Source organism: Telmatherina bonti, assembly GCF_933228915.1.
Source record: "Telmatherina bonti genome assembly, chromosome: 1".
NCBI classification, from domain to species: Eukaryota; Metazoa; Chordata; class Actinopteri; order Atheriniformes; family Telmatherinidae; genus Telmatherina; species Telmatherina bonti.
Window position 1 is genome coordinate 41055259 of NC_136619.1, and position 72089 is coordinate 41127347.

The window sequence follows — 72089 nt, forward strand, 5'->3', positions numbered from 1 at the left end:
TACAAACATATGAGCATGCAGAATCTGCAGACAGTGGAGACCCAAATATTTGGTTTGCAGTAAAGCTGTTGCTGCTGGTATTAGACTGAAGATGAATCTACCCGAGCTGGCTGCAGATGGCTGTCACAGCTGTTTCCTGACTGTTTCTGGAGCTTCAGCTCATTGTGAGCAAATGTTTCTCTGCTCCATCCATCAGAGCCCTCAGGGATCCGCTCACTCTGTCGCCAGCTTCTCCTCTTAAAGCCTCCTCTCTCTCCGCCGGGGTTTCCAGCTGGAAGCAGCCTCCATGTCCCTCATGTCTTTTCTTATGCTGGCGCTTTCAGCTCGGCTCATAGATGAATTATGGAGGAGAGCAGAACAACAGAAACATCCCAGCACTGAGTGCTTCCTCAGTCAGTCATTTTATTTATTCAGGTGCTTTAATTTAGATTATAAAGCCCACATCATGTACTGTCTTTCCCCAGCTTCTGCAGGACCAGACATAAAAACACACAGCCAAAACGACAGAAGTCGAACACTTAAAAGAAGTTTTATTCAACTTTTTATAGGAATTTCTGTATGTTGAAAAACTCTCAAAACCCTAATTGAATTGAATTGAATTGAATTGAGTTGAATTGAATTTAATTGAATTTAATTTAATTACATCCACAGGGGAGAACTGGCCCTTTGGGAATATAATAATTAATGTAATAATTTAAAATCAGACAGTGGAAGTTGATTGGGCCTGACTAGTCCCAGGTCTTCTCCACATGTAGAATGCATCTCACAAAGCGAAGATATTTTTATCTGATTTAGCCTGTCGTCCAAACAAAAACGCAGATTTATACAATCAAAAAACCTCCAACCAAAGTGGTGTGAATACTTCATTTGCACGTCTGCATGTGGAAATATATATACAAGGTTTCAGGTGTTGAAACGTCACCGTCTGCAGCAGGAAGTACTGTGACGTCACATGTGTGACCTTTGTTTCCAACAGCGTGGACGTCCTGAGAACTGTGTTGGCATTATCCGTTGCTCAGACGCTTTGTGTGTGTGTTTACACTCCGCCAGTACCGCTCCACGTAGACGACCGAAGGACGAGATGAAGGACAGTTTTCCCCCTAACCATCACGTTAGAGGTATGTTTTTTGGAAGTGACGTGGTGAGACAGAAGGTTGTTCTGACTGGACAGGATTAGAGGCTCTAGCGCCACCTATAGGGTTGATATGGATGTGCTTAACAACACGGTTTTGAGGATGTGTGTGGATGGATATGTTTTTTAAAACTGAGGTCATGTGGACTCATTTACTGGCCGGAGGGGGGGAAGATATTCTGTTTTAGAAACTCAGAGTTAACTGAAACTGGTTTCTGTGCTCGGCAGCAATGCCATGACAGAAATCTCTAACGTTTGGTTTTATTTAAAGCTGAAAGGATGAACAGAATCTTTAAACCTGCAGCAGTTTTTAACATCAACTTGATCAATTAATTAGTTTTCTGGGAGGTTCTGTTCTTGGTTTGTGATGGAATCATAGTTTAGAAGATCAGCAGCAGCTCCTACAGAAAGAACCCCCCCCCCCCCCCCTGCAGACAGTCCGAGACGCGTCTCTTCTGAATATTTCAGCAGCGAGCTGCAGGTTTTGGGTCAGTGTGTCAGTGTGTGATCTGCTGTGACAGACTGAGAGAAGCTGGAGGAGACAGTGTGAGGAGGCTGGAGGGAAGCAGCAGACACGCCATAGAAGAACCTTCTAACCTGATGCTGTTTATCATCAAGCTCCAGTTTTATCCAGAAAGTCATTTTAGTTGTGATCTGTTAGAAAATCTGTTTTTCCTCCAAAACTGTGATGGAAAACATCTTTCTGGTTCTTCTCAGCAAACATAAATATGTTCATTCGTTTTAAATGTGGTCAAATGTCGCCGCCATGGTTGTTAAATCAATAAATGAGCCTTTAGACAAGCTTTCTCTTTTTTCTTTATCTAGTCTTCAGGATTAGTTCTTGAGGGACTTTCCAAACTCTTCTTCAGGTGTTTCTGTCAGAAGACCCCAGACTGCCTCAGCAATGTTGAGGTCCGACTTCTGGAAAAGACCCGTCCCATCAGACTTTTTGCCACTGGTTTCCAGTAAAGTTCCTGTATCATGTGACCTTTTCTCTCTGCTTCCCTTCCTTAAGAGGTGCTTCTTGACAGCCATGTTGCCATGGAGATCGTTTTGATTCGCTTCAGGCATCTCAGGTCTGGTTGGATTTGTTCATGTTTCCTAAAGATACACTTGGAAACTGGCAGAATTTCCGAGTTTGGTAGCTCTAATACTGGTTATTTCATCATCTGTTTATCCTGTCTCTTCTCTGAGTTCTCTCAGGCCAGAAAAAGTCAGCCTGATGTTGCCTCTTTTCTTCTTGTTTTTCCTAATTTTTCAAGCTTCATCCAATAATGTCCTCTTGTATTTCTTGCTTTGTTGCAGCAAAATTCCTATTTTCTACGTTAACAAACGAAGCATGCGTCTTTGTGACTGGCTTAGCAAAGAGCCTGACGGTGTGTTCAGACCAACGCTCAACGCTGGTCACTAAACTGCCACTTTTGTGTTCGACGCTCAAAACGCTCCCAACGCTCCCAACGTTCCCAACGTTCCCAACGCTCCCAACGCTCCCAACATTCCTGACCCTCTTGCCACGTCTGCCGCTTGTCTGGAGCGAGCGGCAAACGCGGCGGAAAAGAGAGGAGTTTTCTTCCGGTCAGTCTGAAGTATAGAGAAGGCATGGTATTATTTAATAAACAAAGCTAGAGAATGTTGTTGTAGGGCAGTGATTGTCACTGTTAATGCAACAAGAGCCACACACAGCAGAGAGCCGCCACCCACCCACAAACAGTGCGTTGCTAGGCAACGTATCCTGCTATGGTGCCAAATCAGCAAACTGCAGCGTTGAGAATCATTATGACTTGTTTAGATAGTATTTTCAGAAAACCAGCGGCTGCTTCACGAGCCGCAAGTCGAGAGTCAGTGAGCCGCGTGGGATGAGGAACACTGTCGTAGGGCATCTGGGTTCACCACAGAAATCCTCCAGGAGCTGCGAGCTGATAGCTCAGATTGGTTGATGTCCCGTGTCAAGCGGCCATAGTTCAGATTTTCCATCTCTGGCTTTTGACGCGCGTTCCACGCGGAATGCACGTCGAGCTTAAAAAGCCTCTTAAATTTTCGCCGTGGAACGCTGACGCTCAAAATGCTCAAAATGCTCAAAACGCAACGCGAGAAAGCTCGCCGCCCGCTTGCCGCCTGCTTGCCGTCCGCTTGCCGCCCGCTTGCCGCCCGCTTGCCGCCCGCTTGCCGCCCGCTTTCCGCCCGCTTGCCGCCCGCTTGCCGCGCCCCAACGTAGACCCTACATGGAAACCTGCCGCTCTTGACGCTCAAAACGCGTTTGGTCTGAACACACCGTTATGATTCTTGGCCCTTTTTATGTGTCAGTGAAATATATATATATATATGTGTATATATATATTTATATATATATATATATATATATATATATATATATATATATATATATATATATATATATATATATATATATTTATATAAGTCATATCTCTGAGTTCAGGAAGCTTGAGAAGTTTAGATCCAGACTACACACAGATGAAGTGTGATGACATGGTAACCTGTCCAGGGAGCAGCTGCGATAGACCCTGTCTAGAAAATATAGAAACTTTATGTGAACTTTGGACAGTTTGCAGAGGCATTCATTTTGTGTTGTTTTCCATGATTTCCTCCTTCCTGGTTTATGTTCCTTGTAGCCGAAGCATCGTTTTCTTCTTCTCCTGCAACACTCAGCTGAAAAGAGCACACCTAATGAATATTCTAATTTGGCCTAGATACCATGATAAAGCAGTATGGATGCTGCAGGACAACACCCGATATCACGTCTTTGAAACGTGAAGCTTGTGGAAGGGAAGTGTGTGTTAGCGTGCAGGAGGATTCATCTTTAAGGGCAGTCAAAGGTCGCTGCAGACGAACCACGGCGCTCGTCGCTCAGTGCGTTTCTGCTGATGAGGGTTTCTGCAGCCATGTTAGATCAAGTTGTTTTCCAGGTCAGGCTTTGATGATCAATGAAATTTATTTTCACCTTTTCTCCCTCTGCTGTGTGCACGTAGTTCAAGCTTCCTGTAAGACCACAGCTCTGTGACAAACACGGCAGGAAGCAGATCAGATCAGACACGGAGGATGGAAACTTCATGTATGAGAGTTATCAGGCACCATCAGGAGCAAAGTGAAGCCTGACGGTTGAGGATCCAACACCACATTTTGAGAAACAAACACAGACTTAACCACCTGAAAGAAAAAGTGCTGAAAAACTTCAAAGATGAAAAACACAGTTCACAAATGGGATTTTTATGTGTACTTTAACACCAAAAGACTTCCATCAAACACCAGAGTTTTACTGAGAAACATCAAACATGAAACGATTTATAGATGCTCCAAAGGAAGAATTACAAGAAGAAAAGGCAACAAAAAATAGAAAAATAACAATAAAGTTATACATTAAAATGGTTAAAAGCAAGTTTAACGTTATCCTGCAGATTTCATGCATGTGAAGAGAGAAATGGTTTTAACCTGGATGGAACAGGATAGACGTCGAGTCTCCACTGGAAATTTGTTCCTGTGTTTAGTCTTGACCCTGGTCTGGAACCTGGTCTGGTCTCTGGTCTGATCTCTGGTGTTGTCTCTGGTCTGGTCTCTGGTCTGGTCTCTGGTCTGGACTCTGGTTTGGACTCTTGTCTGGACTCTGGTCTGGTCTCTGGTCTGGACTCTGGTCTGGACTCTGGTCTGTTCTCTGGTCTTGTCTGTGGTCTGGATTCTAGTCTCTGGTCTGGACTCTGGTCTGGACTGTGGTCTGGACTCTGGTCTGGTCTCTGGTCTGGACTCTGGTCTGGTCTCTGGTTTGGATTCTAGTCTCTGGTCTGGACTCTGGTCTGGTTTCTGATCTGGACTGTGGTCTGGACTATGGTCTGGTCTCTGGTCTGATCTCTGGTCTGGTCTCTGGTCTGGATTCTAGTCTCTGGTCTGGACTCTGGTTTGGACTCTGGTCTGGTCTCTGGTCTGGACTCTGGTCTGGTCTCTGGTCTGGACTCTGATCTGGACTGTGGTCTGGTCTCTGGTCTGGTCTGTGGTCTGGATTCTAGTCTCTGGTCTGGACTCTGGTCTGGTTTCTGATCTGGGCTGTGGTCTGGACTATGGTCTGGTCTCTGGTCTGATCTCTGGTCTGGTCTCTGGTCTGGATTCTAGTCTCTGGTCTGGACTCTGGTTTGGACTCTGGTCTGGTCTCTGGTCTGGACTCTGATCTGGACTCTGGTCTGGACTCTGGTCTGGTCTCTGGTCTGGACTCTGATCTGGACTCTGGTCTGGACTCTGGTCTGGTCTCTGATCTGGACTCTGGTCTGGTCTCTGGTCTGGATTCTAGTCTCTGGTCTGGTCTCTGGTCTGGACTGTGGTCTGGACAATGGTCTGGTCTCTGGTCTGGATTCTAGTCTCTGGTCTGGTCTCTGGTCTGGACTGTGGTCTGGACAATGGTCTGGACTCTGGTCTGGTCTCTGGTCTGGTCTCTGGTCTTGACTGTGGTCTGGTCTCTGGTCTGGGTGTGGTCTGGATTCTAGTCTCTGGTCTGGACTCTGGTTTGGACTCTGGCCTAGTCTCTGGTCTGGTCTGTTGTCTGGATCCTAGTCTCTGGTCTGGACTATGGTCTGGACTCTGGTCTGGTCTGCTCTGGTTTTTAGTCCAGACTATAATCTGGTCTCTGGTCTGGACTCTGGCCTGGTCTCTTTCCTGGACTTTTGTCTGGACTCTGGTCTGGTTTCTAGTCCAGACTATGGTCTGGTTTCTGGTCTGGTCTCATTCTTGGACTCTTATCTGGTCTTTAGTCTGGTCTGGACTCTAGTCTGGTCTCTTTCCTGGACTTTTGTCTGGTCTCTTGTCTGGTTTCTGGTCTGGTTTCTACTCTGGAGTATGGTCTGGACTCTGGTCTAGTCTATTTCCTGGACTTTAGTGTAGACTCTGATCTGGTCTCTTGTCTGGATTTTGGTCTGGACTCTGGTCTGCTCTCTGGTCTGGTTTCTAGTCTGGACTATGGTCTGGTCTCTGGTCTGGTTTCTAGTCCGGACTATGATCTGGACTATGGTCTGGTCTGGACTCTATTCTGGACTATGGTCTGGTCTATTTCTTGGACTTTAGTGTGGGCACTGATCTGGTCTCTGGTCTGGTTTTTGGTCTGGATTCTAGTCTGGATTCTAGTCTCTGGTCTGGACTCTGGTTTCGATTCTGGTCTCTGGTCTGGATTCTAGTCTGGATTCTAGTCTCTGGTCTGGACTCTGGCCTAGTCTCTGGTCTGGACTCTGGTCTGGTCTGTGGTCTGGTCTCTGGACTCTGGTCTCTGGTCTGGACTCTGGTCTCTGGTCTGGACTCTGGTCTGCTCTCTGGACTGGATTCTAGTCTGGATTCTAGTCTCTGGTCTGGACTCTGGTTTGGACTCTGGCCTAGTCTCTGGTCTGGACTCTGGTTTGGACTCTGGTCTCTGGTCTGGACTCTGGTTTGGACTCTGGTCTCTGGTCTGGACTCTGGTCTGCTCTCTGGACTGGATTCTAGTCTCCTCTCTAGACTCTGATCTGGACTTTGATCTGGTTTTTGGTCTGGACTAGTTGACCCGAGTCTTTGGATCTAAGAGCTCTGCTTGCTTTATGTTCTCTGGACGTATCTCAGATGTGTTCTGGTCCAGAACCATTCTGGGATTCTGTAAACCACCAGCAGGGTTTAAAATCTGTCTCTGACTGGAAACCAGTATGAAGAAGTTAAAACTGGTGTGATGTGTTCAGATTTCCCAGTCCAGGTTAAAGTTCCAGCAGCAGCATCTGGACGAGCTGCAGATGTTTAATCCAGACCATTCCAGTAATCCTGGAGATGACGACGTTCTCCTGGTCTTTCTGGGAGACGAAACTTTTTATTCTCCTGAGGTTTTTGGTCGGTAAAAACCTTCTTAGTGAAGCTTTGATGTTGCTGCTGGAAGTCAAATCTGAGTCCAGCAACGCTCTGAGGTTCCAGACCTGGTTGGCTGTTAGGAGAGTCCGAGTCTCCAGGTGTTTACCAACGCTGACCCTCTTCTCTTCGCTGCCAAACAGAATAATCTCAGTTTTGTTTTCATATAATTGTGGAAAATTGTTTATTTAATTCAAACTCTGGCAAAATTAGTCTTTTGGTCCGAAGTCATTTGGTGACAAAGACACGTAAAGTTGTGTATCGTCTGCATAACTGGAATAATTCATGTTAATGTTCTTTAATATTTGACTTAAACAGTTGTGCTGTTTTTAAGCAGTGATATTGTCCCTCTTATTGGAACCTTTTCTTCAGTCCTTAGTAAAATATCTGTGACAGCTTTGAACCAAAAAGTACAGCCGGACCCCTGTGATCTGACTTTTATTCCACTTTCAAAGTCATTCTATGTTTCTGAACTTTGTGGAAATGGCAGCATGCAACAACCCGGCGGTCTGGGGGTTTTGTTGGGAGTGTTAGCCCATTTTCCACTGCAGGACATTTTTCATTAACCAAGGATTTTTCTCTTAAAACTTGACTCCATGTTTTGATCATTTAAAAATGATGCAGTGAGATGATTAAATCAAGGCTCTTTTCAGCATATATGACAGTCGGTAGATTTTCAAACTGGAAACTATGTCGGATGCATACAGGGACACATTCAGGAGTTTAACAAACTGAAACAGGATTATAAGAAGCTGAAGGAGAGCAACTAACAAAGTGGGTCTGATCACTGTGGTATCAACCACATTGGAATACATTTTCTGCGATGTGGTGGAAAAGCAATTTATTCAGATTACTAAGAGTTGTTTTTACCTTGGTAAATAAATACCAGGTAGTAAAAATTCCTGGAAATGTTGGTGAAAAGGAGCCTCGCTGCAGAGTGGTGGGAAGCTCTGTGGCCTCACAGCAAGACGGTTCAAGCGTTGGTTGGGGGGAGGTTGGAACGGCGGCCTTTCTGTGTGGTATGCATGTTCTCCCTGCGTATGTGTGGGCTCTCTCTGGATACTCTGGCTTCTTCTGTGTGTCTAAACAAGCATGTTAAATCAATTACTCTAAAGTCTCCCTAGGAGTGAGTGTGAAAGTCTCTCTGTGATGGACTGGACACCTGTCCAGGGTCTCTCACCTGCTAATTGCAGGGGTTATTCTCCAGCTTCTCCACAGCTCTGAATAGAAAAATAATGTTGGTGAAAACCTCCTGCAGTCATGTCAAGCAAGCTGCACTAAAAAGCTTGTAGAAAACTGTAAATGCTGCAGGGCAGAGTGCATGTGCAGGCCAGTTTATGTATGGCTACTCTCTGGCTACCGGTCCAACTTAACAGTACCAGGTTGGAGCCCCTTCTGACACAAGAAACTGTTTAAATCAGGTGTTCTGCAGCAGAGAAACATCTAAAGGCACATTCACATCAGCCTTTTTGATTCAAATCTGAGTCCGTTTGCTTGAAAGTCTGCTTCATTTGGGGAAATGTAAATGCTCCAAACAAATCCTGATTCAGAATGAAGAAGTAGATTCGGTCCACCTACAAATGCAGGCCTCGGTCCGCTTTAAGCAGACCAAATACAGGAAGTGGCCTACATAAATTAACTTCCTGCATGTGTTGTCGCATTGCATTGTGGGTAAATCCATAGCGATGGCGTTAAGGGTCCTCTGCCTCGTCTGGTGTTCATACTGCGTCCATTGTTGCAGTGGATTTCTGCAGTATACTTGCATAAGACACAATAAAAACCCAAAACAGCCATAGTTTGGTCTCCATGTTTAACTGGCAGGTGGAGGAAACAGAGTTTTCTTCTTCACGCCGGTCTGGTCCTCTCTTCTGCTAAATACTAGTGCAGCGCCACCTCTGGTAGGAATGGGGATACATACTGTATATAGGTCCAGAGTTGGTGATCTCTGGCATGGTGTTGAGTAGGACGTAGGCTCTTCACATTAAATTGCAAGTACAAAGAAGTAAATATAAAACAAACGGGAAATGGAAAAAAACATGAAACATGAAATGAAATGATCACAGTAAAGCAAGTTGTATGTCAAATCTAACTTCTCTCTCCTCTGTTCTGCCTTCCAGGTTTGTCAGCGGCTGTGAAGAAGACACACTCATGTAAGTTTCAGATTAATTCAGCTTTATTTGTATATTTCCAATTCAATTCCAAGGCATTTTACAGACATAATCGTTTTAAGCCAAATCGTTGTGATGCAGTAAAAACTAATACTCTGGGAAAAAGGAAGAAGAAAAACCTCTAGCAGAACCAGAACCGGGGGGGGCATCTGCCTCCACCAGTTAGAGTTGGAGAGGACAGAAAGGAGGGATAAATGAGCTCCGTAACTTTTAGACCTGCTGAGAGAGACGATGATGTCAGATAATGTCAGATATTTATATGTGGAAAATAAAGAGCAGGAAGATGAAAATGGAAGGAAGTACTCAGTGCATCTTGGGACATCCCTCTGCACTGGAGAGGCCCATCTACGCTCCCTTACATACACAAATACACAACCAGTAAAAAAAATGGACACATTTTCTCATCACATTCAATGAGAAAGTGTGTCCAAACTTTTGCCTGGCACTGTAGTTACGTCCATTTCAAGAGTTTTCCTGCGTCGCCGTCCTCATACCTCCATGCAACTTTTACACTGTTAGGTTCCTCCACTAGGAGGCAGTGCTGAGTTCAGAGTTCACGTCATCATCCTGACGCCGGGTTCAGCCATCGGTTGGTGGCCGTAATGCACCGCGACACACTCACACACCCTGTCTTCAAAAGCTCCTCCCATCTTTTGCTCCTATTTCATCTTCTTCTTCTCTGGTCTGTTCCTTTCACTGGTTGTATATCAGCCATACTGCTAAACACTGCCCCCTGTGGTTTTTGAGTGGTATTGTTCCATTTGTTGTGTTGGATTCGCAAGATCCCCGAAAACACTCCGAAATTAGGAGACGAATGAAAGTTTTCATCCGTCTGATCTAAACCTGATCTAAGTGTCTGGCTTCCAAACCCAAACCATGAGCTGGTTCCATAAGAGAGGGTTCTGATAACCGAAGGTTCTGTCCCCATTCTGCTTTTAGAACCTCTTAGAACCACAAGTAAACCTGCAGCCTGAGAACGATGTGCTCTGTTGGGAAAATCTGGAAGTGTGAGATCTTCGATAAGCCACAGAGTTTAATCACAATGTGAGGAGAAGATTTTATCTGAGATGTTTCCTCTTCCTCATGGAGATCCTCCGTGTTGGGGGTGTAACAGAATAAATAGTGTATTCCACTTGTCACGGTATTGGGCTGCATAATGCACTATGTGTGTGGTGACTTGTGGGCGTTCCTCCTGAATACTGGCGTACTTGCGTCATCAACTACGCTTGATTGTTGCCAGTATTGGGACGGATGCGTCCGAGGTAAGTCGGTTCGAGTTAGCACTCTATGCACAGGAATATTTTTCCATGGTCTAAGTCTTTTCATTTCCTTACAGTGTCATGTAAACCAACTGCATGTTAACTGTGCCTGACCAGCACTCTGTATCCTATGCAGGTAATTGTGTATTTTGTTCATTTTGATTGTTGCCAGTATTGGGACGGATGCGTCCGAGTGTCATGTAAACCAACTGCATGTTAACTGTGCCTGACCAGCACTCTGTATCCTATGCAGGTAATTGTGTATTTTGTTCATTTTGATTGTTGCCAGTATTGTGACGGAGGCGTCCGAGAATAAATGGCCGGTGCAGACGAGACCAGACCACTGTTTCAGCGCCTTTATTAAACACAACGCAGAGTACTTTCACCAAGAGAGAGCTGAACCAGTCAGTACCAGGACTGGCTTGGTTACAGGGGCAGCACCTGTTTGACCAATGGGGCCATTATGGTGGGGGTCATCCCACCAGGGGTGTTGGTAGGGGTTCTACACTGCAGCCATATGGCTGCGGTGTGGACCCCGGACTACCCTGGCCTGGGCGTTCCCTGGAGCTGCGTCTCTGTTGGTCATTCTTGGGGCGGCTCCTGACATGAACGGATTCCCCAGATGTTATTTCCTGGCAGCAGCGTCAAGCCAGATATAGAGACAGAATCCTGAAGTTATTAGTTTTCAGTTTGGTTCTAATGATCAGGGGAAGGGTTGGGTTGTGTGCGTGTGTGTTTGTAAGTGTAAAACTGTTTTTATTTTTATGTTGTTAAGCACTTTGATATGCTTTTGTATGAAAAGTGCTGTACGAATAAAGTTTGATTGTATTTAACCGGGAGCCGATGAAGCGATACGATCTCCACTGCTTGTTACGGCATTCTGATCAGCCAAAACTTTTCAGGGCGAAATTTGGGGCCAGACAATAATAAGGAACCGCTGTAGTGATGGAACAGAAGCACAGAAAGGATTTTCTGCATGCTGAATGCTTTTTCATGTTCTGGGAAGTCTGTTTAAACTGGTCTGGCTTGAACCTGGACCATCATCACCAGTATTTCCGATTCCAAGAGGTGAACTCACTTCCTGTAGACCACTGACAAACGCTTCACTTTCTCATCATGTCAGTATGAAATGCATCAGATGGGACACATGGCTGGTAAAATTAGCAAATATAGAAATGATAATTTTGTTCCATTGTTGCATGAAAGCTTCCGACAGTGTTCCAGTTTCCACTCCTACCAGTTTTACTGGAGTTTAGGAGAAATCAAACAATCTGCTCGTCGTCTGTTGGATTTTCAGTCTAAATGATAAACATGGAGAATCTTTTTCTCATCCCTGTGGCATTCTGAAAGTTCATTTTTCCACTTTATAACCAGTTTTTTCTGTAAAACAGACAGTTGGAGAGGGAGGAGCTGATGAGGCTCGATGTTAAATATGAACCCCCCCCCAGCTGTCATCAGTGGGTGGGATCGGAGCGTTCCAATAAGCAGGCATAGATAAATCCTTCATCATTTCCGTTATTCGTCTCCCAGAGGCCTCGACTATGAGGTCAAACCATGGCGAGGAGAGTTTCTGCTATAAAGGGAAACTTTTCGCAGGTTGAGATCGAAACCCTCGCGAGGTGGAACAGAGTGAAGAGGTGCTGCTCAGCAGCTGAAATACCAGAGTAAAAACCAGGATCAGGGAGGCAGGGGACAGCGGACTCCGGCTGAGGTGAACAAGTAGCCTGAACAGCTCGCCTCTAATGCTTTACTCGTTTTTCATTTGGATTTCAGCTCATGTGTGCTAAATGAAAGTATGATTCTTTACTTTTACCAACAAAAAGTTGCAAGGTGATGAAACTACAGGAAATATAAAGTTTTAATAAATGACAAAACTCCAAAGCTCAAAGATGGTGACAGATTACTGTGTCTGTTTCTCATTATTTCATATTTTCTTTTTTTATGGGCCTATTCCTTAAATTTGAACTGTCATGTGAGCTTTTTATCTTATTTGTCATTTTCCCAAATCATTTACTGAGTGCATCAATGTGCACTCCAAGTGCTATCAATAAAAATTTAATTTAATTTAATTTAATTTAATTTAATTTAATTTAATCTAAAATAATTTAATTTAATTCAATCTAAAATAATTTAATTTAATCTAAAATAATTTAATTTAATTTAATTCGTTTTGCAAAATGGATGCTTTCATGCACGTTGCTGCTTGTGCTTAGACGACACGTTGAGGCAAATCCACTTGAACTCAGACGCATCCAAACCCAAACCTGTCATGAGATTTGATCGTATCATACGTTCACGTCCAAATGAATAAATACCAAGCCCTCCATGGAAACAGTCGTGCACACAGATCTCCATCACACCATCATCCTCTGTACCAAATTTGAGCCAAAATGCAGAACGAGTGATCATCAATGTTCAGCAGAGCTCCTTTAACAGCAGTAAGGTGTAGTAAGTTATCTGGATGATGTTATCAGTCTCTTTTCGGACCAGAACAAATGTTTTTTAGTGAGTGCCTGAGATGTAAAAAAGAAGAAGCTAATTATAATGTAACTACAGTGAAACAGTAGGGTTACAACCAACACTTTGTTTGGGTTTTACATACCTAAACCAGGTGGTAGAGATCCTCAGGCAGGTTTATTTCCACAATGTTTTAGTCAGAGCAAGGTTACCTCTACCAGAAGGTAGAGCAGGACTTTAAAGGGTTAACAGTCAGAATGAGGCGGTGTGCTGATATGCTGCTTGTTTTATCATTGGTCTGCTCCGCCTAAAAGACATTGTTTTAGAAGTCTTCTGGTTTGCAAACCTAAGTTGTGCAGCCAGAAGAAGCTTTCTCCTGCAACCTCCCAAACTAGCTGAACTTGTTCTAACTGGACGTTCATGAAGTTCAACGTTCACCTGGAGAGTCAGACATAGTTTTGATTTTTTTTTTTTGCAGTTTCTCTGAGTATTTCATGGTGTGACTTTGGGTGAGACGTCCACTCCTGGACTCCTGAATAATCTTCTTCTCTGTAGGACACTTTGCCAGATGGATGACAGGCATCAGTTGCTTCTCTACGATCATTGTTGATGTCTTTCCTCCTTGGCATCGTGTCAACACACCTGAATGTTGCATAGCAACCGAAGTGCCTCCGGTCAGCAGCACCTGCCTGCTACTTATCCTACAGATTTGTCGTTGCGTTTCAGCCTCTTGTTTAACAGATAGAGACACGATCAGATCGATTAGACAACGTCCACTCTTATCGATTGTTGGTGGGATCCTTCCAAACAACACCACATCAGTCACCAACTCCCGCAGAGACAAAGCTTTACGTGAAGGTTTGACGGAGGATGTGGATATCTTTAGATTTGTGCTGCTGGATTTCTGCTGAAGCCACATCTGTGTGTGGTTTCTCGCTCTGCCGCCCTCGCTTATCTTCCTCTTTGTTCTTTATTTTCTCTCGACCTTCTGTTTTCTGTCATCCTGTTCAGTCTGAACTGTTTGTTTTGTGAATCACGGTGAAACAGGAAAGCAGAAGAAGCCCATCAAGACAAAACCTGAACTCCCGTCTTTTCTTTTCATTTACCACTCTTTCTGTAGTGTGATAAATGTTGTGTGTGTGTGTGTGTGTGTTTTTCTCTCGTCAGCAGAGGTGGGCGTAGTTTGTATCTTTTGTATTATTTCTTAAAATCTATCTTCTTAATATTTTTATGACTGGTCTTTTTTTCCCCTTTGTGGCATTTTGTGTCTCTCATATTTTGTGTTAATTTTTACAAATGATTATTATGCGTAGTAGTAAAAAAAAAAAATCAAATAAAAAAATTCTAATAATTGGAATTCTACCAGTTTCATCACTTCTCTTTTCTGTTTGTTTTCAATGCTTTTATTGTCATTTTGTTGTTTCATTTTGGACATATGTAACAAAAATGTATATGAAGGAAAGAAAGAGGCAGTACCTGCAAGACGTTCTCATTGGCTCCCAGGGGTGTCAGTCAGGAGGGCAGGGCTAATTAGGGGCGGGGCCAGAGTGATGATGTCACTGTCACATGGAAGCTCATGTGGCTCAGAGCAGCCAGAGGATGACAGACTGGGTGAGCTGCTGCTGATCACACACACACAGCTCAGCGCTGCTCCTCCATCAGCTGGATTCTAAATATGTATTTAGTCATTTCTGCAATGAAAGGTGAGTTAAAACCTGTGTGTGTGTGTGTGTGTGGGTGTGTGTCAGTTTCTCTCTGTGCTGCACATGTAAAAGATTTTGTGTTGTTTTTGGAGATGCTCCACTCTGCTTTCTGCAGACCTGCTTTCAGTCGGACTGTTTACACAGAAGCAGAAACCCAACACGCTGCTATTCTGGGATTGGGATTAATGTGAGAGGAGTGTGTGTGTGTGTGTGTGTGTGTGTGTGTGTTGGATGGGGAGATGAGGGACGTGAATGTTCTGGATGTGGACGTGATGAAAGTCTCACACACACATGGATGCATGAAGAATGTATGATGTTTCACATCTGGAGGTAAATGATCCACTTTCCTTCCAACTCGTCGCTGTGTGCAGATTTCCCGAGATTTCCCAGCATCCTCTCGGCTGAATTGTCACTTTTGTCCATCCGTGAGCGCAGAATGTGAGACATGTCTGAGAGGCTGGCTGGTTCTTTGCTTGTTTTCACAGGTTTTTGATGCCATTTTGCATCTTCTGGTCTGTTTTTCTGTCTGCTTCTCCTGCAAGTTGCTTCACTTCTGATTTTCTGTCTTGAGATGCAACTTTGAGCCACTTTGTATTCTGTCTCTTCATCTTTTGCTGCCTTTGTGATCATTTTATTCCTTTTGGCTTTTATTTTGTGTCCCTGGTGGAATTTTCTGTCTTTTTTTAAAAACCAGTTTTTGCATCAGTTTGGATTTATTTGAGACTGTGAGCTTTTCTTCTTAGCTGGTCTTGTTTAGATGGACTCTGGTCTTTCTGTATGTTTTATTGACATTCAATGATAATTTTGGTTTTCTTGTTGTCATTTTCTATCCCTTTCATTCATTTAGTCTGTTTTGTGGTCATTTATGTCATTTTTAGGTCTTTTTTTTTGTCAGTTTTGCATCATTATGAACATTTTAAGACTCTTTCTGGAGCTCCAGGTTATTTTCTGTTGTTTCTTCTTCTTCATCTGTCTCGGCAGAGTTCCCTCCACCTCCTCAGACACTCTTCACCTTCCTGTATGGATGATGTCTGTTTGCTGTGGTGTAACTTTCCAACTTTTTTAACGGGAACTTGAACTAATCTCCACTTAAATGTTTTTCATCTCAAGTCTGAGTGTTTCTTCTTCACGTAAAAACTTTGGATTCATTCAGTCTTATCGGTATTTTACAGATGATACTTGCAGTGCATGAGTGTGAGTATGACTCTGTGTGTGTGTGTGTGTGTGTGTGTGTGTGTGTTCAAGCTTTCTGGTCCAGATTCTCCGTCTGTGAGAAAAAGCTGCAGGAGGCATTTAGCCAGCCTGTTATGTCAGAGGATTACAACAGCCAGGAGATTATTTAACTGATGCTCAGACGGGGGAGGGAACGGGTGATGGTGGAGGTGACATCACCGGTGACATCATGTCAGTTTCCAGCTCTGAAACATACAAAGAAATCTCAATTACAAACACATGTCCGGACTGTAACTCCTGTGTTTTTATTCTGTCTTTAATTTCAGTTATGTTTCCACAAAACAAACTGGGAAGTTGTCTGGAAGGTTTCTGATCTCCAGAGAAGCTCGGTGACCGGAGCGAACAGAGTTATTAACGTCTAACAAAATGAGTGAATAATTTTCCCACAACTACGAGGCCTGTGTGTAAGACGTGTTACTGCGTCATTGTAAATTCACCCGGAGCATTAAAAAGATTACCGATATAGTTTTTTAGCTGCTTTATATAAAAATAACCTTTGAATCCTAACAACACATTTTATGTAGGATTTAGTATTAATGTAATAAATGATGAATAACTGCAAATGTAGAAGCTAAAGAAGTGAACCTGATCAGTTTCAGACCTAAATGGGACTTTTCTCAGGTACCAGACTGGAAACCAGTTTTAGTTTCACAGATAAATGAGATCACCAGTAACGAATGCTACTTTAGCTTAGCTGCCTTTCGCTAACCAGTGCTAACTTCATTAGCCTACGTCCACGTTAGGAACATTTTTACTTAATGCTGTTAATGCTATACAATGTCGTGTTTTCTGTTTATCATCAATATCTTTATTGGGATGTCTGTTCAGCTGGTAAAATAGCAGCTCCATGTTTAATAAGCTGGTCAACTCAGGTTTACCTTGCTGCTGGCTTAGCTAAGAAAGTTTAAGTAGGCCCTGCCCCTCACCTCGTCACCGCTCTCTGTATGCTGCATTAATGTGCAGAGCAGATGTTGGACAGTAGAGTATCCTCCAGCGACGCAAGTTTAATTAAGACACTTCCATGTGCACGTGGAAGGTGCAAAGACAAATACTGCACCTCTATCAGCCAATCACAGTCCAGAGAATGAAGGGATAACTCCATAGACTGTATATAAAAAGATGGGCGGAGCCTCCGTGACGTCACCCGTAGGTTTCTAAAGAGCTGAATTGAAGCTCGGTGGGCGGTTCCTACCATCACCATCTTGGCAGGGGCATGTGTGTCGTCTCACCCTGATAATACAAATATGGGCAAAAAGGTGGGCTGTGGGGGGGTCATGATGGATGATTGACATCGAGCAAACTCCGAGCTGCCTGTAGCTAAGAGCTAACCGAGCTAACCCAGAGATAACAGGAGCTAACCAGCTAACGGAGGTAAGCGGGCTAAAGCTAAGTCACGTTGCTAACCGGCTAAAAACCGCGGTTGTTCTATGTTCTTCGGACTTGAAGCAGGAGATTGGGTACCTGTCAGTCAAAAGGACACGCCCCTTAATATGCCCAATTTTGAGATTAAATAAATTTTAAACAGACGAGTTAGAAAAAAATCCACTCCCCCCACAGTTGTCATGACGGTAAACCTGACCTATTAAACCTAAAATGGATTTTTGTACCAGGCTGTAAACATGTTTATTTCTGCTGTAAACATGTTTATTTCTGCTGTGAACATGTTTATTCCTGCTGTAAACATGTTTATTCCTGCTGTGAACATGTTTATTCCTGCTGTAAACATGTTTATTCCTGCTGTAAACATGTTTATTTCTGCTGTGAACATGTTTATTTCTGCTGTAAACATGTTTATTCCTGCTGTAAACATGTTTATTCCTGCTGTAAACATGTTTATTTCTGCTGTAAACATGTTTATTCCTGCTGTAAACATGTTTATTCTTGCTGTAAACATGTTTATTCCTGCTGTAAACATATTTATTTCTGCTGTAAACATGTTTATTCCTGCTGTAAACATGTTTATTTCTGCTGTAAACATGTTTATTCCTGCTGTAAACATGTTTATTTCTGCTGTAAACATGTTTATTTCTGTTGTGAAGTTGGTCTTTTTAACATGGGAGTCTATGGGGATTTGCTCTGTTTTGCAGCCCCTAGTGGATGAAGGGGGAACTGCAGTTTTAGCATTTCTGCACAGGCTTGACTTTTAACCGCCGAAGGCTCCGTCCATCTTTCATATAAGGTCTATAGATAACTCCTATTTCACCAGTGAAATAGAGTAGAAAAACACAAAGCTTGTATATTGCATGAAGAGTACTCACTTTCATTCATTCATTCATTGTCTGAACCGCTTAATCCAGTTCCGGGTTGCGGGGAAGCTGGAGCCTATTCCAGCTGGCTTTGGGCGACAGGCAGGGTACACCCTGGACAGCTCGCCAGTCCATCGCAGGGCGAGTACTCACTTCACTGTTTAAAAAAAACCAAGCAAACAAACAAAACAAAAAAAAACAACAGAAAAACATACATCGTTTCATCAAGGTCAAAAAGTTTTCCACTTACACACAGCAACAGTAAGACATGATGTGTGATTGTGGCTGCTGACTCCCAGAGTTTCTGTCCCGCAGTGGCGAGACAGACGTCTTTCAGCAGCGTCTCTGCGTTCATATGACACCTCGTCTGTGTGGAGAAACGATCAGAGGCTCTGAAGTCAACGTGGGCTGTTTTTGTTGTTCTGACATCAGTGCTTGGGGCTTGAACTTTGGTTTGGATGCTGATGCTGCATGCTAGCATTGCTGCTTCCTAGCATGTGTAAAACTTGTTTGTGCTGCATGGGTCTCAGTCAGATCTCTGAAGCGGAGGTTCTCATGAGGAGGAGGTAAAGCTGCAACAGGAGAGGAAGCAGGAGGTGGTTTTGTTGTCCCCATTTTTTTTTTGTAAAGCATCATCTGCACGGCCTCCCTCTCTGATCTGGTCTCTCAGAACCTTGTAACTTCTCCACAGCTTGGTTTCAGATAATTTATCCACCAGGGATTTGTTTTTCCCGAGCTATAGCGTTTCTGGAGTAAACAGCGATGGCTGTCATGAAGCTCTTCCAGCTCATTAGCCTTCGCTTAGTGCCGCTACTCAGCCAATTACACGTTTTACTGTGAGATCCAGGGTGCAGCTTCCACAGGAAAAGTCTGGTTCATGTGCAGCTCATTGTCGCTGTGGATGAGGAGAAGATGCATCTGGTCACGACCTCCACCTGCCTCAGTGGCTCCTAAACCACACATCTGTGCTTGTTGCCATTAAAGTAGCCGAATTAGACCTTAGCTCCAGCATCTGGCTGTTTTCATGTTTAAGGTGCAACAAGTTTTTTTTTGGGCACAACTTAACCTGTTTCAATGGAGAAGGAAACTTCTGGAAGACTTTGCCTTGGGCTGTGGAGGAGTTCCTGTACGTCGGGGTCTTGTTCACGAGTGAGGGAAGGATGGAGCGTGAGATCGACAGACGGATCGGTGCGGCGTCTGCAGTAATGCGGACTCTGAGCCGGTCTGTCGTGGTGAAGAAGGAGCTGAGCCAGAAGGCGAAGCTCTTGATTTACCAGTCGATCTACGTTCCTACCCTCACCTATGGTCATGAGCTGTGGGTCTGACCGAAAGAACCAGATCTCGTATACAGGCGGCTGAAATGAGTTTCCTCCGCAGGGTGGCCGGGCTCTCCCTTAGAGATAGGGTGAGGAGCTCGGTCATCCGGGAGGAGATCAGAGTAGAGCCGCTGCTCCTCCGCATCGAGAGGAACCAGTTGAGGTGGCTCGGGCATCTGGTCAGGATGCCTCCTGGACCTCCCTGGTGAGGTGTTCCAGGCACGTCCCTCTGGGAGGAGACCTCGGGGAAGACCCAGGACACGCTGGAGGGATTATATCTCTCGGCTGGCCTGGGAACGCCTCGGGATCCCCCCCGCAGAGTTGGCAAATGTGGCTGGGGAGAGGGAAGTCTGGGCTTCCCTGCTTAGGCTGCTGCCCCTGCGACCCGACCCCGGATAAGCGGCAGAAGATGGATGGATGGATGGTTTTTCCAGTGATGATGATGATGATCATGATGATGAAGAAAGAAACTGAAGCACATTGTGTCTGAACAATTCCAAAAAGCTGAAAATGAGCAAACAGAGCGTCTTAAGTTACTTCTTACCGATTTGTTCATTTTCATCTGTTTTCTATTCCTCCTTATTCCAGTTCAGGGCCGCTGAGGAATAAAACTGTATCCATCAAATATGATACGTTTGGTTTCGAGTTAAAGATGTTTCGGATTCTTATTATCTTTCCAAGACGACATTTCTTTGCATATACATCAACATTTTCAGTGTTTCTCTTTCTTTAGCTTTTCCAAGCTGTTTGATTTAGGCTTAAAACAATGACTTGGTTTCAGTAAAGCAAACGTTGTGTTTTGCCTAAATGGAACCATGTGGTGTCGAGCAGTTTGCTTTTTCCTTTGACATTATAAACCAGATTTTTGTTGAGTACTGTGTACATCAAAATGGACTTGTAATCCTCTTTGAATTACCTCCTCAGACCCTTATGATTGATTGAACTTTATGTAAAAACTCCTAGATTTTCATGATGTGTTTCTGAGAACTGGTCTTGATCTAACTTAGACTCCATTAAATGTTGAGAGTAATCCGGTTCAACATCTGGATGCAGGAATGTTGTAAAGGATTCTTCCTCATTGTGGGATAGAGCCATTTTCAGTATATCTGCAAATAACTCCATCATAAATGGTGAGGAGATCCAGGAGAAGTTCTCAACAGGTTTCTTTTTTTCAAGAAATCAAAGATAGAGGTGGATCGAGCAACATTCAGGATACTACCATCCAGAACAGGAACGTTGACAGTGTGGATTCATTATCAATGGGTCTTCAATCTGATAGTGAATCCATGTGAAGAGAACAGAACCAAAACATCGACTGGAAATGACCTGCTGGCTGGAGATCTGACCTCTCAGGAGCAGGCGGAAGAAAAAGTAGTTCCATTCAATGGTATTCTTTTTGCAGTGCTGCTTTCCACCATCTTCCTGTTGATGGTAAACAACATATTTGCCCCAAATGACTGAAATGTTACAATTTTTAATGTGAGGATGGATTCTAGAAAGGCCATATCCAGTATTTCAGTATTGATCTACATACCTATAACACACACCAGTGGGCACATGAAGGGCAACATGGGATCAGTATCTTTCCAAAAAGCACTTCAATATGGAGTGTGACGAGGCTGGAATTGAAGGGCAGATGACCGCTTTTTCTACTCTTGTACAAATATTATGTTTTTTAATGCACATGTAAATAAAGAGGAATATTTTATTCAGTATTTACTGATTGTGATGGTTAGATGAGCTTTGGAGGTGTATTCCAACATGCAGTAAAACATAGACACATGTTTTTATCTGAGAGCAAATTCAGGATAACAACTCAACATTTTACCACCAAACAAGGCAGAATAAAACTAAATCCAAACGAGTCCAAATCAATTTAATACTGAAGTAAAGATGTGCGGAGCAGAAGCAGAGGCTCAGTTTGGAGATTAGCTGCAGAGGTGACTAATCAAATCACCAACTGTGGCTGATGAACAAGCTGCTGCTTCATCTGCTGAGCGGCCATGTTGGTGCTCAGTGTGTGCTGCCATATGTTTGCCATTATTACATCCACGCTGAGACTGTCTGGACGCTGCAAGAGGAGATTACAGGACAGAGCCTGCTAGATGTAGCACATTGGACCCCCTCCTAAAGCAAGGTGCCTTAGCTGAATCCCTCCAGGCACAGCCCTGGTCTACAGACTGATGTGTCACATGATGTGTCACGGATCTGCAGAACCACACTGCCGCAAAGACAAAGAGAAAAAGGGATTTAAAGGGACATTTTGTAAGAATGTCGTGTATTGCATGCAAACCAATGCTTTCTAGAACCACACCTTGACATAAACCTACTCCAACAACGGTAGCCGCCGTGTATCACAAAGCTTCTACAACACTTTACAGAGTTCACTCAACTGAAGAAGTAAATATGGCAAACAGCATCACATCATTAGTCTGTGTGTAAATATAAAAGAAAGAGTTCCTACAATGTATTAGCTACAGTGTATCTTATCAAAGTGTTACAACTCACTGCAATCAGAGTGACGTACTAATTCATCAGGTCATATGTACATTTTGACGTGCGTACATTATCAGAGATCAATGTCGTGTTTCGAGGCCTGCAGTGGTGTTGAGAGGAAGAGGGCTAGACTCTGGTAATGTTGCCGTTTTAAAAGAAAACAACTCCGTGTTTGTCAAGGTTAGTGGAGATGTAGGAGCCCAAATGCAGGAAAGGAGAATCAGGAAGCAGATTTACAGGAACAAGATTTAATCAAAATGATAAACTGAATGGAAGACAGACGGAAATGTCACAGGATGATCGGACAGTGGAAACTTCAAACAAAGGAGTATAAATACACTGAGGGACTGACGAGAAACTGGAGAAATGAACCAGAAAATCAAACCAGGTAAGCCAATGAACAGAAAGCTACAATACACAGCGGAGCAAAACAGGAAAAACGACAAAATAAAACAGGAAACAACCAGAAAAGACACACAAAGAGTCCAAACCATAAAAGCGTGAGTGCTCCTTCATTTCTGTAAATGACAAGTGAACAGATTTTCCAACTTGCAGAGATAATAAGCCTCTCTTGCTGGTCTTGTCCTCTGGTGTCTCCATCGCTGTTTGCTGCCTCGCAGGGAAACACTTTCATTTTCCACGTTGGTGCTGTTTGTCTCCTGCCAGCAGCTGTAGTTATAAGTAGGTCTGTCGCAATAAGTCAATTAATCGTACTATAAGAAAAAAATGCACGCAATGAGTTTGGCAAATGCAATAATTTTCAATTGTCTTTTTTTTTCTGCCGCATTTGTTTTCAGACAATATTGCAAACGGCATTTCCTCAACTTTACAATGACATGAAAAATGACGTATTTAAGATCAAAGACATTCAATTTTACCATTCCACCTTTGGTCAAGTCCAAACATGTTCCCTTATATGAGCTAGACTATTTTACTGCCTTACATAGTGTTTAGAGACCATTTGTCCAGATAACCACGTTGTCTAAACCCCGGGAGAAATCTTGATCTGTTTTAGCAGACTGGGGACTGGATGAGCATTAACAAATTGGCACATTGAGCTAAATGTTCTTTAGAAATTAAAGTATATTGATTTTTGAAAGACTGTACTTGCATTATTATGGCATTATTGTTATTTTAGTTGAAAATGGTCTCAAAATGACAACAATAATCGCTTGGCGCAATATTATCGTCTATTGCAATAATTTCTGAGACGATTAATCACATGGCAAAATTTGTTACAGTGACAGACCTAGTTATAGGCTGGCAGACTGCCATGGTACTTCCCTAACACTTCACCCGCTCAATGTATAAACAAATCTAAAATTCAGATTATTAGCCGAGGTCATGATACACCAATGATAACACACAGATGCAGACATCCTGGCCTGTAAACAACAGAAAATGTTTCATGACTTTGAACGTGGCATGGTTGTTGGTCTGATCATTTCAGAAACTTCTGATCTACTGGGATCGTCACACACAACCACCTCCAGATGTCAGAGGACAATGGACAGATTGGTTAGAGATGATAGAAAGTAGGACTGAGACAATATACTTTTCTCTCAGTTAGATTTTTAAAGATTTTTTGGGGCTGATTAGATTTAAATTGTGATTCCTCAGTATTGCAGCTTTTTACTTTTGCTTTTCAAACAGCAGACCATGTGAAAAAGTTGCATGATGACCATGTTTACAGACTATCACAAACCAAAAGTTTCTCAAATAAAAGAATCAACTGTGTGTCAGTTTTTAAGATTTATTAAGCAGCAAAATATCTGAAGCAACTGTTTGAACTTCTACTTTTGTTTAAAAAGCTTGAATTGTATATAGAAGTTCTGGTTTGAGTGTTTCTTGGCTTGCTGCTGCTCTACGTTTGGCTGTTAGCTCTTCATTTACCTCAGGATGGCGTCTTGTGAGGTGGGCAGTAACGTTAGTCGTGTTACTGCAGTATGTTTTACGTTCCCACCAGTAAGTTTTATCCTAAATGGATAAAACATCATGTTACTAGTCGGAGAGAAACATTTCGCCCCCTGCTGGAGAAAAGCAGTAACTTCTTCTCCATCTGGCATCAAAACATAGAAACATAGAAAGATAGAAAAAAAAAAAAATTTTTTTTTCAAAAAAATCAATTTAAAAATTGTAAGACGAAAAAAAAAAAAAAAAACAGATTTTTATGTGAAATGATTTTTTTCTTTCCCCTAATAGAAAGACAACAGGTTGGTTGGAATCAGTGCTGACTGGTTCTAACCAAGATCTGCAGAACATCATCTCTGAACCCGTCCAGCCTGGAAGCAGATGTTCTCCAGCAGCAGAAGACCACAGCGGGTTCCTCCTGTCAGTAAGAACAGGAAACTGAGGCTACAATTCACACAGACTCATTTCATGCTACAAGTGGAGACGAGTATGAGACGACTTCCTTTTCCACAAACCATGGAAACGAGTTGTGCCTCAGATCCCTCTCAGTCAGGAAGAAGGGATGATAAGAAGATGAAGACTGTTTTATCTGGGAGGAGGAAGAGGAGGAGGGAAGATGAAGAGCGTGCTCTCAGAGGGAGCCTCACTCCAGTTCCAACACCCCTGAGCTTAAAGGGATTCTCAAACACAGAAGCTCTGCTGTTTGACGAGTGTTTGCGCTGCAGAGTGACGAAGATGAAAGCTTCCTGCGTGTTTGATGGCTGCTGCTCTGACAGCTGATGAGTCATTAAAACAGTTTTCCCTTCAGATTCACTGACGTCAAGACTCGCAGAGGAGAGGAAGAGGAGGAGGAAGAGCATGGCATGTTGTCACGTCTGACTTATGAAGCTAAAGGTTCATTTGAGACACATCACATTGAAAATGATCAATCTATCGTCAGGATGTGTACAAAACAGTCTGCTTTTCAGATTATGCAAAAACTGCCAAGCGGTTTTGGAGAAAAACACTCTTAAGTTACAAAATCTTTCACTCTGGATGCCCGAGTTTGTCCCTTATCTGATCCCGTACTTTTTATACCTAATTTATAGTAAACTGTGCTGCTCACTTGCACTTAATTCAATTGAATTTCTGAACCAACTGGTTAGACTGGAACTCTAAAACCTCTGAACTAAATTGGAAAACGGCGATGGATGAGGAGCAAAATAAACCCGGTAAAAACATCTGTTATATGTTAGAAAGCTCCAACATGTCAGCTAGCTCAGCGGGCTGCAAAACACAGAACACAGAAAACTGGTACAGACACAAAAAAGAAAACAGGACAAACAACTTCTACATACAGACTACCAAAGGTAGAGGTAGAGGAATTTATTTAGTTGTCAAAACGTCGTTATGTACTCTCAAATCCCTCACAGATAAACCACATGTGACATATGGTGTTGGAAGGATTTCATGTGTTTGATGCATATGATTCAAATGACAACATTGTGTGATTTACATGCGGTTTCTACAGATACTCGCTTTTAAAGTTGTCAGCTAACGCTATGCTACGTTAGCATAATTACAGCTACATAAAATCACAGGGTTAGCAAGGTTACCACAACCTCAGCAATGTACGGTTAAATAAAAAGCATGGTTGATGCAACGATGCACACATCATGACGCATACTGAGTTACTGTTGATTTCACAGTCATTTTTTGCAACTATCCATGCACTGGTCAAGTAGTGCATGGATATCAACCTGATCAAGTCTGAACTAATTGGTTGCCAACCGCACCTTGACATCTTGCACTCTTACAACCAATTTGGCGGGGTGCGCAGATCAAAATGTCTCTGTGCACCCAGCATGCAACCAACTTGTTGAGAATGCGCTCTGAGTGTGCACACCGAAGATGCTTAAACCCGGACAAATTGGCCTTCCACATCTACCGTCCCAGAACTCAACATTATGGTCCTGAAAGATGAGCCAAAATGCTCCAACATGGAGCAAGATGGGGCTCTCTGTGTTGGAGAAAAATCTCCCAATGAATGACAAACACTCCAGTAAGAAGGTACAAAAGTTTCACTTGCTGCAAGGAGTTCACACAAGCCAGCAGACCGGTTGACCTCAGCCTGTGGACAAGGGGAGCCACCAACATTTAACTTAGAATTCCACCCTCATATACCCCTCCTTCCCCCAACCCCTTCTGGGAACGCCATCATTACATTTCTTGGTGCAGGACCCCCCAGAGTGAGGTGTACGACGCCAATCTCCTGCAGGGGTTAGAACGTCCCTTGCAGATGTTTACATTTCAGAGACACTTTGAAGCAGGAGATAAGAACTTCTCTACAAACATTATTCTAACCCTCTTTCCTCTACAGAGGCTCAAAATATCATAATTAAAAGATTTTTCCAGCACTGCTACAGCAGAATAAATCAGTGTTTAACTGGAAAATCATCGACCAATGGTGATTATTTCCACTGTCTGGATGCTGGAATAGAAGGAGGGCTATAATTGGCCAATTTAATCAGTTGGCTGATCAGCTGGTCTGGCCCCACCTCTAACAGCAGTACTACTGAACTTCGGTGGGTTTTCACACTGGCATCCCCTAAAAAAGGCAAATTCAGCATCCATCTCGCATCCTGTTTCCTCTCTGAGATCTCTCCAGGCAGTAAAGGTCAGCTTGATGTTGACTCGTGTCTTTTCTCTTGCTCCGCCCCTTTTTCTTTCTCCAGTTATGTCATTTTGTGTTTCATTGCTCAACCAGCCATGGTGTGCATTCTTGATATTGACCTCCAGTTGCTGTAAAGCAAAAAGGCCACCGTGTGATGCCCCAGGCATGAAAAAAAAGATTTATCAAGCGTGGTTGCTCAGCTTTGGGGCCCTGCGGCGCAACCGTAGCTCCAGGAATATCAATGTGCCATCAAAACATGTCAGAAGTAAAAAAGTTTTAAGTTTATAAACTTATGTAATTTTGCTTGAAGTACAAGTATTTAGAGATACTTTTAACTTTCAGGCAACAGATGACAGCTGGCTCATGCTTCAGTCTTCACAGGTCCATAATTCTTCAAGGAACCGGCTCTAATGATGAAAGTGCATTTTTTCCATCCTGCGTTTTTTTTTTTTCTGTTTATTCAAAACTGGAATCAGAAAATTAAACATATTTCTTCCAATTTGTGTCAAATTCACAGTTAGTGGAAGTCCTCTTTTTCTTTGCCTTTAATTTGTGGAGAAAGTTGCAAATGCAACTTTACACTAATTGAGAATTATACAAAAGAAAACAAACACAAGCATGACTTTATAGAGCAGGAACGCATACACACATCTGTGTATTTGTGCACACTTGCAGCTTCTCCAGAATTTTCTGCATTGTCAGCTTTAAACTTTAGACATGAATCCAAAGTCTGATTACACAAATGCTTTTTTCCAGTCTGTTCACATTCCTGAGCAAACATTTCAAAGTGAGATGAAAATAGTGAGAGCCTCTTATTTCTCTATTCCTCACATGAAACCCACCAAACACCGGGTTAACCTAAAACAGCCTCCTCTTATCATCAAGACTTGCTTTTTAATCATTTATTTTCTCATCTGCCAAGTAGAAGAAAAACACTGTGGCCTTCACAGCTCTGAGTCTGAAGGCGAGGCTGATCGGCGTTGAAAACAAAGCAGATGTTTGCAGCTGGAAGTATAAATATCTTCTTTCTTATCAGCTCTAATTTCGGGCGGAGGCTTTGTTCAACATCCTCTTTGATGTTGAAATGCAGAATTCAGTCGGGATTAACACTCAGAGAGCTAATTACTGCTGAGAGGAAGCTGCATGTGTGTGTGTTGTTGGTTTATTTATATGTTTGCATCATTAGATGTGTAAATTCAAGGCTTTTTTTTTCTTTTTTTTGTAATGTTTATCGCATTTGCGTAGCTGCAGTGATGTGCGCAAGACTACTGAACAAATGTAAAGATGCTTTAACATGCTGTAAGAATGACGGACATCTAGTGGTGGAGATGAGCATAGCAATGGAGCGGACGATGGCCGTCAGCGAGCAGAAATCTTCCAGAAATAAACATGTTGTCATGTGTGAGTGGTTCCAGTAGCCTCAGGTGCAGTGATGACTCCAGTGATGTCCATTCAGAGACACCGTAGTGAAAATGGAGACATAAACGTGGCAGCTGCCGTGCGTGTGGACCCACAGCGAGTGGATGTAAATGGTCCATTCTGGGAAAATAATTATATAGTTTTTAATGTTATATATTATTTTTATGCTGCACTTTTTAGTGATGAACAAAGCTAGATGAAATATTCGTTGAATATTAGTTTAATTTGAAAACAAAAGCAGCGCCTCAGAAAGCTCTGACTCAGTCTGTCTCATTGTTTCTTCCTGTAATCTGGGACTGACTCTCCAATCAATCAATCAATCAATCAAAACTTTATTTGTAAAGCACCTTCATGAACCACAAGGTATCCAAAGTCTACAGGTTAAAATAAATCAACATTAAAAGCTTGAATGAAAGCAGTTAAATAGACAAAATATGACAAAAAGAAAAAAAAGGGGGCCTTGCTCTCCGGAGTTAAAAGCCAATTTAAAGAGATGAATTTTTAAAAGAGACTTAAAACAGCTTCGAGTCGTAGCAGACTCGAAGCTGAAGATTATTATGAAGCAGACTGAAGATTATTCCATAATTTCTTTCCTGCTATAGAAAAGGCTCTGTCTCCATGAGTCACAGGGAATACATAGACAGGCTTGGTATCATCCACAGCAGACCTCTGAATCTCTGCAGACATCTGCAGACATCTGCAGCATGCTTCCCTCGTATCTGCAGACTTGCTTCAGTGTCCTACATATAAAACACCTGCCGTCTGAGCCATTAATCTGTTTTCAAATGGCCTTTTGCCTGCAAGTTCTCCTCCAACACAATCTCTGATCAGAATTGACGTGTCAACAGTTTCAAATGTCATAACAACTTGCACTGCTCTGTGGTCTCAGAATAACATCTTGTTCTTTCTAAGCTGGTGTCTGTTCTCCCGCTAACCAGCATGCCATGAGGCGGGGAGATTACCACAGGCAGCGCTGTGTGTTTGCTGCTGTGTGACAGGTGTTGTTGACACGCTGACAGAAACACTTGGGGAAATTTTCCCTCTTTTTAGGGGTTTTTAGGGCTTAGACAACGTGTGTCTGACATGCTGATAATATAATCTGAAGTCCTGAATGTCTCAGGTAGAGCTGGGTGGAACCACCTGCTCATGTTTTGCATTTTTTCTCCAAAATATTACCTGTTTCAGGTTATTTGACAAGAGTCTTATCTGATGATGTTCTGATCTTAGTTTCAAACATTCTTGGTACTCTAAAGCATGTTTACAGCTAATACAGGAATCAGCTTGTGTTGACTCTTTACCGCTTCAGGTGTTTCAGTAACGACTTGTTTGGACCGCGTTCGACCTTTTAAACTCAGACAACAAGGGCGCCTCCTTGTGTTCATCTTCAGTCTGCTACAGCTTCACTTTCGGACCTGTTTTCATTCATTTTCACTGCTAAACATCGCCAGTAGCACAGCTGCTCTGCTGCCTGTTTAGTGGTGCAGCAGCGAAAGTGTTCCCTGTAAAACAGTTCCCACACCACCATGTGCCAGTGTTGCTGAAGCCTGTTTCATCCTCAGCGAGATGCAAGAACTTTTGTCTTGTTCTTGAGGCCATGCAAATCAAATAATGCCATTTAGTTTGCACGGACGTGGGCTTGTTCTCGACACATCAGCCAACAAAACTTTCTTCTTGCTCCGGGGTCTCCGAGAAGCATTGTGTGATTGGTCTGACATTTGAGGTGGGCGTGGTTAACATGGAAAAGCAGGAAGTGAACAGTTTCTACTTCTACATTTTTGTTGGTGCAAACATGAATGTATGGTTTAAATAAAGGTGGAAAAGTGGTGAGAAAGTACAAAAATGTATTATTTATTGTGGCTTTTGAAGACAAGTACATTGTCACGTACACACGCCACCTTGTTGTTGCTAAATATGTGTCATGGTTTCAGTTTCTACAAGTTGCCTTATGTCTTGTTTCCTGATTGGCCTTGTTCTATGTCATTGGTTTCATCTGGGTTCAGTAAGTTCATCTGTGACTCAGTGTATTTATATCCCTCACTTGTTGTTTTACTTTGCTGGATCATTGTGTTTGCTTCCTGAGTTCCGTCTGATCGTCATTAAACAGTCTCGGTTCGGCATCCCCGCCTCTCGACTCTGCATTTGTGTCCTCACTCCAGCAACATCTTGACAATATGAATTAACTGAGTCAGTCATTGCACATAAAAACACAGACATCCCTCTGCGGCAATCCCCACCCCATCTCAAAATTTGACTCACCTTAGGCTGCAACGCTTTGTCGACGTGTTGCGTTATAAATGCCCGTAACCTTGCTAATAAAATGTTGCACCAGGCAACTTAACACCATTTACCAACCACAGGTTTTCAGACGGTATAAGAACTCTAAATACCAAGCACCACAGGAAGTGCTGGGGGCAGTATTGTCATTTTGTGCAGCATCTTGGTTTAAACAACGAAGAAGAAACTGACAGTGGCGCAACCTATTTCCAAAGTTTGGGGATATTTCACGCTAAACAAAGTGTCAGACAGGTGAAATGTGTCATCTGCCACGCAGAGTTGGTGTACCACGTGCATGGTACCACGGTGTCATGCATGTGCATCTGAAATGAAACTTTCCGGATGGGAAAGTTAGCATTAGCGAGTAGCGATGTGTTGCTACCTCTGCTGAAGAGCTTCTGTTTTTACTGCTGTTTATCTGTTTGTTTGTGTTCAAGATAACTCAGAAAGTTATGGATAGATTTTCATGAAATTTCCAGGAGTTGTTGGAAATGTGAAAAGGAAGAAGTGATTTCATTTTGGTGATGATTTGGATCAGTGATCCGGTGACTGAAGAACTAATTTACTTGTTTGATGTCTCAGACGGGCTGTGGACTGTTGCTGTTTGTGTACTCAGGAGCAGCTGTGATTGCTAATCTGATACCTGCTGTGGTTCAGTGTGTTAAACACCAGATCAGTCCGATCCTCATTCACCGGGTCACGTGGTCAGTCTGGCTACAGGGGAGGCATTCAGGGTCACAGAGGGGACACATATTTAGGTGTGTGGCTTTCAGAAAGAAAATTTAGCAACTTTCATGATGTCTGGTTAAATTAAAACTTTAATTCTGTCATACATTTTAATATGTACAATCACAAAATGCTTCACATGAATCAAATCAGAATCAAGACACAATCTCAGGTCCAAAGGAAGAGAGTTCCAGTTTGGGGGTGACAACAGTAAAGTTTTCGTGCCCCTCTTTGTCTCAGCCTGGACTTCAGGACAACAAGCAGTGACTGGTTCGCAGACCTTGGTGATCCAGAAGAACCATGACCTTCTAACCTGGTTAAAAGATCGGAGAGTCGGCCAGTTTAAAGGCTTAAATGCAGTAGTCGAGTGTGGACCAAACAAAGCATGAAGAACTTTTCTAGACAGGAATGAAAGAAAATGCTTGACTTCTGACAGAATCCTACATTGGTAGAACTGTTTGTCAAATAAAAGAATACTGTGAAAAAATACTTTTTTTTTTTTTTTACAAAGGTTCTATCCTGGTGCAATGCGCCAGTGCGACACCAGCGCGGCAGAATGGAGGCTTGGGCTGCAGAACTTCTGTATTTAGTCATTTAGAAGCAGAAGACGTTTTGCAGAAGTCTGGCTGTTTCGCTTCAGAGGGATGTGAGGGACTTACTGGAGTTGCATGGAGATTAAAGTCATTTAAGCAACCTGAAATTTGGGTGGATATTTACATGACGTCACCCTAGCATCTTTAAATTACTTATTTTCACAATTTTTTTCTTATTAGAGACATTAATGAGTCCATAGTATAACTGTATGTAAGTAAGTAATCTTTTTTGTATAGCGCTTTTCACAGTCACAAAGTCACAAAATGCTTCACAACAATAAAATGTACAACATTCAGAAAAACACAACAATATGAATAGAGAACAACAGCACCACGAGTCTACTGGGAATTGAAATGCTCGCCTAAACAAATATGTCTTTAAGAGCTTTAAGAACATCTACTGAATCCAGAGAACGCAGATCCTGGGGAAGGTCATTCCAAAAACGGGGAGTGACAGCTTTGAAAGACCGGTCTCCTTGAGTTTTAAAGCAGGTTCAATCAACAGGTCTTTCCCAGAAGACCTCAGGCTTCGAGGCGAACTGTAGGCCTTTATTAAGTCTGCGATGTAACCAGGGGCCTGTCCATGTAGGGCTCGGAAAGTTAGTTCCAAGATTTTAAATCAAATACGATACTCAACCTTAAGCATGTGAAGAGACTTCAACATGGGTGTGATATGTGGTTTCCTGCTGGTGCTGGTCCAAAGCCTCAAAGCTAAGTTTTGGACCAACAGAAGACGAGCCAAAGCTTTTTTTGTTAAGGCAGGTGAAAAGGTTGTTGCAGTAGTCTAACCCCGACGACACAAATACATAAATGATCATCTCAAGCTCCTGTTCAGACTCCATGAATCTGAGCTTAGTGACATTATGCAGATGAAAAAAGCCATTTTTATCATACTGCCTTGAATGATGCTTTAATGACATGGCCTCTTCAAATGTCACCCTTAAATTTCTCTGCTTGGTTTTGGCTGAGGAGCTCAGGTTGCCTATGCATTGTGTAATGTTGGGTATTGCACTGTCTAGAGCAATAATAAGTGTCTGATTCTTATCAGTGTTAAGTTGGAGACTGTTATCGCTTTACCACTGTTTTACTTTCAAAGATACAGTTGAGTAAGGAGCTGAATTTGTGATTTTAATGAACAGTTTAAATGCTTTAAATGAACAGTTCAACTGGAGATCATCAGCAAATAAGTGATAAGAAACATCCTTACACTGCTGGATAATCTGACCTAGAGAAAGAACATACAACAAGAACAGGAGCGGTCCCAAAACAGAGCCCTGGGGCACACCACACAAAAAGCTGCCAGCTTTAGACAGTGTGTGTTTGGTAGACACACCAAAACTTCTACCCACTAAGAATGAAATAAACCACTGCAACACTGGACCAGACATCCCAATCAGATCCTGCAGCCTTTTAATGAGGATCTGGTGGTTGATGGTGTCAAAGGCCAAAAGACAGATCCAGCAGGACCTCCCTGAATCAGCAGACATCATAATGTCACGAGACACTTTTAGTAATGCGGCTTCTGTAGAGTTAATTTGTTAATTTAGTAACGCAAATCACTGTCAGTTTACGATGTGTCTTGAATGAAGAGTTTTTCTTTTTATATTTGTCTTTTCAGTTTGTGCATGTATGGCTGCATGTTGATCTCCAAAGTTTGTTCCACACATTCCGTTCTGAGCTTGCTCGGTTCATCTGTTTTTATATTTCTGATCTTGGAACAAAATTAGTCACCAGAAATCAAAGGAGTTTTCTTTTTTTAGCCGACGATCAGCTTCTCTACACATGCGTCTGTGCAGGTCTGTTGTGTTAATGTCTCTGAACCCTTGCATAATTTCCCTCAGCTAAATATAGCAGCTCAGAGCTGAGCTGTCACTGTTGCAAAATACTGGGGGTATAAATACACACAGTCAGTGTGTTTCCAGGTTGAGCCTGAGCTGCCTGACACATGATCTCAAAGTTAAACTGCTTTGCACAGCGACTGCTACGGCTTGTCCATGTTTTACATCTAGTTCATGGCACTTTTGACCCTTTATCTAACAACATTTACAAGAAACATTAGGAAGTCAATGAGATAGAAATAATTAGATTTTACTTTAAGTGATTAATGGTTTTGTGATGTGATTTATGGAGGTTTCTGCAATATTTCAGTCAGTTTGCACACCAACCACGAGGCTAACTGCAGTCACATCACACATCATACGCCTTGACGAATACCTTCATTTGCAGATGTGTTGTCATGGAAACATTGAAAAAGTCGTGACTTTTTAAAATTTTCTCTTTGCAGCTCAGATTGAAATCATCCCGTGTAAGATCTGTGGAGATAAATCATCAGGAATCCACTATGGCGTGATCACCTGTGAGGGCTGCAAGGTAAGCCTCGCCCACTTCTTTAGACGTTGCATCTATCATCTCAGCCACTGGTTGTTTTCTTTTTTATTGTTTTGGACTTTAATTCTGAGTAATATTATTACTTGATTTTTACAGTGATAATTGCAGCGATTATGCTGTGATTTTGGTGTAAAACCTAGATAAGTAAAGATTCCACCAAGCCCTTGCCTTCACTTTTCACAGTTTGGGCACAAGCTCACACAGCAGATCTTTTTACGTTATCTAAGAAAAATGTAAGATTTGAGCTGGAAAAATACAGTTCCATTATACCTGGAACTATCTGCTGCTTCTGCAATGGCCAAGCAGATGAAAAAGTGTGAAAAAGTGGAAACTCAGGAATCTAAAATCTTTTCAGAGAGAAAAGAATGGAGGTGCAACTCTGCTTGGTGTGCAAAAACATGGTCTGGATCGGTAATAGCAGTTGTATTTAGGACCCTTCAAGACAAATCCTGTGTTTTTTTTCTGCCTCTGTATAAGTTCACATTTTAGGCTTTTATTGCATTGTTTGTTTGTTGTAAACAAACCATAACTGGCTGATTCTTCAAATGAAGCCATTCTATGTTGTCTTCATTATAAAGACTGCAGGTACATCCTGATGAATAAAACAGCTAAAATTAGCTCAACTCACATGTTGTTGTCTTCTTTCTTGTAGTAAAATCAACTCTTAATGATTTAAAACAACAAAGCAGCTACAGCTTCTTCGGCTCCACGAGCTATGAAGCAACATTACATACGTTTCCAACCTAAAAACTATGTACCTCTGGTTATTTTTATAGCAAACTTATTTGTAATGCATGTTCCTGGAGCCGCTGTGGCCCAAGAGCAGGGGTGTCAAACTCTGGTCCTCAGGGGCAACTATCCTGCAGGTTTTTGTTGTTTGGAATCAGTGTGTTGGAGCAGAGAAACAACAAAGTCCTGCTGGACAGCAACTTTCAAGGACAGGAATTTGACAACTGAGCCCGTGGAGCATCCCCAGGCAGAGAAACTGCACTAGACAACTTTATTTCTCTCATAAAAGCCACTTTTGGCTTTATGGAAACACTCATGTAAGCAAGTGTGTGTCAAGACACTGACTGTTTTGAACACACACCGTTGCAGATTCTTTAAAGAAAGACAAGAAGACATCTGCAAAGGAAGTGAAGGAAAGAAAGAGAGAAAGGGACAGAGCAAACATCAGACTGACTTTTACCGTGTGGGGAGAGCTCAGAGAAGAAACAGGGTGCAAAATAGATGCTGAATTCGCCTGAATTAGTCTAGTTGTGCTGCTTCTGCTGCTTTATAGCTAACATAAGCTAACCAGCTGAATTAAAGTGATGTAAAAACAGACTGACGACGGATTCAGCATATAATTCATAAGGAACCCTGAAGAAACCTCAACCAGCTTCAGGGTTCAAGCAGCTGGAACAGCAGATATCACCACAAACATGTTGCATTTTCCAACAATCAGGACCTGACTACTCATTGTAGACTCTGGTCTACACTCAGAATAATGAGATGGATGTGACATTGCAAGGATTCAAGCAACTAAACACACAGCAGTTACTGTTGGGTAGGCAGGTCAGTGCACCTTTCAGAAATCCTGTTTTCCTTCTGCATTGAGCACAGTTCAGTTAGTCCTTCTCTGTGCAGCAAAGTTTGGTTTGACTTCTGTATATCAATGGTTTCTTCGTCAAAGATTTAGTATTTACCTCGACATGTTTCTATCAACTGCACGTTGAACTGCACTTGCATGTCTTCCTCGGAAGCGTCTTCTTACAACAGTTATTCCTAAGCATGTCCAACCTTATGAAGGCTGCCTCATCCCAGCCGACGGTCCCCGGTCCCTTCCTGATTTCTTTTGTCTCCTTGATCCATTTTTTTGTATTGTCTCTGAAAGAAGAAAACCTGAATTGGGATGAATAAAGCCTATATTTATAATGTTGTTATTACCAGGACCAGGCTCAGAAAAAGCTCAACTCGCATCAAGAACATTCCTCAGTGATGTCCTTGTCATCCTGTCTCAGGGTTTCTTCAGGCGGAGTCAGCAGAGTAACGCCAGCTACTCCTGTCCCCGTCAGAAAAACTGTCCCATTGACCGAACGAGCCGAAATCGCTGCCAACACTGTCGTCTGCAGAAATGTCTGGCTGTAGGCATGTCCCGAGACGGTGAGACACACACACTCCATACACAGATGCCGGAGCATCTGGCAGTCAGCAGTTTGCAGGATCTTTATCTGCAGCTTTTCAAGCAAATGCACAAAATAACAGCTGTGTAGAACTGCAGAACAGTCTCTGGTCGGGTTCCCTGCATATTCCTGTTGTACTACAGCAGAGTGAGACCGCTGAAAGAGTCCATGAGATGAGTGTTTCTAGATGACGTCTTGGACTGTATTTGGCATGTAAAGCAGTCTCAGGCCAAAACTGTGGTTCGAAGGATCATTTTTAATCATTTTAGAGTTTTTAAAGTGATAAAAGTAAAGACTCGACTCGGTGGGATGGGTCACAGAGCAGACTGGGACAGATAAATTATGGGACCGTGAACGGCAGACCAAGTGAAAATCTGATATTCTCTTCATCATTTTCTGCCAGCTGTGAAGTTTGGTCGCATGTCTAAGAAACAGCGGGACAGTTTATACGCCGAGGTTCAGAAACACCGCCTCCAGCAGCAGCAGCAGGGTCCTCCGCTCCAGCCCTGCCCCAGCCTCGGCAGCCCGAGTCCGGGTGAGGCCGAGTCGCTGTCTCCCAGCTACACCCTGTCCTCCACGGGCCTCACAGAGCTCCCAGACGAGGTGGAACGCTACATGGAGCAGAACTCACCTGAGGAGGCTTCTCTGTCATCTAAGGTGTCCAGTTCATACCGTCTGGAAAGAAAAACTGATGAAATTATCTGAGATTTTATGTAACTGTCTCACTTGTTAGCAGGCGGACTCTGGAGAAGGAGGGGACGGAGGAGGTGGGGGGTTCTACCTGGACATCCAGCCATCTCCGGACCAGTCAGGGCTCGATATTAACGGGATCAAACCGGAGCCGCTGTGTGACTACGGACACAGTAACGGCTTTTTCTCCTACTGCTCCTTCAGTAACGGAGACTCCTCTCCAATCATGTCCACCACTGAACTAGGTGAGCAGATGAATGTTTTAGTGATTGTGTGTTAACATGTAGAAAACAGCGTTCAGATGAATCCCATCTCCGTCTTGTCAACATGCATCCCTTTATGTCATCTTTCCTATTCACCAAATCCAATCAACAATATTTAAATATTGCTTTGTAAAACATCTACAGAAGAAGGAAAATGCTTTTTTGCACTGATAATCTTCTCTAAGAAGATAAAAATGATCACGTAAATATCTAAGTGACAGCAGCACTACGCAGGCCGGCTGTGGAGGTTAAACCATGTCATGTTGGTACTAAAGGGACCAAAGGGCTCCCGACTCTTCATCCTTCATGCTTTATCTGTCATGTACTGCTTGAAAAGTCCAAAATCCCTCCAACATCATGACCAATCACATTTCTCTGTGTCAAGTGATCCGACATCGTGATACATGCTACTACCGCTGTTGGTGGTGTCCTGTATGTTGGGTTTTACCTGGTCACCATGTTGTGTCCATTCCTTTGCAAATGTTATTGATATTAGCTTAAGATCACAATCAGTAAGAAAACCTTGGTACTTGTAACTGTGTTGACTTGCCTTGCATGGTTATTATCATCTGAATTATTTTTGTCAGTTCCCATTAACAAGAAAACACTATAAATCTGGTTTATTCTGTATTGACAACCAGTTTCAGGACATGTAGGTGAGACCAAACTGTATTAAAATCAGCCTGAAAAAACTCTAAGTTGTCATAAGCATAGAAACATGGCATTTGGCATCACACAGATGCTCCAGATCACCCCCATAGTCCCACCGCATGTTCCTTATTCCACTTCAGAGATTTCCTGGAAATATTATCAAAGTCCATCCAGAACTTTGAGTTCCGTTGCAGATGAACCGATGCTTCTGAATATAGCAGAGATGATGATTTTAAAACATGAAGCAGAGAAGTTGACACAAAAAGGTGTGAAATGCTGCAGGATTGAAGGTTGTAACTGGTTTGGGATCCCTGAAGGACTGCTTTAGGACTGAATCCAGGTTGAGGTTTAAATCCTGCCATGATCTCTGGCTGTATCAGATGCTCTGATCTAGAATGAGGAGAAAAATGATCCACCATGCGTGGAAGGTTGTGGAGAGCCGCAGGGAAAAGCAAACGAAGCAGAAGATGAGGAAATATCTTGAAAGAGGCAAAGCAGAAGGAGAAAACTGGGGGAAATGGAGAAAGAAACCACAAATGAAAGCCGGAGTAACAAAAGAGAAAGACGCAGCGACCTGAGGAGCAAACAGACACAGAAAGGTGGTTTAAAATAGCAGGAGGCTGAAAACTCATCTTCCGAGCTCATTAAAATCTGTGTGTGGTAATTAGCTTTCTGTTAATTAGGACCAATTGGGATGTGGCAGGGCACTCGTTGGGGGAAATCATCTTTATATTGTCCCTGGAGATTTTTACTGTATGATAACCCCCACAACCACAACTCCTTCCAACCAGAAGCTTCATTATCTGCCTGATGTTTCAACCTTGTACAGTGTTGTTTGCTCTCCTGTCTGATTTCACGTTTATCTTGTTTCTTATCTGAGTTTGTTCACAAACATCTATTTTACACATCCAGTGTAAAGTCTGTCCAAATTTCAGGAATAAGTTTAAAACATTTAGGCTCATCAAAGTTGCTTTTTTCCAGTGTTATTAGTGTTTTTGGCCTTTTTTCAGCAGCTTTACTGCATGAAGAAAATGCTGCTTTGTGTGAAAAAGTTTCAGGCTGTCAGCTGCATCATCCTGGAGGCTTACAGCATGATGTGACTGTCTGATACGTAACATCACAATGTGTTCCCCACTCTGGTTTAAAGCTGCTCAAATTGGTCCTATGAGAGCTGCAGACCTGCAGGATTTCAATGTGCCCCAACTCAGTCATTTGAATCAGATACGTTGGGGCAGGGTAACATAGAAAGTGTGCCGGACTGCGGCCCCTGTGGGACAAACTGAGTAGCCTTGCTTTGAAGCTCCTGCTACATCAGGGGGTTTTACTCCAGTCCAGGAGGGTCGGTATACGGCAGGTTTTTGTTGTTCCCTCTACCGACACAGCTGATTCAAATCAAATGGATCCAGCAGCTTCTTGCCAACCTGTTTATGAATTTAGATCAAGTGTGTTGGAGCATGGAGACAACAAAACCAGTAGGATACCGGCCCTTGAGGACTGGGGTTTGACACCTGTGTGCTACAAATACAATAGTAGTTTGTCCTGTATTCCTGCAGAGGGCGCTGTAGTATCAGCTTGACTAAAGCCTCATTTATCCTCCATGTTAAATATGCATGAAGCCTTCTGTCCATTTTCTATATCTTTTTGTGTATATTTTCCCAATTTCAGAGCTTGTTGATGCAAACAGAGCATTACCACCAGAGGCAGCGTTGCACAGTGTAACAGTGTGACCAGCAAAAGGAACAAAGAAGAAGAAAACGCCACCATTGTATTTGTATTTTATGGGTTTTCTCAGTATGTCCGTTGTCATGATCTCCTCAACCTTCAACATGTTTGCTGGTGTCTGAAACTGACGTCAGAACTCAGAAGTGAATTCTGAACTCTTCACTGCCCTCTAGTGGATGTTTCGCCCAAAAACCATGTCAACACAAAGGACACACAGTAGTATGTTGGTGCAATCAGGAATGGTTGAACCTTGATTTATAGTTCCAAAAAAATCTGGATAAAATTAATATACCTGAAGGGGTCTTTCAAATTACTGCAGTTCACTTTAAGATATAAGCCTCCATTCCCGATTTCTTCTTCTTTGGACCCCCTATAAATTCCTTTATTCCCCATGTCCCTCTCTTTTTGTATAATTTTCCTGTTGGAGACGAACTGGAGTGGGAAATCTGCCACCACATTGTAGTTCTTCCTTTCTTTTGTTTCCGTCAGTCTTTGGGAAGAAAATTAAAAGACTTCCTCTAAAGATCATAGCATTAGCTGACCTGGTACATGTGCAGAGATGTTTGACATTTAACACAGGCGTACTTATTCATACATACATGAAGAGAGCATAAATGAGGCTCATGGATGTTACTGATATTAAATAAACCAGCTGTTTCATTCTGGATGTTTAAAAACACTGAAAGAAACTTTCAAAAGAATGTCTGACTTTTTCATGGAATCCCAGTTTTTATCGTCCCTTCATGCCGTAGAATAACCAGCCAACATCATTCTGGTGTCATATGATCAGCATGGGGGAAAATGTGAGAAAAGTTACTTGATCACTTTAAATGATTTTAAGCTGAAATGACTCATTCTGTCAGTAAAGGCTGTTTCTGCGGAAAGCCATCACTGCTTTGCGTTAAAAAAGAAACTGCTGCTGAGGTTTTCCACCTGGAAGTGTTCTGGATCGCAACAACTTAAAGGAAAAAGGTTTAGCTGTGATGGTAAATGCTTCAGGATGTTCAGGAAGGTCCTGGGGACATTATCTGAGGACTTAGCTACTGTATGGAATCAGTTTAGTGCAAAGCTCTGCAGCACTGCTCGATAAAGACCTTCAGACAATCGCTTAGTGTTCAGGGAAGCAGCAAAGTTACTTTCTCTCTCCAACTGGAGCTCAAAGACAAACCTAATATCTGCAGAAAATATAAGATCTCTGTATTTTTTTTAGTGGAATTAACATAAAATTATCTTTTATTAACATGTTTGTTGCGATTTCTATCAAGCATTTGGGTCAGCCTTTGGTTCCAGATCGCATTGGATTGCATGTTGCTGCAGCCTGGTTAGCCACAATGCAGGTGTTATGCGTCTCATTTATTAGCTTGGAACCCCAAAATAAACTTCACACACCTGCTGTGAAGCTGCTTTAATGAACACCTGAAGTTCTAATTTGTTTTGAGGGGAATTTCTTGTCTGTTAGGGAATGTGAGTCTCACCTTGCTGTGTGGCTCTGAACTGTATTTGTTTTGTTTCAGATCACTTGGCCCAGATTGTCTCCAAATCCCACCTGGAGACGTGTCAGTACCTGAGGGAGGAGCTGCAGCAGATGAGCTGGCAGAGCTTCCTGCAGGATGAGGTAGAGACATACCAGAGCAAGGTGGGTTTAGTCTGTCCACACGGTCCAGCGATCATTCTTTCTGTGTGATCCCTGAGCATCAGGCCAGTTCCTGACCAGATGAGATGTAATCAGTCCGCTTTGATTAGGATTGTCATTAAACAGGGTCTGCTATCAGCTGAATGTGTGCAGAAAGCTGCTTCAACTAGGCCTGTCACTGTAAAAAATGTTGCCATGCGATAGATGATAGAAATGATTGCGATAGACGATAATATTGCGCTAAGCGATTGTTATGTCATTTTGAGACCATTTTCAACTTAAATAGCAGTAATGCCAAAGTAATGCAAGTGCACCCTTTTAAAGATAAACATACTTTAATTTCTAAAGAACTTTTAGTTCGATGTGCAGGTTTATGCTCATCCAGTCCCTGGTCTGCTGAAACAGATCAGGATTTCTCCTGGGGTTTTGGCAATGGGCTTATGTGGAAAATATGGTCTCTAAACACCATGTAACACAGTTACATCATCTATGGTCAATATCAGGGGACATGTTTAGACTGGACCAATAGTAGAATGGTAAAATTGAATGTCTTTGATCGCCTTCAGTATGTCATTTTCATGTCATTGAAAAGTTGTTCATCCAGACAGGTCATACTGGCTGTGAAATGTTTGCAACATTTTTCACAATGTCGCTTTTTTAATAATATTAAAAAGCAGCATCACTTTACTAACCTAAGTGTACATCATGTTGCACTGTCTTGTTTGTGTTTAATCTGTCGGTTATACGCCACAGTGATCATGGACTGTCATGAAGATGGAGCTAGCCTGTTTGTTAAGGTCTTTTTTGCAGTTGATGGTTGTGTTTTAAGTACAGATGGAAGCTTGTTTTGCTGTATTTAGTAAATATTGTCTTAAAAAAAATGTGAAACTCGAGAGGGAAAAAGACAAATGAAAATTATTGCATCTGGCGCATGTTTTCTTATCGCACGATTACTTGACTTATTGCTTATTGCGACAGGCCTAGCTTCAACTCTAAACTCCACCAAGTTTAATGCTTTGTATTGATTCTTCTCGATGTAAGTGTTGCCTTTCATACGTTCTCCATTAGTCTTAGTTTAGCATTAACAGTTCTGTTCTCTGAGAGACATAAGCAAAACAAGCTGACATGACGCTTTTTGTTCACTGGGTCGACACAGTTGTGGTGTACCGCAAGGCTCAGTTTCCCGTCTCCTTCTGTTCTCTATTTACATGCTACCCCATGGTCACTTCTCCAGGACCGTGTGACCATCTCGTCACACAAAGTTTTCTTTTCACAAGCGATTATAACTTTAAACAATTCACTTTGAAAATGCCTCAGACATGACCTCATCATTATTTTAGTTAACTGTTGCTACTGCTGCTTTTATTTATTTTATTTTATTTTATAGTATTTTAGGATGTTGCTACATGTGTTGTATGTTCTGTCTGATGTGCTTTTACTACTGCCTGCCAATGTGTTTTTATATCTTGCAAATGGCAAAAAAAAAAAGAACTGAACATGATGTGAAAAAGCCTTTCTATGCTGATGATGTGCAGTTATAAATGCCAGTTTAACCCACAGATCCCAGCAACCCTGCAAGTCTCACAACCTTTCTGACATTAAATGTTAGATGGACCAAAACTTCTGAAATTAATTTGTTTCTAGTCTCAGTCAGAATGCAATTGATGCAAAATGCTGCAGGCTCATTGAAAAGTCTGATCACATCACCCTGTGATTGTTTCCCTTCACCTTCCTGTTAGATTTTCTTTCATTTCTCTTTTTTTCTGCTCACCTTCAGAGCCTTGAATAATCTCAAACTTACTGACCTGACCACTGAGATCCACAAATAGTACCTTAGTAACTGCCCCCAGACCAGAGATCAGGCTTTTTCCATGCTGCACTCAGACACACAACATCTCTGTTCTGAGTGTTTTATGGGAAGGCCTTGATATTGCCTGATGAATATATTATATGTTCTGTTACTGTTAATCTGTGTGCCTTGTTTTGCTTCTTACTTTCTTAGGAAGTATGCTACATAAATATTACCTTGTTATTGTTGTTGCATTTGTTAGAGCGATATGTTTATTCACTGAAGGTAAAACTGCCCATAATTTCATTACTATCATTAAACACAACCAACCTGTCAAGCTCGGCTTCTATGTTGAGTGTGTTGTTGAGTTTCTTTGCATTTTAGTCCTGTTTTGTCACATTTCCTGGTCACTCTGAAATCTCCTCCTGCTCTGGTCTGTGCAGCCACAGGAGGTGATGTGGCAGCTTTGTGCTGTCAAGATCACAGAAGCCATTCAGTACGTGGTGGAGTTTGCAAAGCGCATCGACGGCTTCATGGATCTCTGCCAGAACGACCAGATTGTGCTGCTGAAAGCAGGTAAGCGCGGTCAGCAAGGCCCTCACTAAACAGTCACTGCAGAATCGAATCAAAGTGAGATTTTCTGCTAAATTTGGACAATAGGTAATATATGAACATTACTTTTCTCTGCCAGGTTCACTAGAAGTCATCTTCGTACGAATGTGTCGTGTGTTTGACTCGCAGAACAACACCGTCTACTTTGATGGGAAGTTTGCAGGTCCTGATGTCTTCAAAGCTTTGGGTGAGAAAAATTATACAAATATTTATTCTATCAGACTTTTCCTGGAGTTATTTTTTAACATGAATCTACTTTTAATATCTTTACTTCTATCTATTCTATCTATCTATATCTTTAGATGAAAGTTTACTAAATAAAAAAAAAACAAAAAACGTAAACTCTAAAGAGACAATGGCTTGTGATGCCCGTAACTACTGCCCGTCCATCCAGCTCAGGGCACCGACGGGACACTTTCATTCTCTAAATACAAAGGAAAAAAGCTTGAATGCTGCCTTTAGGATCAGCATCAGCAGAGGAACTGAAGGAGACATTTCTGTCCCATAATTCCTTGCTTCTGAAACGCTTGCCGTGATGATTAATGGTTTCTGTCCAGCAGTAAGAACTGGGATGTCAGAGGAGGGAGTATGTATCAGGAATACCTGGAATTAATGTTTTTATGCTGTTTTCTCAAAATCACAAAGTTCGTCTTCACTACATGTCGTTACCTCGTTGTCGCAAGGAGAGCATGTTCGTCTGCATGTTCGTCTGCATGTCTGTCTGCGTGTCTTTCTGCATGTCCGTCTGCACGTCTGTCTGCATGTCCGTCTGCACGTCTGTCTGCACGTCCGTCTGCATGTCCGTCTGCACGTCCGTCTGCATGTCCGTCTGCACGTCCGTCTGCATGTTTGTCTGCACGTCTGTCTGCATGTCCGTCTGCATGTCCGTCTGCACGTCTGTCTGCATGTCTGTCTGCACGTCTGTCTGCATGTCCGTCTGCATGTTTGTCTGCACATCCGTCTGCATGTCTGTCTGCACATCCGTCTGCATGTCTGTCTTCGTGTCTTTCTGCATGTCCGTCTGCACGTCTGTCTGCATGTCCGTCTGCACGTCTGTCTGCATGTCCGTCTGCATGTTCGTCTGCATGTTCGTCTGCGTGTCTGTCTGCGTGTCTTTCTGCATGTCCGTCTGCACGTCTGTCTGCATGTCCGTCTGCACGTCTGTCTGCACGTCCGTCTGCATGTTTGTCTGCACGTCTGTCTGCATGTCCGTCTGCATGTCCGTCTGCATGTCCGTCTGCACGTCTGTCTGCACGTCTGTCTGCATGTCCGTCTGCATGTTTGTCTGCACATCCGTCTGCATGTCTGTCTGCGTGTCTTTCTGCATGTCCGTCTGCACGTCTGTCTGCATGTCCGTCTGCACGTCTGTCTGCATGTCCGTCTGTATGTCCGCCTGCACGTCTGTCTGCATGTCCGTCTGCATGTCCGCCTGCACGTCCGTCTGCACATCCGTCTGCATGTCTGTCTGCACATCCGTCTGCGTGTCTGTCTGCATGTCCGTCTGCACGTCTGTCTGCATGTCCGTCTGCACGTCTGTCTGCACATCCGTCTGCATGTCTGTCTGCACATCCGTCTGCGTGTCTGTCTGCATGTCCGTCTGCACGTCTGTCTGCATGTGCATCTGCACGCCCGTCTGCATGTCCGTCTGCATGTCTGTCTGCATGTCTGTCTGCGTGTCTGTCTGCATGTCTGTCTGCGTGTCTGTCTGCATGTCCGTCTGCATGTCTGTCTGCATGTCTGTCTGCATGTCTGTCTGCATGTCCGTCTGAATGTCTGTCTGCATGTCTGTCTGCATGTCCGTCTGCCAGTCTGTCTGCGTGTCCGTCTGCATGTCTGTCTGCATGTCCGTCTGCCAGTCTGTCTGCGTGTCCGTCTGCATGTCTGTCTGCATGTCCGTCTGCATGTCCGTCTGCATGTCTGTCTGCATGTCCGTCTGCCAGTCTGTCTGCGTGTCCGTCTGCATGTCTGTCTGCATGTCTGTCTGCATGTCCGTCTGCATGTCCGTCTGCATGTCTGTCTGCGTGTCCGTCTGCATGTCCGTCTGCATGTCCGTCTGCATGTCTGTCTGCGTGTCTGTCTGCATGTCTGTCTGCGTGTCTGTCTGCATGTCCGTCTGCATGTCTGTCTGCATGTCTGTCTGCATGTCTGTCTGCATGTCCGTCTGCCAGTCTGTCTGCGTGTCCGTCTGAATGTCTGTCTGCATGTCTGTCTGCATGTCCGTCTGCCAGTCTGTCTGCGTGTCCGTCTGCATGTCTGTCTGCATGTCCGTCTGCCAGTCTGTCTGCGTGTCCGTCTGCATGTCTGTCTGCATGTCCGTCTGCATGTCCGTCTGCATGTCTGTCTGCATGTCCGTCTGCCAGTCTGTCTGCGTGTCCGTCTGCATGTCTGTCTGCATGTCTGTCTGCATGTCCGTCTGCATGTCCGTCTGCATGTCTGTCTGCGTGTCCGTCTGCATGTCTGTCTGCATGTCCGTCTGCCAGTCTGTCTGCGTGTCCGTCTGAATGTCTGTCTGCATGTCCGTCTGCATGTCCATCTGCCAGTCTGTCTGCATGTCCGTCTGCATGTCTTTTGCACCATATTTGAGCCTGAAGTTGGGAAACTTTCTGAAGTTAACTAAATTGAATAAATGATGTAAAACAGTTTAAACTTCAGTGTAGCTTCTGACAAAATGGGTAAAACATTCCCCAAACAGAGAAATTACTGCCTCTCCACATTCGTTCGGTCCCTCCAGCTTCGTCCTGTTCTGCCGTTTATCACAGCAAACAAACTGTGAATGTTAGAGTTAACAGATGGAAGCAGAGTCCCGTCCATGTTTGCTGTCGCCGTTTTCCCAGCCTTCAGAAGACATCTGAGCTCTTTTTCTGTTATGGAAATGCAGCTTATCTCTGTCGGTTTGTCACAGAGGGAGGCAGCGTCTGAAAATAACACGTCCTACTCTCCTGCACTGCTTTTCAGCTGGAGATGTGCTTCATTTCATTTCAGTCGTTGTGGAACTGAAAGCTTGAGATGTGTCAGATCTGAAACACGACAGATTCTCTGTAAAATCACAACATATTCATATCACACCTTTAATACAAAAACTGAACACAGCAAAGTTGATTTTAAATAGCAAAAATAAATAGATAAATGGAAAAAGAAATATAAAAAAAAATTATTCTGATTAAATAAAAAGATTTTATTCTATACATTTAGAGGGTTCAAAGGATGAAAAACTGAGGAAACGTTTTTACATTTAGAGGATTTGTGAGAAAATTCTAACTCAGTGGTTTCCAACATGTGGACCCTGGACCCTGACGGGGTCCTCCAAAGGCAGCAGGTGGTCTCTTTAGTTTTACTAAACTAATTAAACTGATGTAATTAACCCTTTAAAGCCTGACAAGAGGAAAAACTAGGGAGTAAAGTAACATTGTTTTCTATTTTTACCATTTAGCACCATGTGATTGGTCAGTCTGACTGTAGCTTCCTGGCATCCATCAGGGGACAAAACACGTGTCAGATATGTTCACCATGGTTTTATGGTATAAACTTGGAGCTAAGTTTATACCATAAAGTGATGGAAAATCTCTCAGAAACTGTCTTGTAGTTCTCATGAGACAGCTGCATATGTCTGCTAAGCCCATGCTAGACTGGGACGATGGATCACCTACAAACCAATCAGGTGTCAGAATGGTACATGTTTGTTCATCTCATCCAACCACAATCAAGTTCACTCCATCAGGCGCAGTTTGTCTGGAGAGAATTTCTTTTTCCTCTGTCTGTTGAGTGGATGGACTTAAAAGCTGTTTATGCTGAATGCAGAAGACGGACAGGCAGACGGATGTGTAGACGGACAAAGAGACAGACATATAGACGGACAGAGTGATATGTAGATGGGCAGACAGACAGACGGACATGCATCTCCTCTGTCCCTTGAGCATAATTTGGTCCGTTTTCCAGCGGTTCAGCCTATTTTCCGCGGGAACCTGATATTTCTGTTAAACGTGATGAACAGAAAGTACAGAAGATTGTCAGAAAACATAAGCAGAAGTAAAAAGAATATTTTATCCAGTAAAGTATTAAAACGGAAACTTTCTACTTTAGTAAAGTATTTCTGCTTCGCTTTCCTCTTCACAGCAAACACAAAACATGAGCCTCAGATGTGTGAAGAAGCAAACTTGTGTGTGACTGTTGTGACTTGACGTTTCAGGCTGCGACGACTTGATCACGTCCGTGTTTGAGTTCGCGGAGAGCATGTGTTCCCTGCAGCTGTCCGAGGAAGAGCTGGCGCTCTTCTCAGCGTTTGTTCTGCTCTCAGCAGGTACGTCTTCTCACCTGGTCCCTCATCCCAGCTCGTCTGAGGCTTCCCATGCGCAATAATCGTGTGTGTGTGTGTGTGTGTGTGTGTGTGCAGATCGGTCGTGGCTGCAGGAGAAGCTGCAGGTGGAGAAGCTTCAGCAGAAGACTGAATCCGCTCTGCAACACATTTTGCAGAAGAATCAGAGAGAAGATGGAGTTCTGGAAAAGGTAGTGCATGAAGAAGTCCTGTCTTATGAAGCAGAGCGGATGTGGAACTGAGTGCAGACTGCCCCCTGCTGGGCAAACCGTGCATTTCAGCTGTCCTGAAACTAAAGTTTATGCTTAAATCAACTTGTTGTGGTGAAACAGATTTGTCTTCCCTCCCCAGCTCAGGTGTAAAGTGTCGGTGTTGCGTTCGCTGTGCACGCGGCACACGGAGAAGCTGTCTGCGTTCAGAGCTGTTTACCCCGACGTCATTCGAACACACTTCCCTCCTCTCTACAAAGAGCTCTTTGCTGCCGACCTGGAGCTGAGCCTGCAGACCAGCGACTAAACGGAGACCACGTGCTCCACGGAGCATCCAGAAGGACCAAGTCCAGTTTCCACGGGCCCAGAAAACCGGACGGTGACTCGTGCAGCCAGAGGCGGCCGCCGTGTGGTTGCACTTCTGAGCACAGCAGCAGAAGAAGAAGAGACTTTACCTGACCTCCTCCTCCTGTGGATGCAGTGAAGAGTCCGGTCTCTCTCCACTCATCCAGGAATCCCAAACCTGGACCAGATTCCGCCTGACATTAGAGAGGAACCTGCTCGGTTTCCGTCAGAAGACTTTTTCCTTCACTTCTGCTGATTTTGCAGCCAGACAGGAACAGCCGGGCGAACCTGGAACTGCCTCCTTCCGCCGTCTCTCCCTGCCAGCTGTGGAGACGGCGCCCCCTGGTGGGATTTCATCTGGAGGTCAGACTCTGTAGGTGACATTTTAACGTTCCCACGAGGCTTTGCTGCATTCACGTCCACTCATTCATAGCCGGAGTTCAGATTCCTGCCAAGTGAACAGAAACACTTTTTGTTCTTGGGATGTTTTTACTTGAAGAATAACATTTCAGATTGCAAATCAAAACAAAACGACCGAGTTCCCGCAGAAGGAGTCGCACTGCATCTGCTCTAATCGCTACATAAATGGAAATATTGAAGTTTTTGTTAATGAATCTGTTTTAAATTTAATGTTTAGAACTGATCAGATCAATCAGATCACTGATTCCGATGCTTATTGATGACAAGCATCAGAATCAGAGCTGCTGACTGTAACAAACAAACTTACGTTGAAGTTTAATTCCTGGCAGATATTTTACAGGCTCTTCCTACATGTGCGCTGTGGAGCTGCGAATGTTCGCAGATATAAATAAAATATTGTTCAGCTGATCTGTAGACTCATCAGAGAGGAGCGAAGAACCGGAGGGTTGGACGTCTGTAGGCAGGAAGGTAAAAGCTGTGCAGACTAGAGCTCAGTATCACCGTTTGCAATCATTTTTCACACACAGAACTGCATTAATATGGATTTTACATGGTCTGTTTTGCTTTTCTTGTCATGTAAAAAGACTTTGTTGCGCCTGAATTTGCTGGAAAGTCAAGTTCTTACATTAACCCTTAGAGTTCTGCGTGTGTTGTTCAGACTTCTGCTCAGAAATGACGTAACTACAATGAAAAGGCGACATCATGCAACTTAACATCGACCTGAATGCTTTGGGAGGGATCCTCATATCTACACCTCCAGGTCGTACAGCCAGGAATAAACGTTATCTCTTCAAATGTCAACAAAGGCAGACATCTCAGGCCACTTGAGATATTAAATGGTTAACTTTGTAAGTAGTTAGTGAAATAAATGAATATGTAAGACAATATGCAGTGACGGGATCAGTTCCCCTCATAGAGACAGACGTTTCCTGTAACTTTTCTCCATGAACGTCGGAGCAAATCGGAGCTTTCGTTTAAAACACTTTACGCCCCCACTTCCAGGTTTTTCTCCCTCCTCTCATCAAAGATGTCCTGAAACATCAGTTCCAGTTACTTTATTCTGTTTAAAAGTGTGAAAGTTTCTCTTCTAAGATGCAGAACATTTAGACTCTAATTCCACATTATTTTGTTTGTTTTACACAAACAGAACCCATAATAATAAAATATTCAGCTTAAATATCAAATCATCAGAATAATTTAAATCTTAGTCTTTAAATCAGTAAATGAGAAGAAAGATTCCTGAGAAACTTTTTGTGCATAATTTAGCAGGTTGGAGCAAAACGATGAACTAAAACTGTCCATTTAACCACTAAGTTCCTTCTAATGAATCCTGATCACTCTTCTTAATTTCACCCCAGATCTTCCTCCTCCTCCTGTTTCTGTAGCACTCGCAGACCAGCACCAGACCCAGCAGCCAGTCTGTAGCACCACCTAGTGGTTCTAACGATGAAGTACAAACTCTTCATCGCTTGTTGGATGCGTTTCTTCCTGTGAAGCGAGTGCGCAGCAGATCTTCACTCCAGTCAACAAACTCAGAGAAGTAGAAAAAAAAAAACTTTAAAAACAATATCTTCCTGATATGAAAGGTCCAAAGGGATTCTCATAAGTCCACACATCCCTCTTTTTTCTGCCTGAAAAGGACTCAAAACCTGATAAAACTGTTGCAGCCGAACCGAAGCAACAGTCAGAAAAAAGCTGCGTTTTAACTGGCTGGTTGGCTGACAGTACATCTACTATAACATGCCAGGTGTCTAAGCAACGAGTAAACCTGCTTCATGGAAAAGCTATGCAGATGTTGCACTGCAGCAGAACCGCTGCCCTAAACCACAAAACCCGTTCGTCGCGTCCTCAGAGGAGCCACATTTTTCCACCACTTTTCTACTAAATCAGTTTATTGGTTAGTTTGCAGAAAAAATACCAAAGTCAACAAAGCAGAAGTCCAAATAACCTGAAAGCTCACCCCCTCTTTAAACCCCAGCTTTACTTCCATGAACGAGTCGATTCTTTTGGAGTGAACCAGAACAAACGATTCCAGCCGAAGAGGTGGGGATTTATTCTGATGGCACGCCATCGACAAGCACCGCTCATGAACATCTAAAGCAGGGATGTCCAAGTCCTCCAGGTCTACCATCCTGCAACTTTGAGATGCCACGCTTCCCCAACACACCTGAATCCAACAAACGTGTCGTTAGCAGGCCTCTGCAGAGCCGCATGACATGCAGATGAGGGAATTCAGGCATTTCATTCAGGAGGATGGTGGCATCTAAAAGTGTGGGAACTCGGTTCATCCAGAGCCGTCCACAGTAGAGCTCGCTGAGAACACGTTTGGAACGGCTGAAATACAGAACCAAGGCTGAATTTGGGTTGAAACACTGAAAACAACATTATTGTAAGCCTCACATCCATATGAAACGGTTGGAAACAATGTGATGTAAGGAGCCTTTAACACACCTCAGATCACAGAATAATCTGACAGGATAATTTTACAAGATTTAAGATGATGAGGCGTTTACTGTTCCTGGACGGGAAGCGGGAAAATCAGGTAAAAAACAGCCGATAATCTTCACGTGTGCAGCTTTGGGTGAAGTGTCTGGTAGCGAATTGTTAGCTTCAGACATGAGTCGCCGCTTGCTTCTACATGATGCTAACGGTTCCATCAGACTGGTTTCTGGCAGATTTTCACAACAGATGCACATCTCACACGACTGGTTGTCTTGTTTTAGACCTGAACAGCTTGTAGACGCCCAGAGACTGCACTCTGATTGGACAACTGCCCTGACATGGTTTTTAAAGCTGCGTCAGGCTGTCGTTAGCTGGAACGAACGGTTTGCTAGTAGCACTTTGCTAACACCCACTTGGTTGGTGGGTTTTAACTAGTACTGAGTATATTTACTCAGGAAATGTTATTTGTTTCCTTGAATACTTGTGAAAAGGTAGTTCACTCCAGCTGCTTCATAGATCCCACCTTTCCTTTTATGCAACAAATCGCAGCTTTTTTGTTTGTTTATTTTTGAACATTTGATTCGTTTTCCTGCGTTGCCAGACACATTTTACATGGTTAGCTAAATAATCTGCAGCTTCTTGCCCACAACCACAATTTATTTCACTTTAATATAAATAAAAACATGCAACTGTGTAAAAACTCAGACATGTATATTAGATATTACATCTTATTTAAACCAACTTTTTAATAGTTTTTTGGCCGTTTGTGTTTCATTGTGCAGCTCAGACTCATCAACATGAGAGGAAATTCTAAAAAGTTTGCTTCACTTTTGTCTTTTATCTGATTTTTTTACACTCATGATTCATTTAGTTGTAGCTCAGGACAGAAAAGTTTGCAAACTGCACTCAGCTTTTTCTGAAAACATTTCGGAGAGGAAAACCTTCAGATTATTTTCAACACGACCTCTCTAAGAGAAACAATCAGTATTCCTGGAAAACAACGCACGTTAGCCATAAAAGAATGTTAAGCAATAATGTAAATGTTGTGTTTTTAATGTTTTCCCACTTGTGTATAAAAATAAAATGCAGCATGTTAAATGCAGATTCTTACTTTCTGCGAAACTTCGGGGTTTATCTTTCCACTCGTGTCATTAGTTCATGTTTTGTCTCGTAAATTCCTACACTTACGACACATTTCCTCTCCTTTCATGCCACATTATGAGCTTGGTGTTTTTTCTGTAAGTAGCCTTATAAGTTATTTTGTACAGAATACTGAGCATCAAACCTTTGGGCATCATTACGTATTCTCTCCGGTTGGTATGAAGTTATCTTAGTTTAGTAAGGAGAAAAGCATCTTTGTGTTTTCGGTGTGTTTGGTGCTAGTTTACCTTTGGTTAGCAGGGTACTGATCTTACTAACTATGCCACATTCGGTTTCTTCACAAGGTTAAAGGAAAATTCTGCATGTCAACAACATGGTGACGTGTTGATTCGGCTCATTTAGGTGTTTACAGAACACAGAACATTTCAGGCCAACCTGAATGTTTCCACAATATTGTTGTAAGAAATGGTAAAAAAAAAACAAAAAAAAAACCCAGAATTTTCCTTTAAGTGAAAACACCAGAAATATGACAGTACAGGGACGCTGCGGCCCAGCCTGAATTTGCATCAGAGTGTTGGACCTGAACTGGAATTTCTTTGTTTAGACTCCTGAAACTTGACTTTTTTTTTCTTTTTATACAAAATGGAGCTGCTGTATTTGAAATGTAAACATAAAATTAAAGTTAAGAAAGAGAGAAATGACTTTGTATGTTTTGGCTTCATTTGTTGCTTCAATTAATGCAGATTTTGTCAAAAATTATAGCAAATAATTTACTAAATATTATAATATCTAAGCTGATTTTGAGACTTTTAACCCTCATTAAGAAGATTCATTTGAAGACCTGTGCTCAAAAAATGTCATAGCTTCCACTAAAGAAGTAAATCTTCCACCACAACATCTGTTAGAGATCACCAGTTGTGTTTCAATTACCTGCAGAATTGTGCAAAATGTAAATATAACAAAAAAAAACCAAAAAACTATGTTATTGTGCCACATTGAAATCTGTGCTTTTACTAATCATATTTTATGAAACAAATAAAAATGTAGAAATGCATCATTAGGTCAGAGACAGCTAAATGTACACCAGCACAAAGCACATTAATATTTTATTAACCTTTTTATGTTTTCTTGTACTTAAAACTTTAAATTAATTAAAGCTCCATTTTAAATATAGTCACATACTTTCACACAAGCAGTTTAGTGCATCTGCTTCATGCAGCTGTAGTTTTGTGTCGCATTATTTGTCCTTAAAGAGCTGCAGACTTGGTGTTTCCTGCAGATCTGTTTTCCTGCCAGCAGGTGGCAGTAGAGTACAGGCATCTGCACTGCAACCTGCACCAGAGGGAAAAAAAGTCTGTTTTTCAACAGTAAACAGGCAGATTAAATCAGTTTTCTTACAGATACCAACAGCAGGTTGGACGACACAGTTTGAGTCAGATTACTTGTCTTTATGTTCAGGATCAGGACGTAGATCTGGATCATGTGAGGCTCGGCACTCAGCTCCGTCTGCCTCTCACTGTAACGGGTGTGGTTGAGTGTCCCCTGCTTTTTTTCCCTGCACATCTGATTCTGGATTTGATAATGAAGTAAATCTTTTCTTTTCCTGGTTTTCCCACCTGGTGAGTGCTGATTGGTGCATCTGAAGCCTTGCATGCCTCTGTGACTGCCTGAATTAAGAGGATTTCATATGAAACAGTGGAAATGCTGGAAGTTTCCTGGCTGCTGCAAAGATGACGGACATGATGCATCATCCAAAATCTTCACACTAATTTGGCTTTGCTAATGTAAATCCAGGCTGTGAGCTCTCCAACAAGCCTGGCACACATTCAGCTGATCCGCAGCAGGATCCATTGCAGCCACCTTGTAGGGAAGCAGAGCGACATGGATGTTCTTATGGTGAGAAAAGAAGAGATTAAGTATCATTAGCTGATGCAAAGATCAACATTGTCAACAAGCTGGAAACATTCCTCAGAGGCTTTGCTCCATATTAACATGAAGCGTCACACAGCTGTTACGAGGGATTATTTGGCATCAACACATCGTCATTCAACACTTCTTAAGCCTCATTAAACTTCTTTTTACCTTCATAAATAGTTACGTTCTTTTCATGTCGCTGTCCTCAAACATCAGTTCATCAGTTCATCCACCAGAGGGCAGGGTCCAGCGTTTACCTCCGAGTTGCCAGGTCTGCTTCACACAACAGCAAGCAGATGACGGAGGAGACCATGATAAGGTACATCCCCAGGAAGAGACGTCTAAAGATTCGGCCCAGTAGATGCTGGTGGTCTGTCCAGTCATTAAATACAGCACAGCTTCTTCTCCTTCGCTCCTTTCTTTGGTTGCAACACCGGTGGTTTGGTTTCTGGTCCTCTAGGGATGGAACCAAATGGTTGGATTCATGCATCTGCATGTCATTTATCTGACCTAAAGGTTGCAGGATGGTAGATCTCGAGGACTGGACTCCGTCAATGCTGGTCTGTTTCGTACCCAGTACAGATTAATACACCTAGATGCATTTAGAGGCAACGTGGAAATCTGCATCTTCCCCACAGACCCTGAGGACAACTGCTCCTTGTCTGTTTTTTATGCCATGTGTTTCCTTTGGTTGGACGAGGAGTCGGTGTGCTGGGGCCTCAAATTCCCATCACACTGTTCAAGACCAGCCCTCCATTTCTGGAGAGAACCGGGTCTGCTGGACCACATTTATACTGGTCAGATTTCATTTCGACATGCCCTGAAAATGGACGGCGAGGAAGACGTTCCAGTAGACTCAAAGGTTTTTGTTTCTCTAAATGTTTAACCGTATTTCAGGTCTTCACAAAGAGGATGATCCAGAGATGACGGCCGCTGGTTTACCGCTGGTTTATCACTGGCTTACCGCTGGTTTACGGCTGGTTTACGGCTGGTTTACGGCTGGTTTACCGCTGGTTTATCACTGGCTTACCGCTGGTTTACCGCTGGTTTACGGCTGGTTTACCGCTGGTTTATCACTGGCTTACCGCTGGTTTACGGCTGGTTTACGGCTGGTTTACCGCTGGTTTATTGCTGGTTTACCGCTGGTTTACCGCTGGTTTATTGCTGGTTTACCGCTGGTTTATTGCTGGTTTATCGCTGGTTTATTGCTGGTTCATCGCTGGTTTACCGCTGGTTTATTGCTGGTTTACCGCTGGTTTATTGCTGGTTTATCGCTGGCTTACCGCTGGTTTATTGCTGGTTTACCACTGGTTTATTGCTGGTTAATCGCTGGCTTACCGCTGGCTTACCGCTGGCTTACCGCTGGTTTATCGCTGGCTTACCGCTGGTTTATTGCTGGTTTACCGCTGGTTTATTGCTGGTTCATCGCTGGTTTACCGCTGGTTTATTGCTGGTTTACCGCTGGTTTATTGCTGGTTTATCGCTGGCTTACCGCTGGTTTATTGCTGGTTTACCGCTGGTTTACGGCTGGTTTACTGCTGGCTTACCGCTGGTTTATTGCTGGTTCATCGCTGGTTTACCGCTGGTTTATTGCTGGTTTACCGCTGGTTTATTGCTGGTTTATCGCTGGCTTACCGCTGGTTTATTGCTGGTTTACCGCTGGTTTATTGCTGGTTTATCGCTGGCTTACCGCTGGTTTATTGCTGGTTCATCGCTGGTTTACCACTGGTTTATCGCTGGCTTACCGCTGGTTTATTGCTGGTTTACCACTGGTTTATTGCTGGTTTACCACTGGTTTATCGCTGGCTTACCGCTGGTTTATTGCTGGTTTACCACTGGTTTATTGCTGGTTAATCGCTGGCTTACCGCTGGCTTACCGCTGGCTTACCGCTGGTTTATCGCTGGCTTACCGCTGGTTTATTGCTGGTTTACCGCTGGTTTATTGCTGGTTCATCGCTGGTTTACCGCTGGTTTATTGCTGGTTTACCGCTGGTTTATTGCTGGTTTATCGCTGGCTTACCGCTGGTTTATTGCTGGTTTACCGCTGGTTTATTGCTGGTTTATCGCTGGTTTACGGCTGGTTTACGGCTGGTTTACTGCTGGCTTACCGCTGGTTTATTGCTGGTTCATCGCTGGTTTACCGCTGGTTTATTGCTGGTTTACCGCTGGTTTATTGCTGGTTTATCGCTGGCTTACCGCTGGTTTATTGCTGGTTTACCGCTGGTTTATTGCTGGTTTATCGCTGGCTTACCGCTGGTTTATTGCTGGTTCATCGCTGGTTTACCACTGGTTTATTGCTGGTTTACCGCTGGTTTATTGCTGGTTTATCGCTGGCTTACCGCTGGTTTATCGCTGGTTTACCGCTGGTTTACCGCTGGTTTATCGCTGGTTTACCGCTGGTTTATTGCTGGTTTATCGCTGGTTTACCGCTGGTTTACGGCTGGTTTACTGCTGGTTTACTGCTGGTTTACCGCTGGTTTATCGCTGGTTTATCGCTGGTTTACTGCTGGTTTATCGCTGGCTTACCGCTGGTTTATGGCTGGTTTATGGCTGGTTTACCGCTGGTTTATCACTCGTTTACTGCTGGTTTATCGCTGGTTTATTGCTGGTTTACTGCTGGTTTATCGCTGGCTTACCGCTGGTTTACGGCTGGTTTACGGCTGGTTTACGGCTGGTTTATTGCTGGTTTACCGCTGGTTTATCGCTGGTTTACGGCTGGTTTACCGCTGGTTTATCACTCGTTTACTGCTGGTTTATCGCTGGTTTACGGCTGGTTTACGGCTGGTTTACCGCTGGTTTATTGCTGGTTTACCGCTGGTTTACCGCTGGTTTATCGCTGGTTTACGGCTGGTTTACGGCTGGTTTACTGCTGGTTTACCGCTGGTTTATCACTCGTTTACCGCTGCTTTACCGCTGGTTTACCGCTGGTTTATCGCTGGTTTACGGCTGGTTTAAGGCTGGCTTACCGCTGGCTTACTGCTGGTTTATCGCTGGCTTATCACTGGCTTACCGCTGGTTTATCGCTGGTTTATCACTGGCTTACCGCTGGTTTATCGCTGGTTTATCGCTGGCTTACCGCTGGCTTACCGCTGGCTTACCGCTGGCTTACTGCTGGTTTATCGCTGGTTTATCACTGGCTTACCGCTGGTTTATCGCTGGTTTATCACTGGCTTACCGCTGGTTTATCGCTGGTTTATCGCTGGTTTATCACTGGCTTACCGCTGGTTTATCGCTGGTTTATCGCTGGCTTACCGCTGGCTTACCGCTGGCTTACCGCTGGTTTACTGCTGGTTTATCGCTGGTTTATCACTGGCTTACCGCTGGTTTATCGCTGGTTTATCACTGGCTTACCGCTGGTTTGCTGACCAACACTGGAGGGATGAAAACACACCATGAGAGGTTCCATCAGGAGTTCATATCAGCCGAGTGAAATCATACAAACCAGCCACACAACGAGCCAGAGGAAGCGTTAGCGTTGGGAGGTAAAGCGAGGGTGGCGGCCTCCTTATAATGAGAATCTCTTTTACAAATTAGTTCCTCGCTAATAAACAAGCGTCTGAAGATGTAAACAGGTTTTAATGAAACATAAGTTTTAAACAGGTTAACAGCAGCAGCAGCAGCTCCCACGCTTTAATCCAGGCATTATTTACACTCACACCTGTTTAGCCAGACACATATCCTGCAGTGATGTTAGGAACATCTGGGAATATTTAAAATCAGTTTACAGGCCAGATCACACCCTGTTGTAGCAGTAATATCAAGGCCAGGAAGCTGATACATCTCCTTCATGATTAAATCCAGCCGCAGAGGAGAGTGAAACACGACATGATTGATGTGATGAATACAGCATTATTACACCAGCTTATACCACCCAGAAACATGGAGAATTTATGGGAAATTTCTTCATCAGGTTTAAATTCCCAGTGTTACAAAGTTTAAAACGTCAAACTGATGCTAGGAAAGCTGGAGGTTGTGTTTGCGTTTGGAGGGATCAGAATGGAAATCCGTTTGCTAAATGAAGGAATCAGCGACATACGGTTCAGACGGCTTCACCGTGGTGTTCAGAGACACTCTACTTATTTTAATAGTGATATGACAACATCTGAGTCCCTGGTGCTCAGCTGGGAAAGGGTTGGGAAGAAGATTCTGCTCCAAGTGGAGGAGTTCAGGTGTTTTTAAGTGAGGGAAGAATGGAGAAGATGTGGAGTTTACACCAGTCTGTCGCAGCTGAAAGGTAAGGGTTTACCAGGCGGGCTACGTTCTGACCTTCCCCTGCAACGATGTGCCGTAGCTACCAGAAGAACGAGTTTCCTCCCTCTGAGGGTTCTTCATAACCCCAGCTTTCTCTGAACATGGAAGCATCTGTGTGGAGCTTTCAGCGTGGCAACCTGCCCCACCAGGACCGTCTCAGAGCAGAACGCCTGTCGCCGTGGGATTCTCAGAACTCCATCATCATTGCGCGATAGTCGGTGTACTTGTAGGCGTTAAATAGAACAATAAACCAGCAAAGTAGCTATTTGGCCAGTCCAGCCTGCTTAGTTACATAATTTTTCCTGGTTCTCCGTGGATCTAGCATGGCTAGGTGAGTTAAATCATTTAGTTTCCATAAGAAGTATTAAGTCAGACCTTTGTCACCCGATGGCTTGGTGCAGCCAGCGCCCTTAATGAGGAAATGTTGACGTTTCAGAGTAAAATACAAAGTCTGGACATTTAGTTACTTTGCTTTTCATCAACTAACTTCGGCCTGAAGGAAACTGTAGACTGACGTGGTTTCATTTTAGCCAAGCAGAGAGAAACGAAGCTTCTGGGATGCTTTAGAAACACACCACTACGCAGCTGCTGGACTGCTTGGACTGACTGGACTTGCTTTGTCGCAATCAGTGGAGAAGCCATGGTGAAACAACCGCAAAGCCGATTGGAAGCTGCTTAAAATGCTCGGAAGCCGTGCCAAAGCTGCTCCGAAGCTGCTGAAACTGCCCCAAAGCCTCGGGTCTTCACGTTGGGTGGAACTGAAGGGTTAGAGATGAGGGTGAGGAGCTCAGAGTAGAGATGGTGCTCTTCCACGCCAAGATGAGCTACATGAAGAGGTTCAGACATGACACATTATGTCATAGTCTGACATGGTTTCATTTTAGTGAAGCATAGAGCAACATCAGCCTGGGATGCTTTAGAAACGTACCGCGTTGCAGGTAGTGGATACACTTCCACTGACTGGACTGATTTAATGCCATCAGCTGAGAAGCCATGGTGATGCTACTGCAAAGCCACTGTGAAGCCTCAGGTCTTCACGTTGGGTGGAACTGAAGGGTTAGAGATGAGGGTGAGGAGCTCAGAGTAGAGCTGGTGCTCTTCCACGCCAAGATGAGTCAGATGAAGATGAGTTCAGACATGATTCCTGGATGGTCCCCAGGGGAGGTTTTCCACCAGGAGGCCCAGGGGAAAACCCAGGACAGCCTGGAGGGACTAAAGCTCTGATTACCTGCAGACAGAAGGGACTTTTTGTTCATATTCGACCCAGAACGGATATTTTTGTTCCAGTCTGAACAACAAATCAGACTTTTTCTCATTGATCACTTCATATGTGAGCTAAAAGGAAAAAGAAAGACTTACTTCTGACAAAGCTCATAAAAAATGAAGAAAAAGAAGATTAAAGTCCGAAACAGATTCAGGCAGAAACCCGGGTTTGTTGGTTGTCATTCATTTAAATTGTCTTCATGCAACTGGGCCCAACCTGTGCTGCGACATCCAGCCGAGATGCTGCACAGATGGAGACTGAAACTGTGACGTTGCAAAATGACCTCCACCTCGAAGCCCATCAGGGAGCAGCACGGTTCTGCTGACTTGTGGACACATAAAGGGAAGCACGGCCGCTATGAAAGCCTTTCTGGCTCAACTGTCTCTGTGAAGCATTTTCTGACATAGATTCAACCCGGAACAGAAAACACACCGTACAGCTGCACAGAGAAACAAGAGTCATGCTGTAACCCAGAACCCCGGCGAACAGACGTGTTCGTACACCCCAACGATCACGTTTCCAATGAAACAACCATATTAAACTCAAAGATTGCACAAAGATGTGATGATAAATCCTGAAAAGTGAAGCAGAGCGACGGTTTGTTTGTGATTGGCTACAAATATCACATGACTTTAAAAAAAAAAAAAAAAACATGGAGTAGGGTTTCTTAAAAATGCCACAAAGACGGTGTTTAGTTCACATGTGACCTGATCTAAACACGGGACAGCTGATGATTTCATGTATATCATGAACATAGCAGAAGATTTTCAATAAAATGCTACAAATGTGCTCATTATGAAACGGTCAAAAAAGATATTTATAAAAATATCAGGTGCGATAGGTGAGAGTAACAGAAATAAATGATTTATGGTGGAGAACATCGTTGTTTCCTCCTGTAGTAAATCATTTTTAACTATCATTGTTGGAAAACAATAATGGTTCTGTGCATTAAAACTTGAGAATGTTGCCATTCTGGCAACCTGTCCAGGTGTACCTGCCTGGACTGATAGACTCCAGCTTCCCCATGACCCTGTAGTGGAACAAGCAGTTATTAAAATGGATGGATGGATAATAATATATTCAAAGTAATCTGTATTTTACTTTACTTTTGTTTGTGTTTGTGGCCATGCAGGTTCATAAGCGTCAGTTCAAAACACAACACAAAGAATGCTATGAATGAACGGATAACTTTGTCTTGACTTTCGTCCCAAAGCAGGAAAGAAGATCAAATAAAAATAAACACATGCAAGACAAAACATAACAATAACACAGCGATGTGGAGCAAAGTGCAAACTGGTCGTAGGAATCATTGTAGTGCATGATTTAAAGTGTAAGGGCTAAATGCAGATTTCAGGTGCACAGCGTTGGAGTGTAGACACGAGAACACCGTGTGGTACATGTATGCATACGTACATGAAAACATGTGACTGAATGTAAGGGGAATAACGCGCCAAACACAACAGCGAGGCATCGAACCATTGACTCTTCTTAAGGAGGCTCAGTTTCAAAGAGGTTTGGGCCTCCTGGTCTAGATTCTTTGTCATCTTCACCATGAAGACTGTTACAACGTCACGGTAAAGGAAGAGAAGACATTATGGAATCACCGGCAATCAGAAGAAGTAAACAAAGAAAGCGGCTACGGCTTGCATCGTCCGGGGGATTTATTTATTTATTTTAAGCTAACCTGGAACCATCACCGCGAACTCCGACACCATGTGACCCAGCTCCCTCACAGCCCAACGGGAGCTTTTCTAAACCCTTGCCCCGCTCTCTTTCCTCTCTGACTCACTTTCATCGTTTTATTGACTGAAACGGAGAAACCAACATTTTCCGGCAGAGATGCTGGTCTACGATGAGCTACAGCAGATGGAACCAGGCCTCCTAACAAGACAGGCCAACGCCACGCGTCCACATGTAGCAGCTGTCTTCTGTCTTTGTCTCCCTAGAACCCTGGAAGCCACATTTTCACCGCTGGAGAATAGATGCAGCCAGAACAAGGCTGTCTGTTCACCACCTCTGCGTTTGCTTGTACGAACCCCCCCCCTCTTACCTCTTTACCCCTTCATTCAACCCTCCAGCTCTAATTTCGAGGACACCCAGGAGGATGACAGGGACAGACTGAAGGAAGGGGGAGAGGAAGTGAGGAGGCGGGGGAGGCTCTGGGGAGGTGTGTTTGTTAATGAGATGGATCTAACCTGGCAGGCAGCAGATCTTAGCAGCAGACGGTGGACGGACAGACGAAAGCCCAGTGAGCTCCACTTAACCGATCGAATCTGGAGCAACAACAAAGACCTGGACTCTAAATAGTGTTGGTCGGTTTTAGAGCCTGGGGATTTTCTGGATCTTTGTACTGTAAGTTTATAAAGTATGTGTGAAGTAGGACTGATGGACAGAGCGAGAGGGCCTCAACTTTACAGGACGGAGAAATAATCCCACTTTCGGGACATTTTTTGGGTCAAATATGAAAAGGAGCAACTTCAACATCGTTAGAGGTGGAGTATGTAAGATTTTCAATATTTTCATAATAAATTAACTAATAAAATAACTACAATCATAAGTAGGTTCCAGTCTGTCCATATTTGATGTGTTATTAAATTACAAGTGTAATTAATGACAAATGACAAAAAGCACATTTTTTACTGGTAGGCAAACATTTAAGAAGGGTCTTTGTCATTAATTAAACTTGTAATTTAATAACACATCAAATATGGACAGACTGGAGTTATTTTTTTAGTTAATTTATTTAGAAAATATTGAAAATCTTACATACTCCACTTTTAGAGGTTGATAAATAGACTTCATTCTGACCTGGACAAAGCCTTGGTTGCTATAGTTTCAGATCTAACCAGCTGAAGTCAGAGGTGGAGTCAGTAAGAGGATCATTGTCCTCATCAGTGGCCCTGTGATGGACCGGCGAGATGTCCAGGGTGTACCCTGCCTTTCGCCCAAAGGCTGCTGGGATAGGCTCCAGCTTCCCCACGACCCTGAACTGGACTAAGCAGTTAGGACAATGAATGAATGAATGAATGAATGTCCTCATCGGCTACGTATCTGGAATCAGACAAATTCCCCTGACGTTCCACACACTGGTGTCCAGAAGATCCGAGACGCCAGCCCCACCCCGAGTCTCCCTGACCGACTCACCACTTCGCCGCTCCAGCGTTGCACAACACGCCCTCCCTCCTTCAACCTCATGAAATCATTATAAGATGACACCGCTGTGGCGGGGTTTCTGCTGGGGAAATAAATCGTAATCCTCATTTTTACGTTCGCAAACCAACAGCAAAGTTCTTCATTTTTACTGAACTCAAACCTCCATATTACTGACTTAGAAGCCTGTTTTAGGCGGATAACGGGGGTTTAGTTGTGCTCTCTGCTTGCTTTCATGCTCCCTTTGGTTTCTTTTCAGTCTGCTGGCTCCAGGGTGGAAACTGTGCACAACCTGGCAACACTTCTTACTAATGTAATAGCAGTGATTCTTTCTAGTTATTTCTGATTTGCTCCAGAAATGGATCAATTTCTAATCAAAGGACAGAAAAAGATTAAATGGGGGAGCACAATGTGTACCAAGCACTGAGGGAAATCACTGTGATGCTGCAGCCAATACAAACAGATGAATGAGATGATACCAGAGAGAGAGAGAGAAGGCAGTCTGAATTTCCAACCAAAAAATCTAAGAAGCTCCTCGTTTTCCTGTCTGTCCGACAGCATGAGCTCCGCTTGGGAGACACAGTGAAGGTTAGGGATGGTAGCACCTCTCCAAGTTGCAGGGCAGACCACCTCCAGCTGTCATTCACCTTTAGCAGCTTTCAGCCCTCCACACTCCCTCTTCCCCTCCACATTTTCTCATCTCTGCCACCAGCGCATACACACTCACACACAGCGTCCACTTCAGTCCGTCATATTTTCCGCTCAACGCAGACACATCTCCGGCCCGCTCGCCTGCCTCCTCTCTCGCAGCTCTTCAGAGGGTTATCACTTCATCGCCTCACTCAGGGCCACATGGATGAAATCACACCTTACTTTCTGGCCAATGACACGGCTCGCAGTGCTTCGGGCCCGAGCTATTGGCTGCTCTTCATGGTTATTTTCACTCACTGGTGCTGCTGACTCCCATCGTTTCATTCACGCCAGCCTCTGGCATCTTTTATACACAAATACTTGTGTTGCATCATATTCATTGTCAATGTTGTAGACAAACACACATCTGTGTCAACGAGAAACACGGATGAGACGTAAAGCGGAGCTGCTGGAAGACATTTTCCTTAAAGGTTTGTCTTCAGAGCCCAGAACTGCTAGCATGTGGAAGAATGGTGCGAATGCTAGGGGTGGGAAAATCGAATCAAAAAATTGAAAATCAGGATTATTTTTTGCTTCACAATTTTAAAATGGATTTTGTTTTCAAATCAATAAAAATAATCCTTTATAAAATGTTTGTACTTTTCATTGATCTGTTTACTTGTCTTCTTAGGCGGTCTAGCAGCAGAATGATGATCCGTCTACTGTTGAACTGTGTGAAGAACAATGACAGCAAAAAAAAGTTTCGCACATTTATTTTGTTTTTAATCTACAAAAATAAGCAACATCGAAGAATTGTGAGATATACAATTTAAATTGAATCGGGACCTGAAAAACTGGAATCAAATCGGAACAAAAGCGTATCGTCACAGACCTAGCCAACGCACAGAAAAAGGCGAAGTCCGAGTCTGTCCAGTTTCCTTTTGTCCCTGCAGGACGCGGTGGAAGGAAGCGTCCTAGCTGTCACACTTTGCCTTCTTCCTCCTGCTTCCCTCTCGTCAGTTCGCCGGCTCAACTCTCATTAACTTGGTTTTCAGACCAGGGGGTTGTAGATCTCCAGGATCGGACCGGAACACCCCTGATATGGACTCATACTCAGCCAGATTGGCTTTGCTTCTGTTCATTCCTGAACTGATTCCTGGGTTTCCTGACCTTTGTCTTTTGTCTCAGCCCGGGTCTGTACCTGGACCGTCTGGACCGTCCGAACCGTCTGGACCGTCCGGACCGTCCGGACCGTCCGGACCGTCCGAACCGTCTGGACCGTCCGGACTGTCTGAACTGTCTGGACTGTCTGAACCGTCTGGACTGTCTGAACCGTCTGGACCGTCTGAACCGTCTGAACCGTCTGGACTGTCTGGACCGTTTGGACCGTCCGAACCGTCCGAACCGTCCGAACCGTCCGGACCGTCCGGACCGTCTGGACCATCTGGACCGTCCGGACCGTCTGGACCGTCTGCACCATCTGGACCGTCTGGACCGTCTGCACCATCTGGACCGTCTGGACCGTCTGCACCATCTGGACCGTCTGGACCGTCTGAACCGTCTGGACCGTCTGGACCGTCTGAACCATCTGAACCGTCTGAACCGTCTGGACCGTCTGAACCATCTGAACCGTCTGAACCGTCTGGACCGTCTGAACCATCTGAACCGTCTGAACCGTCTGGACCGTCTGAACCGTCTGAACCGTCTGAACCGTCTGAACCATCTGAACCGTCTGGACCGTCTGAACCGTCTGAACCGTCTGGACTGTCTGAACCGTCTGGATGGTCTGAACCGTCTGGATGGTCTGAACCATCTGAACCGTCTGGACCGTCTGGATGGTCTGAACCGTCTGGATGGTCTGAACCATCTGAACCGTCTGGACCGTCTGAACCGTCTGGACTGTCTGAACCGTCTGGACCGTCTGAACCGTCTGGACCGTCTGAACCATCTGAACCGTCTGAACCGTCTGGACCGTCTGAACCGTCTGAACCGTCTGAACCGTCTGAACCATCTGAACCGTCTGGACTGTCTGAACCGTCTGGACCGTCTGAACCGTCTGGACTGTCTGAACCGTCTGGATGGTCTGAACCGTCTGGATGGTCTGAACCATCTGAACCGTCTGGACCGTCTGGATGGTCTGGACCGTCTGGACCGTCTGGACCGTCTGGACTGTCTGAACCATCTGAACCGTCTGGACCGTCTGGACCGTCTGAACCATCTAGACTGTCTGAACCATCTAGACTGTCTGAACCGTCTGAACCGTCTGAACCGTCTGGACCGTCTCATGGAAGGACAACCATGGTGAGTCTCCCTCGTTTTGTCCATCTGCTGGACTGGTGGTCTCTTACCATTTCTGCCGACTCACACTCGGTCCCGATGGTCCAGAGGAGACGAGATGACCAGTGGCTACAAACCAATCTGCTTGAGTCTTCTTGGCTATTAAAGATTGTGCTTCCTTTCACCCTGATGTCTTCGTGTCCTTATTGTCTCTGTTCCATCTGCTACACCTACTCTACCAATCACAGTTCCACGTTTCAGCAGACGCACATCAAACGGTAACTACGGTAACTGCTTCGAGTTCCAGCCACGTGATCGTACAACCATTAATACAACAACCATTTCATTTAGAAAACTGCTTCATTTTAAGCTCCCCTGGAATGTTGTTTTCCATCTATTACTTGTCTTTGTTTTAGGAACATTTTCATCTAAATAAATTCATTTAAATACCTGAGCTCAGGAATTAAAACATGATTGTTGCTTTTAGTGATCTCACGAATGGAAATGACATCTTTAAAGACGTCATATAACCTCAGATTAAATCAGTGGCTCTTAAATGAGATGAATTTGAGATTAAGATTTATTAAATTGATGAGTCATCGTATCATGTGTCGTCAACATTTGGATCAATCCGCCCGAAACTTCGCCTCATACGGACTGAAATCTATCAACCTCTCCTCCCTCTACTCACTTCCTTCCTCCATCCTCCTCCATCTCTCCCCCATCCTCCTCCATCTCTTTATCCACTTCCTTCCACCTTCCTCCATCCTCCTCCATCTCTTTATCCACTTCCTTCCACCTTCCTCCATCCTCCTCCATCTCTTTATCCACTTCCTTCCACCTTCCTCCATCCTCCTCCATCTCTTTATCCACTTCCTTCCACCTTCCTCCATCCTCCTCCATCTCTTTATCCGCTTCCTTCCACCTTCCTCCATCCTCCTCCATCTCTTTATCCACTTCCTTCCACCTTCCTCCATCCTCCTCCATCTCTTTATCCACTTCCTTCCACCTTCCTCCATCCTCCTCCATCTCTTTATCCACTACCTTCCTCCATCCTCCTCCATCTCTTTATGCGCTTCCTTCCGCCTTCCTCCATCCGCCTCCATCTCTTTATCCGCTTCCTTCCATCCTCCTCCATCTCTTTATGCGCTTCCTTCCACCTTCCTCCATCCTCCTCCATCTCTTTATCCGCTTCCTTCCACCTTCCTCCATCCTCCTCCATCTCTTTATCCGCTTCCTTCCACCTTCCTCCATCCGCCTCCATCTCTTTATCCGCTTCCTTCCACCTTCCTCCATCCTCCTCCATCTCTTTATCCGCTTCCTTCCACCTTCCTCCATCCTCCTCCATCTCTTTATCCGCTTCCTTCCACCTTCCTCCATCCTCCTCCATCTCTTTATCCGCTTCCTTCCACCTTCCTCCATCTGCCTCCATCTCTTTATCCGCTTCCTTCCACCTTCCTCCATCCTACTCCATCTCTTTATCCGCTTCCTTCCACCTTCCTCCATCTTCCTCCATCTCTTTATCCGCATCCTTCCATCCTCCTCCATCTCTTTATCCGCTTCCTTCCATCCTCCTCCATCTCTTTATCCGCTTCCTTCCACCTTCCTCCATCCGCCTCCATCTCTTTATCCGCTTCCTTCCACCTTCCTCCAACTTCCTCCATCTCTTTATCCGCTTCCTTCCACCTTCCTCCATCATTCCTCCATCTCTTTATCCGCTTCCTTCCACCTTCCTCCATCCTCCTCCATCTCTTTATCCGCTTCCTTCCACCTTCCTCCATCCTCCTCCATCTCTTTATCCGCTTCCTTCCACCTTCCTCCATCCTCCTCCATCTCTTTATCCGCTTCCTTCCACCTTCCTCCATCCTCCTCCATCTCTTTATCCGCTTCCTTCCATCCTCCTCCATCCTCCTCCATCTCTTTATCCGCTTCCTTCCACCTTCCTCCAACTTCCTCCATCTCTTTATCCGCTTCCTTCCACCTTCCTCCATCATTCCTCCATCTCTTTATCCGCTTCCTTCCACCTTCCTCCATCCTCCTCCATCTCTTTATCCGCTTCCTTCCACCTTCCTCCATCCTCCTCCATCTCTTTATCCGCTTCCTTCCACCTTCCTCCATCCTCCTCCATCTCTTTATCCGCTTCCTTCCACCTTCCTCCATCCTCCTCCATCTCTTTATTCGCTTCCTTCCACCTTCCTCCATTCTCCTCCATCTCTTTATCCGCTTCCTTCCATCCTCCTCCATCTCTTTATCCGCTTCCTTCCATCCTCCTCCATCTCTTTATCCGCTTCCTTCCACCTTCCTCCATCCTCCTCCATCTCTTTATCCGCTTCCTTCCACCTTCCTCCATCCTCCTCCATCTCTTTATCCGCTTCCTTCCACCTTCCTCCATCCTCCTCCATCTCTTTATCCGCTTCCTTCCACCTTCCTCCATCCTCCTCCATCTCTTTATCGGCTTCCTTCCACCTTCCTCCATCCTCCTCCATCTCTTTATCCGCTTCCTTCCACCTTCCTCAATCCTCCTCCATCTCTTTATTCGCTTCCTTCCACCTTCCTCCATTCTCCTCCATCTCTTTATCCGCTTCCTTCCATCCTCCTCCATCTCTTTATCCGTTTCCTTCCATCCTCCTCCATCTCTTTATCCGCTTCCTTCCACCTTCCTCCATCCTCCTCCATCTCTTTATCCGCTTCCTTCCACCTTCCTCCATCCTCCTCCATCTCTTTATCCGCTTCCTTCCACCTTCCTCCATCCTCCTCCATCTCTTTATCCGCTTCCTTCCACCTTCCTCCATCCTCCTCCATCTCTTTATTCGCTTCCTTCCACCTTCTTCCATCCTCCTCCATCTCTTTATCCGCTTCCTTCCACCTTCCTCCATCCTCCTCCATCTCTTTATTCGCTTCCTTCCACCTTCTTCCATCCTCCTCCATCTCTTTATCCGCTTCCTTCCACCTTCCTCCATCCTCCTCCATCTCTTTATCCGCTTCCTTCCATCCTCCTCCATCTCTTTATCCGCTTCCTTCCACCTTCCTCCATCTCTTTATCCGCTTCCTTCCATCCTCCTCCATCTCTTTATTCGCTTCCTTCCACCTTCCTCCATCCTCCTCCATCTCTTTATCCGCTTCTTTCCACCTTCCTCCATCCTCCTCCATCTCTTTATCCACTTCCTTCCATCCTCCTCCATCTCTTTATTCGCTTCCTTCCACCTTCCTCCATCCTCCTCCATCTCTTTATTCGCTTCCTTCCACCTTCCTCCATCCTCCTCCATCTCTTTATCCGCTTCCTTCCACCTTCCTCCATTCTCCTCCATCTCTTTATCCGCTTCCTTCCACCTTCCTCCATCCTCCTCCATCTCTTTATTCGCTTCCTTCCACCTTCTTCCATCCTCCTCCATCTCTTTATCCGCTTCCTTCCACCTTCCTCAATCCTCCTCCATCTCTTTATCCGCTTACTTCCACCTTCCTCCATCCTCCTCCATCTCTTTATCCGCTTCCTTCCACCTTCCTCCATCCTCCTCCATCTCTTTTTCCGCTTCCTTCCACCTTCCTCCATCCTCCTCCATCTCTTTTTTCGCTTCCTTCCACCTTCCTCCATCCTCCTCCATCTCTTTATCCGCTTCCTTCATCCTCCTCCATCTCTTTATCCGCTTCCTTCCACCTTCCTCCTTCCTCCTCCATCTCTTTATTCGCTTCCTTCCACCTTCCTCCATCCTCCTCCATCTGTTTTTCCGCTTCCTTCCATCCTCCTCCATCTCTTTATCCGCTTCCTTCCACCTTCCTCCATCCTCCTCCATCTCTTTATCCGCTTCCTTCCATCCTCCTCCATCTCTTTATCCGCTTCCTTCCACCTTCCTCCATCCTCCTCCATCTCTTTATCCGCTTCCTTCCATCCTCCTCCATCTCTTTATCCGCTTCCTTCCACCTTCCTCCATCCTCCTCCATCTCTTTATTCGCTTCCTTCCACCTTCTTCCATCCTCCTCCATCTCTTTATCCGCTTCCTTCCACCTTCCTCCATCCTCGTCCATCTCTTTATCCGCTTCCTTCCATCCTCCTCCATCTCTTTATCCGCTTCCTTCCACCTTCCTCCATCCTCCTCCATCTCTTTATTCGCTTCCTTCCACCTTCCTCCATCCTCCTCCATCTTTTTATCCGCTTCCTTCCACCTTCCTCCATCCTCCTCCATCTCTTTTTCCGCTTCCTTCCACCTTCCTCCATCCTCCTCCATCTCTTTTTTCGCTTCCTTCCACCTTCCTCCATCCTCCTCCATCTCTTTATCCGCTTCCTTCATCCTCCTCCATCTCTTTATCCGCTTCCTTCCACCTTCCTCCATCCTCCTCCATCTCTTTATTCGCTTCCTTCCACCTTCCTCCATCCTCCTCCATCGGTTTATCCGCTTCCTTCCATCCTCCTCCATCTCTTTATCGGCTTCCTTCCATCCTCCTCCATCTCTTTATCCGCTTCCTTCCATCCTCCTCCATCTCTTTATTCGCTTCCTTCCACCTTCCTCCATCCTCCTCCATCTCTTTATTCGCTTCCTTCCACCTTCCTCCATCCTCCTCCATCTCTTTATCCGCTTCCTTCCACCTTCCTCCATCCTCCTCCATCTCTTTATCCGCTTCCTTCCATCCTCCTCCATCTCTTTATTCGCTTCCTTCCACCTTCCTCCATCCTCCTCCATCTCTTTATTCGCTTCCTTCCACCTTCTTCCATCCTCCTCCATCTCTTTATCCGCTTCCTTCCACCTTCCTCCATCCTCCTCCATCTCTTTATCCGCTTCCTTCCATCCTCCTCCATCTCTTTATCCGCTTCCTTCCACCTTCCTCCATCCTCCTCCATCTCTTTATCCGCTTCCTTCCACCTTCCTCCATCCTCCTCCATCTCTTTATCCGCTTCCTTCCACCTTCCTCCATCCTCCTCCATCTCTTTATCCGCTTACTTCCACCTTCCTCCATCCTCCTCCATCTCTTTATCCGCTTCCTTCCACCTTCCTCCATCCTCCTCAATCTCTTTATCCGCTTCCTTCCACCTTCCTCCATCCTCCTCCATCTCTTTATTTGCTTCCTTCCTCCATCCTCCTCCATCTCTTTATCCGCTTCCTTAATCCTCCTCCATCTCTTTATCCGCTTCCTTCCACCTTCCTCCATCCTCCTCCATCTCTTTATTCGCTTCCTTCCACCTTCCTCCATCCTCCTCCATCTGTTTATCCGCTTCCTTCCATCCTCCTCCATCTCTTTATCGGCTTCCTTCCATCCTCCACCATCTCTTTATTCGCTTCCTTCCACCTTCCTCCATCCTCCTCCATCTCTTTATTCGCTTCCTTCCACCTTCCTCCATCCTCCTCCATCTCTTTATCCGCTTCCTTCCACCTTCCTCCATCTCTTTATCCGCTTCCTTCCACCTTCCTCCATCCTCCTCCATCTCTTTATTCGCTTCCTTCCACCTTCCTCCATCCTCCTCCATCTCTTTATTCGCTTCCTTCCACCTTCCTCCATCCTCCTCCATCTCTTTATTCGCTTCCTTCCACCTTCCTCCATCCTCCTCCATCTCTTTATTCGCTTCCTTCCACCTTCCTCCATCCTCCTCCATCTCTTTATCCGCTTCCTTCCATCCTCCTCCATCTCTTTATCCGCTTCCTTCCACCTTCCTCCATCCTCCTCCATCGCTTAATCCGCTTCCTTCCATCCTCCTCCATCTCTTTATCCGCTTCCTTCCACCTTCCTCCATCCTCCTCCATCTCTTTATCCGCTTCCTTCCACCTTCCTCCATCCTCCTCCATCTCTTTATCCGCTTCCTTCCACCTTCCTCCATCCTCCTCCATCTCTTTATCCGCTTCCTTCCACCTTCCTCCAACTTCCTCCATCTCTTTATCCGCTTCCTTCCACCTTCCTCCATCATTCCTCCATCTCTTTATCCGCTTCCTTCCATCCTCCTCCATCTCTTTATCCGCTTCCTTCCACCTTCCTCCATCCTCCTCTATCTCTTTATCCGCTTCCTTCCACCTTCCTCCATCCTCCTCCATCTCTTTATCCGCTTCCTTCCATCCTCCTCCATCCTCCTCCATCTCTGTATCCGCTTCCTTCCACCTTCCTCCATCCTCCTCCATCTCTTTATCCGCTTCCTTCCATCTTCTTCCATCCTCCTCCATCTCTTTATCCGCTTCCTTCCACCTTCCTCCATCTTCCTCCATCTCTTTATCCGCTTCCTTCCACCTTCCTCCATCCTCCTCCATCTCTTTATCCGCTTCTTTCCACCTTCCTCCATCCTCCTCCATCTCTTTATTCGCTTCCTTCCACCTTCTTCCATCCTCCTCCATCTCTTCATCCGCTTCCTTCCACCTTCCTCCATCCTCCTCCATCTCTTTATTCGCTTCCTTCCACCTTCTTCCATCCTCCTCCATCTCTTTATCCGCTTCCTTCCA

The 72089-nt window shown here is 44.1% G+C and overlaps 1 protein-coding gene across 2 annotated transcripts; it reads left to right on the forward strand.

Annotated features, from left to right (window-relative positions):
* The first annotated feature begins 14472 nt into the window (after positions 1 to 14472).
* On the forward strand, positions 14473 to 52834 carry LOC306756869 (nuclear receptor ROR-alpha A-like). Of its 2 annotated transcripts, none has more exons than XM_079241769.1 (11): positions 14473 to 14578; positions 33730 to 33815; positions 35837 to 35978; positions 36402 to 36655; positions 36732 to 36933; positions 40839 to 40960; positions 43190 to 43322; positions 43438 to 43545; positions 47545 to 47655; positions 47749 to 47861; positions 48022 to 52834. In XM_079241769.1, exons 1-11 carry the CDS (start codon positions 14551 to 14553, stop codon positions 48184 to 48186), a joined length of 1464 nt encoding a protein of 487 aa, XP_079097895.1. In that variant the 5' UTR covers positions 14473 to 14550; the 3' UTR covers positions 48187 to 52834. The 2 variants fall into 2 exon arrangements, with proteins under 2 accessions (XP_079097895.1, XP_079097896.1); XM_079241770.1 differs by having other exon boundaries at positions 36735 to 36933.
* Positions 52835 to 72089: the final 19255 nt, after the last annotated feature.

What these genes read in the sequence shown, in the direction of transcription:
- LOC306756869 (XM_079241769.1), top strand. Translation starts at nt 14,551, where the DNA reads ATGTATTTAGTCATTTCTGCAATGAAAG. An exon ending in GATTGTGCTGCTGAAAGCAG is followed by an intron (nt 43,323 to 43,437) that starts GTAAGCGCGGTC and finishes TTTCTCTGCCAG; the next exon opens with GTTCACTAGAAGTCATCTTC. An exon ending in TGATGTCTTCAAAGCTTTGG is followed by an intron (nt 43,546 to 47,544) that starts GTGAGAAAAATT and finishes TTGACGTTTCAG; the next exon opens with GCTGCGACGACTTGATCACG.